General features: G+C 43.9%; 1 non-coding gene across 1 annotated transcript; it reads right to left on the bottom strand.

Moving 5' to 3' along the window:
* Positions 1–35233: 35233 nt before the first annotated feature.
* LOC139317769 (U6 spliceosomal RNA) lies at positions 35234–35336 on the bottom strand. The gene has a single exon (XR_011600472.1). It is a non-coding gene; the product is annotated as a U6 spliceosomal RNA (small nuclear RNA).
* Between the last annotated feature and the right edge of the window lie 36753 nt (positions 35337–72089).

The raw sequence follows: 72089 nt of genomic DNA, 5'->3' as shown, positions 1-72089 counted from the left end.
ATCTAAGTGCCAGAACTCACTGTAACAGCATTGCCAAAAAGGCATTAAGAGTTGTTAACCTAATCTTGCGAAGCTTCTTCTCCAGTAATATTGTACTGCATACAAAACCTTTGCTAGACCAATTCTCGAATACAGCTCATCTGTCTGGAACCCGCACTACATATCGGACATTAATACAATTGAGCGAGTCCAGAGATATTTCATGAGAAGAGTCCTCCACTCCTCTGCTCACAACAGAATACCTTATGCCACCAGGCTTGAAATTCTGGGTTTAGAACTAAGCTGCCTTCGGTCTGACCTAAACGTAGTACACAAAATTATCTGCTACAACGTCCTACCTGTCAATGACTATTTCAGCTTCAACCGCAACAATACATGAGCACACAATAGATACAAATTTAAGGTAAACCGCTCCAAACTCGATTGCAGAAAATACGACTTCAGCAACAGAGTGGTCAATGCCTTGAATGCACTACCTGACTGTGGTTTCATCCCCAAACCCCCATAACTTTAACCTTAGACTGTCTACTGTTGACCTCACCCCATTCCTAAGAGGTCTGTAAGGGGTATGCATAAGCACACCAACGTGCCTACCGTCCCTGTCCTACTGTCCCCCATTTATTCGTATACATTTCCTGTATTCATAATCGTGTTTATACTTATATCTTATACATGCTTGACAAATAAATTGTTGTGGCCCCGCCCTCCGAGCCTATCTCATCGGAGGAGGAAAGCTCCGAACATGAAGAAGAGGAGTCGGCCAGGCCTCCCTCTCCAGGCCCCTCCCCTCTGGCACTGCCTCAAGTGCCGGCCGAGGAAGAGGAGATTAGCCAGGAGCCAGGTGTCTCCGATGAGAGCGAGGGAGGTGATCTGTCGTTCCTGGATCCACGCCAACGAAGGTGTGATAAACGGTTGCAGCAGTTAAGGAGGTGTGCCAGGGATTATAACTGAGTCACTGGACCACACCCCAGAGACTATATAAGAGAGTGTGGTGGCCATTTAAGACTCTGTGACGAACAAAAACTAACTCTGGCTAGTCACTTGAACAATGCTTAAAGCTGCCGAAAGGTTTCTTGTTTGGAACTGGACTATTTATAAAATGTGTGTATTTCTGTTTATCTGGTGAAGGGATATTCCGTTTATTGAAGTAAAAGCACTTGGCAGTCGGTGCTCGTATTGCTGCCAAGTTTCTGATAACAACCTGTGTGCGTGCCAAGTGCTTTCTTAACCCTCGGCTGGCTGTGTTTGTGTGTGTGTGGAGAAGGGGACAGAACATCTTGTTCGTCACCCCACAAACCATCGTTAACCCATGATGGACCAACAGCTGCAGCAGCAGGTACAGCAGATGCTAGAGGCCAATCAGCTTCTGCAGCAGCAAGTGGCACAGCTAACTGCTCAACTTGCTTTGGGAAATGCTCCTGCAGCTCCCCCTCCTCCCCCTCCCCATCCGAGATGCCCAGTGAACGTGCCAGATAGGTTTTCTGGGCAGCAGGAGATGTTCCCGGCCTTCATGGGACAATGCCAACGTTTCATGGCGATGAGGCCGGAGGATTTTCCGGATGATCGGGCTCGGGTGGCATTTGTGATTAGCTCCCTCTCTGGCTCTGCCGCCCGATGGGCCACGCCCCTGTTGCTGCAAAATAGCCCTTTGCTCCTGGACTATCAGGGCTTTTTGCAACACCTGCGCACCATGTTTGAAGACCCCCTCCAGGTGCAGACGGCAGCGAGTCGCATTAAGGACCTCTGCCAAGGGAAGCGTCCCCTGCAGGACTATATTGCGGAGTTCCGACTTCTAGGCCAGGATTCGGCTTGGAATGAGGCGGCGCTGATGGATGCCTTCCAGGATGGCCTCTCCGACGAGATGCAGGACGAGCTGGTTCATGTGGAGGCGCCACAGACCCTTGATGCGCTGGTGACTCAATGCCTGCGCATCGATGCCCACCTTCAACGGCGACGGCCCCGTCGGGCCCTTCCGGAAACACCGACAGCTTCGGCACCCCCGCGTTTCGCACCGACAGCGCCCCGGACCACACCGCGCTTTGTGGCGATGGCTGAGGAGCCCATGGAGCTCAGAGCAGCCAGACCTCAACTGATGGCCCAGGACCGGATGTGGAGATGCCAAGGGGGGTTGTGCCTCTATTGCAGTGAGGCTGGACATTTTGCCGCCTCGTGTCCCAGGAAGCGGAGTGGAGCGCTCAAGCCTGTTCCGGAGTCTCGGCGTGACCAGCCGGGAAACGGGCCAGGCCTGGCCTAGGGGAAACCCTGGGCCAGGCACGTGACCAGGCCCCGCCGGAGTCGGCGGCTGTGGACTGTGAGCCCCCTCGGCACCTGATTTTGAACACCCGGGTGTTGTTGGCCAACCGGTCAGAGGGGCTTCAGGTGCACGCGCTGGTGGACTCGGGGGCCACCACGAACTTCATGGACCAGGCCTTTGTGGCCAATTACAAAGTCCCCTTGGTTCCGGTGGACCCTCCGTTGCGGGTCGAGACTATCGATGGGCGGGAACTCGTGGCGGGGCCCATCAAATCCACTACCCAGCCCTTGCGCCTCGCCATTGGGAACCACAAGGAGGCGATCCAGTTTTACGTGACGGCGGACCTGCACTTTCCCTTGGTCCTGGGGATGACCTGGCTTCGGGCGCACAATCCTCAGGTGGCATGGTCGAGAAACGCCATCTCGTTCCCGAGCCTGCAGTGTGTCAACCACCTCCGCCACACCTGTGCCGGCCAGGACGTCTCCGCCCCGAACGTCTCCTTGCCTCCAGAGCTGACGTCGTTCGCCGACGTGTTCAGCGAGAAGGAGGCGGACTGCTTGCCCCTGCACCGACCCTACGACTGCACGGTGGACTTGCGGCCTAATGCTCCCCTGCCCTCGGGATGCCTGTACTCCATGTCGGAGCCCGAGCTGGCTGCCTTACGGGACTTCCTGGAAAAGAACCTGGCCCGTGGGTTCATCCGGCCTTCGACCTCCCTGCTCTTGGCCCCGGTCCTCTTCGTGAAGAAGAAGACGAGGGACTTACGCCTGTGTTGCGACTACCGGTGCTTGAATGCCATCACAGTGCGGAATCGCTACCCCCTGCCGCTGATCCCGGAGCTGATGGAGAGGTTGCGGGAGGCCTCGATCTTCACTAAACTCAATCTCCGAGGGGCCTACAACCTGGGTGCGCATGCAAGAGGGGGACGAGTGGAAGACGGCGTTTGGCACCCGGTATGGACACTTCAAGTATACCGTCATGCCGTTCGGGTTGACCAACGCCCCCATGGTCTTCCAGCACTTGATGAACGACGTGTTCCAGGACATGCTGGACCGGTTCGTGGTGATCTACCTGGATGACATTTTGATCTATTCCCGGACCCAGGAAAGCCACCTCCAGCATGTCCGCCAGGTCCTGCAGCGCCTGCGGGAGCACCAGCTCTATGCGAAGTTGGAGAAATGCTACTTCTTCCAGACTTCCATAGAGTTCCTTGGGCACATCATCACCCCCGAGGGCATCGCGATGGACCCGCGCAAGGTGGAGGCCTTGCGCAGTTGGGAACCCCCACGTCGGGTGAAGGACGTCCAGTGTCTGTTGGGATTCGCCAACTACTACCGGACCTTCATCCCGGGCTTCGCCACCCTGACCTTGCCGTTGACCCAACTCCTTCGGAAGAAGATCCCGTTCCAGTGGGGGCCCCCACAGCAGCAGGCCTTCGAGGTCCTCAAGCAGGCCTTCGTCACGGAGCCAGTCCTGAGGCATCCCAATCCACACCGTCCGTTCGTGGTCGAGACGGATGCGTCCAATGTGGCGATTGGGGCGGTGCTGCTACAGGCTATGGTGGATGGCGGCACTCTTTTTCCCTGCACTTATTACTCCCGGAAATTCAATCCTTCCGAGCGCAAGTACACCATCTGGGAAAAGGAGTTGCTGGCTATCAAGGCCACGTTCGAGGCTTGGCGACATCACCTCGAGGGGGCCCGACACCAGGTGGAGGTGCGGACGGACCATCGGAACCTGGAGCACCTCACCATGGCCAGAAAGTTGAACCAGCGGCAGATCCGGTGGTCATTGTTTTTCTCCCGGTTCAACTTCCATGTCACGTACATTCCGAGCAGCCTCAACCAGAGGGCGGACGCGCTATCCCGTAAGCCGGAATACTTTTGCCCCAAGGACTTCCTTACCCCCCAGACGGTGCTGCCAGCGGAATCCTTGGCCGCGGTCCAGGAACCGGTGGACCTGCGGGCTCAGGTGCTGGAAGCGCAGCGACAGGATGACTGGTCGCAGCAGCGGAAAGCGGACGTCGGTCCCGTGTCCCCATGGACCATGGAGGAGGGCTTGCTCAGGCACTGGGGTCGGCTGTACATGCCCACGAATCCTCTCCGAGCCCTTGTCATGAACCAGTGCCATGACAACCCCGCGGCGGGGCACTTCAGCTTCTTTAAGACCTTGAACCTGGTGACGCGGACTTTTTGGTGGCCTCGGGTACAGCATGACGTGCACGCGTACATGACATCCTGTGTGATGTGACAGGCCAAAGCCGCGTCCGGCCCCCCTCCTGGACTCCTCCAGCCGCTGCCGACACCGGAGAGACCGTGGGGAGCCATCTCCATGGACTTCCTGACGGACCTGCCCCTGTCTGCTACGTTTATTTTATTTATTTTTATTTTATTTTATTAAATTTCTATACCACCCTTCCCCGAAGGACTCAGGGTGGTGTACAGCCAGAAAATAAAACACAGAAATACAAAATTTAAAGTGAATTAAAACGAATTAAATAATTTAGGCTGAATTTTAAAATACCCCATAATTAAACAAATTAAAATTTATGTTTAAAATTTAAATTTAAAAAGGAGAAGATTTAGGCCAGGCCAGCTTGATGAAATAAAAATGTTTTAAGTGCGCGACGGAAGGTGCGAAGATCCGGGATCCTCCGTATCTCCGGGATGAGCTTGTTCCAGATCATAGGTGCCCCCACAGAGAAGACTCTCCCCCTAGGGGCCGCCAGTCGACATTGTTTGGCCGATGGCACCCGGAGGAGCCCCTCTCTATGGGAGCGTACTGGCCGGTGGGAGGCTATTGGTGGTAGCTCACGACCGTCCTCGTGGTGGTGGATGCGCTCACGAAGATGGCACATTTTATCCTGTGCCGCGGCCTGCCCTCGGCCCGCACCATGGCTCGCCTGTTCCTGCAACACATCTTCCGCCTCCACGGCCTGCCGGACCGGGTGGTTTCGGACCGCGGGGCCCAATTCACGGCCCGCTTCTGGAAAAGCCTGATGGCCGCGCTGGAGGTGCAGGTATGCCTGTCGTCGTCTGCCCCCCCAGCTGCAGCTGACGAGGACGACACCTCGACGTACGAGGTGGACAGCATCCGGGACTCCTGTTGGCTGAAGGGGCGCTTCCAATACCTCATTGCCTGGAAGGGGTACAGGCCCGAGGATTTCACCTGGGTGGACGCATCTGCCGTTCAGGCTCCTGACCTGGTACGGGCTTTTCACGAACAGTTCCCGTCCCGACCCCATTCCGACCGTCAGACCCGGGGGAAGGGCCCTGCGGTGGGGGATAGTGTTGTGGCCCCGCCCTCCGAGCCTATCTCATCGGAGGAGGAAGGCTCCGAACATGAAGAAGAGGAGTCCGCCAGGCCTCCCTCTCCAGGCCCCTCCCCTCTGGCACTGCCTCAAGTGCCGGCCGAGGAAGAGGAGATTAGCCAGGAGCCAGGTGTCTCCGATGAGAGTGAGGGAGGTGATCTGTCGTTCCTGGATCCACGCCAATGAAGGCATGATAAATGGTTGCAGCAGTTAAGGAGGCGTGCCAGGGATTATAACTGAGTCACTGGACTACACCCCAGAGACTATATAAGAGAGTGTGGTGGCCATTTAAGACTCTGTGACGAACAAAAACTAACTCTGGCTAGTCACTTGAACAACGCTTAAAGCTGCCGAAAGGTTTCTTGTTTGGAACTGGACTATTTATAAAATGTGTGTATTTCTGTTTATCTGGTGAAGGGATATTCCGTTTATTGAAGTAAAAGCACTTGGCAGTCAGTGCTCGTATTGCTGCCAAGTTTCTGATAACAACCTGTGTGCGTGCCAAGTGCTTTCTTAACCCTCGGCTGCCTGTGTTTGTGTGTGTGTGGAGACGGGGACAGAACATAAATAATAATGTCAGAGTTTAGGCAGCGTAACTAATATTATGAGATAAATCCAGGAGCAAAACACAGCACACAGAGCCTCACATACATGCTGCGCAAAGTCTCCCAGCACTCTTTCGCAGACTGGAGACCCCTCATGTGTATTAGCTGACTATCTTCCATGGCAAGGATTATGCAGGCTAATCCTTTTTTGTTTTTTCTGTGATCCCCATCATCCAGGACTGCTGGTGGATCAGTAACAATCGTCCACAACGCCTCCCTCCACAGGTACATCTCCATCTTCACATTCCAGGAGAGGTAATTAGTCACACTCAGACAAGAAACCAGCAAACCTCCTGCCCTTTAGCCCCACAAGCAAAACATCGTTTTACAAAATAGGCAGTTGAATACATTTTTTCTTCTTTTGGTTGTTTCACTCTCAATTGATCTCTTTCTTGTCTTCTTCTGGACTCTTCCAACAACCTACCGGTTATGCCAGTCAATGTGAGTTCATCTCTGGTCAAAACCTCCAGTGAAGAAACATAGTCATCATAACTATCGTCCAAAGAAGAAAGGATTATATAAACTTGTTGTAGTTCTGAGAAAATAAGTTCCTTTTCATGCAGCTCTTGGAAAATTCTGGTCATGGATTCCAAATGAACCATCATATCTCCTCCTTTAAGAAGATGTTGTTTAAACAATTTCCATGTGAGATATATATGAGCACCCACACTATCACGAACATATAAGCTCTTCAACTTGGTCCAACACCTAGCAGCAGAATCTTTGCCACGAATGTGGACAAGCTGCTGGTCACTCAGTGTCAGTCCAATTACACAAAGAGCTCGTTCATTATCTCGGTTAAACTTGGCTAATTTCTTTGCATCTTTATTGTCATCAGGATTCCATGCTGTTACATCCGGTGGATTATTAACTACGTCCCATAGTCCTTCTCTACGCAAAAGTAGGTTACATTTCGTAGACCAGGAAACATAGTTTGTTCCATCCAACCGGGTTACCATGGAAATATTCGATGACTGTTCTTGTGCCATCTTCACTTGGATTATATATCACAAACACAGTTTTCTGTATTATTCACATTAACTCTCAGTTCACAAGACAACTATATTTAGCTCTGAGCAATTCTAGTTGTTCCAGTTAACCTGGTTATTCTGATTATTCTGGGCCCATAACCAATGTTAAGGATATTGTTATGTTAACAACCAGCAGAGCATAGAGCACATGGAAACGGTGCTGAGAGTAATAATGAATAAAATACATATAAACTGGTTTATCAAAGTTTTTACTTTGTAGTGAAAAACAATCTCATAGTCTTTAATCAATCCAAGTCTTAGCCAGTCATAATCAGTCCAGAGATACAAGATTCTTCTTACCAGTTTGTAGTAGAAGGATCAAACAGGAACAATATAAATAGTTCTTAAAAACAGAATAAATAAACCATGATCACATTAGACCATGTAAGAGATCAAGTAGAAATTACAAAACAGCAGTAGGTAATAAATAGCAGCAAGTTCATGCTGGTAACAGGTCACGATGGTGGCATGTCCACAATGACTACATTCAAGCTCTCCTTAAATACAGTTACTACAGAGTTTATCCAATCAGGATACAATGACTCAGCGTTACAATGACTCAGCAGTACTTCTTAAAGTCATAGAATACATATTCATCATGTTAGCTTATATATTGCCTGGACAACCTGTTAGGCATGCACCATATCCTAACAGTGGTTAAATACCTTTACAGCTACTGACACACAGAGAGCAATAAAAAACACGACGAGAGAGAACATGAGGAGAAGGCATGAGGAGAAGGAAACGCCCTCTAATGGCTTCCTTTATATAGGCAGCTTCTAACCCAGCTTCTTAAAGTGGCAGTAACCCTGCTGCCTCATTCTGTCATGCCCCTGTCGGAGTCTGAATCCGAAGGGGAAGAAGAACAGCTGACAGAGAGTGAGAGAGTGGATCCGTTGGCTGTGGAAGAAACTGGGGAAGTGCAAAGTCAGGCTGGGCAGAGCAGGGGAAAAGTAGAACAAGGGAGAGGGGGTTCAGATGAAGACCAAGGCCCATCCCCTCCTCATCCTAGGCAGCGCAGGGAGGAATGGAGAAGAGAGCAATGTTGGTTGTGTGGCTTATGAGGGAGGAAAGGGACCCGATCCTCTTTACAAGGCACAGCTGCTAATGGAGTTTAAAAGTAGAGGCAAATGGGAGGGCCAGTTGTCGGGAACAAACGCTGAGTTCATCTGGTGCTTATCTGAATTCCTGGCATCCTCCCAACTGGTTTGATTTACTGCCGTTCTACTTCACTTCTGGAATTCCCTATTTTGCTTGCCCTGTCGGATTAATTACCTTGTCTTGCCTTGTTGGATTTTTTGTTGAAAGTTTTCTGTTTACAACGTTTGGGACTGAAGTATTGTCAGCCAAAGACTATTACAGGTTGGTGGAAGAGCTCTCTCCAGGCCGAAGAGTTGAAAGAGACATTGGGGGCATAGTTGGTGATAATAAAGGGACTCATATTGGTTCTCTGGCTGTGTTGCCTTTGTGTCACACCCCCGGGTCATCACACATTCCATTGCATCAGCTTCCGGTTGCCTCCACTTACAACCTCTCATCAGCTTACAGCTATTAACTCTTCATACCCTGACAAATAGTATTTTTTTAAAAATCATTTTTTAAAAAATTTATACATATCGTTGTGTGAATGGCGCAATGTTTGAGTATCATACATTTCAATACATATAAACATATTCTTAATTATTACATTCCATTTTCCTTATTCCATATTATTTACTCCTACCTTTTACACAAAATTTTAATTTTCATATAAATATTAACTAGTATGCAATAACATCTAAACCGATGTGCTTTAGCATCCGTATTATCTTCCATTATAGTTTCAATAGTATAACCCTCAAGAAAAAAAAATGAAATTGCCCATCTGTTTTCTTTTCTCCTGTACACCATATTTCACCCATTTTTACAAGAATCCCTCTCCTTTCTCCTCCCCCTCTTCTCTCCTCCCCTCCCCTCTCTCCTGCCCTCCTTTCTTCTCCTGTCCCCTCTCTATTTCCCCTCTCTCTTCTTCTCCACTTCTATCTCCTTCCCTACTCTTCTCTTCTCCTCCCCTCCCCTCCCCTCTCTCCTTTCCCCTCTCTACACTTACTCTTTCTCCCCTCCTCTCCTACTCCCTTCCCCTCCACTCCATTTCCCTCTCTCTTTTCGTTGTTGCATATAATATTCCCAATACCTATAGAATATGGTGTATTTTCCAATTAATATCTCTTTCAACTATAACCATACAGCTTCTTTAAATTGCATTCAAAAATCAAAGAAACAGACTTAATCACTTAAACATATATTGTTAATAATAATAATCATAATTGTACTATCATAATATTGATTAATCTTCATGTTAATAATTTTATACACATCATTCTAATCACATATATATATGCAACTGCAATATTATTCTTTTAATACTAACTTCAGTTCATTAATCAAACAGCATACCATCTAAATATCAATTTCTTACATCCTCACATTTCAAGCTTACCACTATTTTCATTCTTTGTGTCTATTTTTCATATTTCTTTTCTTAACTTATTTGACTTTGTGATACATTGCTTTACACCCTTCCATTCTAAACTTCCACTAATATTTTTCTTCCCCCCCCCCCATATTATTATATTCAAGGACATGATACTCTGTTTTGTCATTCATATTCCCATTCTCTAACTCTTCCTTTCTGTTGCTAATCTCAAGGATCGGACCCAATAACAGACATAGACTCATTAGTAATTCGGGTGCTTCACCGTACATGTTTTTTACAAAGTCTGGTTGCATGGGGGTTTCACTTTGTTTGGCATCTGCCATGTTACACTTGTGGAGGAGTTCAATGATCTTTTCTTTTTGAGACAAGCGAAACCCCTTGGGTGTTTTGTTGATTTGTACACCCAGATATTTGTTTATCTTCCCTAGGGACTTTAGTGAGAAATGTTCACCTAGCTTGCTAGCGAAGGAGTCACACCTTTCTTTGTATTTGCCGATGTACAGTATATCATCCACGTAGATGAGCACGTATTCTAGGGAGCCGCCATCTTTTCTGACGAAGAAGCAGTTGTCTGCTGGAGTCGCAGTGAAGCCCATTGACCAGGCACTCGTACCACCATTTCCCAGACTGCTTCAACCCGTACAAGCTCTTATTGAGTAGCCATGTGTCACCCTTGCATGTGTCCCTGCTGTGTGGTGCCTTGACGTAGATCTCCTTGTCCAGTTTGGCATGTAGGTATGCAGTCTGCACATTGAACTGATGTACTTCCAGACCTAGGATGGACGCAATTACTAAGGCACTTTTAACACTCTCTGCCCTCACGGTGGGTGAGTAGGTTTCAGTATAGTCTTCTGGGTATTTTTGGGCAAACCCTTGTGCCACCAGCCGGGCCTTGTACAGTGTCTTGCCACCTTCTAGCATTTTGATCTTAAAGATCCACCTGGTTCCTATTGGGGACTTATCTTCGGGGACTTTGGCAGGTGTGAACACATCTAGCTCTTTGAGACTGTTCATTTCTTTTTCCATGGCTGACTCCCATTTTAATTTTTCTTCCTGGGGGAGTTTGAGCACCTCCTCGTACGAATTTGGAGTGATTGGGTTGGCGTGTATGTGGAGTACATAGTCCTCAAGCCTTTTGGGCAACTGGTTCCTGCTTGCCCTAACCGGTCTGTTTGGGGTCGATTTGGTGTCGTGCAAGTATCTTGCCTCCTTCTGTGTGAGTGTATCTATCTTTATTTTGGGGTGGTCTCCCTTCCATTCACTGATTTTTACTTCCTGGTGAATGGGTTTGTGTCTCCTTTCTCTCTCGCTATCTGTTGTGTTTTGTTTGGCCTGGTCCTGTGTATTATGGTCTATCTCCTGTCTGGGGAGTATTTCGTTGAGGTGTATTTTGGACCAGTTCGCTTGTTCATGGAACACAGCTGTCCTGGACACAATGAACCTATTGTTGCTATCTACAAACCTGAATCCCTTGGTGCCTGGTTCATAATCCATAAACCTGAGCCTTCTGGATACCTTGTCCCCCTTGTGGCGTAATTGTTTTGGTATGTGTACATCAGCCGTTACTCCAAATATTACTCCTATTTGTGGCTTCCTATTGTACATCAAATCGTATGGGGTTTTATCAATCATGCTAGACCATAGTCTGTTGAGCATGTAGTTAGAATACACTAAGGCCTCTGACCAGAAATGTTGGCCAATTCCCGCATCTTCTAATGCGCACCTAACCATGGTTTGTAGGGTGGAATTCCTTCATTCTACCACCCCATTCTGGAAGGCCGAAAACGGTGATGACGTGTAGTGTAGTATCCCCTTAGACTTGAGCCAGTGTGTGAAATCCCTCGAGAGGAACTCTGACACTCTGTCGGTCATTATTTGCTTTATCAGAGTGTTATGTTGAACTTCTACCCTCTTGTAGAACTCTTTAAATTTCTGATACACCTCGCTTTTGTGATTTAATGAGTACACGAAACCGTAGCGACTGTAGTCATCCACGATGGTGAGGAAGTATCTTTTTCTGTATTTTATGGATGGCCTTAGGGGCCCCACTAAGTCCATGTGTACTAGGTTAAAAATGTGACTGGTGGTGCATGTTGCCTTCTTGGGCCTAGGTTTGGTTTTTAGCTTTGAGCATTTACAGACCGAACACTCGAGATAATTTTTGCAGTCCTTTACTTTGATACCTTCAGTACATTTGGTCATTTTTTGGATAATAGGGAAGCTAGCGTGCCCCAACTTTCGGTGTAACAGGTGGGCACAATCATTGTGGATGGGCTTGCCTATATTGGGTTTCCTCTGACTGTGTGGGTTGAGTTCATGTGCGCTGGCAACCCTATTTCCCTGGCCCCCTTCATCTACGATGTTGGTTTTGTCTTCTTTTGGTTCTGTGTTTGTCTCATCTATCTCTGTCTCCATGTTGGCGATAATACTATGTGCGTTGTTGCTATCGGTATGTAGGTATGGTAGCCCTCCTCTAACTACTACCTCTCCCATGTCCTTCCCGTTCCTACTCACGAGGGCTCTTCCTCTCTTGAAGGTTACCTCTATCCCTGATTCTTTGCTGAGTTTCAGAGCAGCTAGAATGTTGTGAGGTATCTGTCCCTGTTTCCCCGTCTATCCCTTGGATTGGGAGAGTCCCTACGTCTATATCTATTGTCTGTTGATTGTCTCTCTGGATGTCTGGCCCTGTGCTCATGACTGTCCCTTTCCCTGAAGTTTCTGGGGCAGTCCCTTTTGTAGTGGCTTCTGGACCCACAACTGTAGCATTCTGCTGTGTCCTGTTGCCTGTCCTGAAAGTCTACTTTCTTTATGGGCCTGTGCTCTCTGCGTGACACGGGGCGGCTCTTCCTCAGATTATCTTCCGCTATCAATCTGTTGGTTAGGCTGTCAATAGATAGGTGCCCCAGGTTTAGTGAATCTAGGTGTGTGATGAAGTTAACCCAGGAGGGGTCTAAGGAATTAACTATCACGCTCTTCATGGTTTGATCTGACACAATTTCCCCTCTCAGGTGTAACTCAGCCCTGGTAGCGTTTAACCCTAGCAGGTGTTCACTCATAGAAGCCCCTGGCCTAATTCTGGCAGAATAGAATTCTTTAGAAATTCTGGTTGTGGTTGCCACGCTCTCACTATAGAAAAGCCCAAACATTTTTTGCATTAATTCTGATACCGTTAAGTAATGTTTGACACTGGGGTATATGGTGGGAGAAATACTGGAGATTAGTAAGTAAAAGGCCTTGTGGTGCAGGCAGTCCAGTTCAAAGGTCCATGGCCTTTCTGGGGGGTTAGTAATAAAGAACAATATATTTTCCCTCAAAAAAACGACCTGGAGCTGTTGGCTCCACTCCAGGAGGTTAGACCCATCCATTCTTAACTTTGGGAAATCATTTGGCAAATTCCCTCTATTATTTGTTAAGTTACTTACAGCAGGCGGCTGTCCATGGTTCTGAATGTGTCTATAGCTGCAATACAGCATGGGGATACTTGCTGGGAGTTTAAAGAGTCCTCTCTGCACTTTTTTTTCTCTTTCTTCCTCTAGGCGAAATTGCGCATGCGCGAAGTCCATTTCAGCTCTGCAGTCATCGTCGGAGGTTCTTGTTGCTGCAGCTCCCGCGTAGAGGTCTCTCTTGGTCGGGTAGGCCTCGGTTTCAACTTTGTATGTCCAGCGGTGAGTCGAAGGTGGTCGGGTCGTTGCGATGTCGTCCGGATGAAGATCCAGCCCGCTCGGGTGGTCTTGGATCAGTGGTGAGTATCTGGTCCAGCCTCTGCGCTCCGGCGATCGCGGCCTCTGTGGTGGGTGGTGTCGCATCCTTGGGGGGTGCAGCGATGTCGGTGGGCTGGCATCGGCGTCCACTTCCCTCGCGTGGGTGGCTCGGCGCTTCTCCCCTTCGCCCCTTGTCCCCTTTTGCACCTTCGGTTCGTTTTTTGGGATTTTTAGTTCTGAGCCGAAGGCGGCAGTGAGGGTCCTTATGGCCTGTTTGATCTGCCGCTCGGTTGGGGATGTTTCGGGGCCCTGGTCAGATCCTTCATCCCCATAGGTCTCGGCTTGTCGTTTGTTCAGAACTGCGATAGGAAATAATCACCAGTAACACACAGAGAATCAGGGTTTACTTTGGCAATGATAAGCTTGCAGTCAAAAGTAAAGTACAAGTCGGTGTTTTGGTTCAAAGTCAGCGCTGGGTGTAATCACACCACAGCGCTATTTAACAAAAACTCAGCCCCTTAAACATACATCCGGTGATTATCAATCAAGCACCCCCCACTCCCTTAACAGTAACAGCTGCGAGCACCAGAGCAGCGAGGACAGCAGAATCGGAGAGGCCCGGCAACGTCATCAATCATCGCCCTGAATGCTGCTATCCAGGAACTGTTTGTGTGTTCGCTGCGGCTGCTTATCTCCACTCCTTCATCTCCCACACCCCCCATTGATGGCGAGCTCCGGCAGGACTCGACAGGCGGCCCCCCCTACCAGGAGCTCACCTATAAATAGAAAGCATACAGATGTTAGTCACTGTTACGATCCTGCATTAGGTTTGTCTGGGTATTTCCGATGGAACCGTTGTATCAATCGGGCAGCGTGAACATCGGGTGCTGCCACCCACGAGGCCTGTGTTACAGGGTATCCTTTCCACCGCACAAGATATTGTAACATCCCCCTACGAACCCTGGAGTCCAATATTCGGTCTATCTCATATTGGTTGGTATGCACGGGACCCGGTGGAGTGGTTGAGGTACCTGGCCTTTCTATCGTCACCGGTTTCACCAAACTGCTATGGAATATGGGATGTATCCTACTGAACAGAGGGGGAAGTTTAAGAGCTACGGTTACAGGATTGATGACTTGTGTTATGGGAAATGGTCCTATATATTTAGGTCCTAATTTTTTACTGGGCAGTCGGAGTTTAAGGTATTTCGTAGATAAGTATACTTTGTCTCCTATCCGGAATGGTTTTGGATCAGCTCTTTTCTTGTCTGCATATTTTTTGTACTTGTCTGCTGCCTTTTGTAATGCTGTTTTTACACTTGGCCATACATTACTAATTTTATCGGCCCAACTGCGTGGCGTGTCACCGTCTGTCATAGGGGGATCTAACTCTGGAATGGCTGAAAACTCTCGGCCATATATTACTTGGAAAGGGGAGAACCCAGTACTGCGGTGGGGTATGTTGTTATATGCCACTTCGGCGAAAGGCAGGAGTCCTGACCAATTCGTCTGCTGGTATGAAATGTAGCATCTGATATATCTTTCGACCATGGCATTGGACCGTTCAGCCGCCCCGTTAGTGCTCGGGTGGAATGCTGAACTTAACCCTTGAGAGGACCCAATTAAACGGACAAATCGTCTCCAAAACTTAGAGGTGAATTGAACACCGCAGTCAGATATAATCCTCTTAGGTGCTCCATGGAGACGATAGATATGTTGCAAAAAGAGTTCGGTTAATTGTAGCGCGGATGGTATGCTTTTACATGGCACAAAGTGGGCCTGTTTCGAAAACAGATCTACCACCGTCCAAATTACAGTGTGGCCATGGCTAGGGGGGAGATCGACTATGAAATCCATAGCGATCTCTTCCCAAGGCCTGCTAGGATTCGCGACTGTCTGTAATAGTCCTAACGGTCGTCCAGACCAGGGTTTGGCGGTTGCACAGGTTGTGCAACCTTTTACGTATGTTTCTATGTCCTTACGCATTCGTGGCCACCAGAATTGCCTCCTCACAAGGTGTAGAGTTTTTAAATACCCAAAATGGCCTGCTGATTTGGCATCATGGCACCTGCATAACACTACGTTCCGTAAATGTTCTGGAACATATATTCTATTCTCCCTCCAAGCTATTCCATCATTATAGCTAACCATAGAGGGGTTTTGGATTACCCATTGATCCTGTTGTAAAGCTGTTTTAAACTCGGTACGTAAGTGACCATCTACTTCTGTAAGTCTTAATAGGGTTTGGGAAGGTGCAATTAGAGGTTCTATCACTTCCTCTCGCTTGCTATTATACTGTGGCATCCGGGACAGCGCATCAGCCAGGAAGTTTTTCCCAGCAGGAACATACCGCAACCGGAAAGAGAAACGCTGAAAATATTGTGCCCACCTTATCTGTTTGGGAGATAGTCGCCTGGGCGTTTGTAAGGCTTCTAAGTTTTTATGGTCCGTCCATACCTCAAAAGGATGAGACGCCCCCTCCAAGAGATGTCGCCATGTCATCAACGCCCAACGGACCGCGAATGCCTCTTTTTCCCAGATCGCCCATGCCCGCTCTGTCGTGGTTAACTTTTTAGACGTATAGGCACAAGGTTGTAACCCTCCCTGCTGTGTTCTTTGTAGGAGTACTGCTCCTACAGCCACGTCGCTAGCATCTGCTTGGACTACGAATGCCTGCGTTGGGTCTGGATGCTTGAGTACTGGTTCTTGAGCAAAGAGTGTTTTTAACTGCTCAAAAGCCATTTGACACGCTGACGACCACGTCAACGCTTGTCCCGGCTTTGGTTTAGCCGTGGCCGGTTTGGTCCGTAACAGATCCGTTAGTGGTAGGGCTATTTCAGCAAATCTGGGAATGAACTGCCGATAGAAGTTTGCAAAGCCTAGAAAGCTCTGTAATTGCTTTCTGGTTCTAGGGGCCTGCCATTCAAGCACTGCCTGGACTTTTCTGGGATCCATCTCTACCCCGCTCTCTGATATTCTATAGCCTAGATAATCTATCCTCTTTTTGTGAAACTCACATTTGGATAGTTTCACGTACAGTTTAGCAGCTAATAATTTGTCTAAGACCTGTCGGACCAGAGATATATGTTCCTCTTCAGTTTGCGTGTAAATTAAGATGTCATCCAAATATACAAGGACACCCCTGTACAGATGTTCATGCAGCACTTCATTGATGAACTGCATGAACACCGCAGGGGCGCCCTGTAGTCCGAACGGCATGACCTGGAACTGATAGCTTCCCAAGGGACAATTGAATGTTGTTTTCCACTCATCCCCTGGTTTGATTCGTATCCTATAATACGCTTCGCGTAGGTCGAGTTTCGTAAAGATATGACCGGTGGCTAGGGCAGCTAACAGGTCCTTCATTAAGGGAAGTGGATAGAGGGGCTCCACACACACTGCATTGAGATCTCTGAAGTCAACGCATAAGCGTAACCCCCCGTCTTTCTTCCCACGAAACAGGACAGGGGCAGCCATCTTTGATCGACTAGGTGTGATAAAACCCTGGGCCAAGTTCTTGTCTATATATTTTCGTAATTCTTGTAGTTCGGGTTGTGTCATTGAATACATCCGGGGCTTGGGTAGCTTCGCCCCGGGTATTAACTCAATACTGCAATCCGTAGGCCGGTGAGGGGGCAGGGTCTCACATTCCTCCTCACTAAAGACTCTGGCGAGATCCCTATACACATTAGGATACGTCGTGTCTGCTGGTGGGCTCTCTGCTTCTATTCCCCCTGCTGGCTCCTTTTCCTCCTTGGTAGAGGGAGGTCCCAACGGTAATCGAAGTTTGCGAAAACCCCCTTCCCACCATATCGTAGGAGCCCACTTGTCCAACCATGCTAATCCTAAAATCACTGGTTCTAACATTTTCTCCACTATAATAAACCGAATAGTTTCGGTGTGCTCCCCAATATCGAGGTGCACCTTTTCTGTTATATGAGTCACTGGTGCCCCTCCCAGCAATGAACCATCCATTTGTTCAAAGGTAATAGGGGTTCTCAACCGCACAACCCGCAGCCCAAGTTCGTCAACTATTGCCCTACGAATTAAACAACGAGTACACCCTGAATCAATCAATGCCTCATATCGGCGTCCAGTGGTGGCCCGTGGGTTTCGGAGTACGACTGGTACCACAAAAGGTCGGATGGGGTCGCTCACCATCGGGTCGTGTGGGTCCTCATCGTCGTCATCACTATCCCCAGCCACAATCGGGAACTTTTCCGCCACCACTTTCTTAGTATCTGTAGCCAGGGGATCCCTCTCCATACAGGATGTTCGAGTCATTTGGGACCGTTCAGATGTTGGTCGGCCTCTGCCTCTCAACACAGCTCTAGGAGGGGGGTTTTGGTCCAAGTTGCGGGGCATGGGATGAGGACAATCGGCTGCTCGATGACCAAGGCGATTACATCTGAAGCAACGAAACGCAGGCCGCTGGATCCTTTCCCCCAAGCCGGAGCCAGCATTCGGTTTAGTCTCCTTGGGTGTTTGTGTGCGTTCTGCTGGTCGTTTTCCTTGACTTGCAACCCCTTCACCCCGTATACGGAATTCTCGGAGACCGACGTCCAATTCGATGGCTGCCTTGTACCACACACTCAACTTGGGGGGCAAGCCCCGGTACACGCAGGCTTGCCGTAAATCACGGTCTAGTCCTTTATGGAATTGGTGCACCAGAAGACGTTCTGGCCACCCCACCAACCGAGCCGCAATCTTTTGGAACTCCTGTACATATTCCTTTGCTGGTACGCCCCGTTGCTTAAGCGCAAACAAATCCCCCTCTGCAACCTGGGCGCTTGTTTCGTCTTCAAATCTGGCACGAAGAGCCTCCAGAAATCGTCCCAGGTCCACGAGTTCCCTTGCATGTTTAGCATGGAGGCCTGCCACCCACTCAGCCGCTTCTCCCGTCAGGACCCCCGTAACAGCAACCACCATAGCCCACTGGGAGGGATACCACTGTCCATATTGGTCCATATGGCTTATCACCTGGCTTAAGAAAATAGCCACTCGTTCAGGGTTTCCGTCAAAGGAAGTCTGCAGGGCAGGTGGTCCCCAAACGGCCTGCGGGACCCACAGCCCCGGCGGGGCCCCCGGAGGCCAAGGCATGGGGCCTGGGGTCCTCGCTGCTCCAGTCGCTCTCCTGTCCTGCCTAGGTCGGTCCCTCGTCGCCCCGTGACCCCCAACAGGTAAGCCCCCTGCCAATTGCGTTGGTTGGGGCTCAGGACCGGCTCCAAGGTCTCCCGACGAGGCACCTTGGTCTTGTTCTGGAGGGGGTTGGTCCATGGATCGTCTAGAGGTCCGCTCCATCCTCAATTTAGGACTTGTGAGCCGGAATTGGGTCTCCGAAGCGGTCACCCCTGTATCCTGCCAAGAAGAACCTGGAGGCTCCAGCCCTGCAACCCAGGGCTGCCAGGATGGGGCGTCACGAAATCCAGATTCCCCAAAACGCTCACATAGCGTATCCATGGTGCTGGGACCGGATGAGGCAGGATACCCCCAATCCCCTTCATCCTCCTCAGTCCATCGTCTTTCCCTCCAGCCCTGGAAACACGCTCCCAAGCGAGGGGGCGTTGCCATCCGTGGCCCAAGGAAAACAGAGCTGTCCCACCAATCCCCCGTCCGAGCCCGTTGTCCTGGAAAACTCTCCTCCTCCGGTCGGGGCGGGGCGCTCTTGGGTTGCTTGACTTTTGGTTTCACTGCCAACTGTTCCACACTCTCCTTCACCTCCTCTATCAGTGGTTCCTCCCCCTCCACATCTCCACCACACTCCTGCTCTTCCAAGGCCGTCCCTTCTGCCATACCCCCCTTTGCTGCAAAGCCACAGGGACTCCTCACCTCTTGCGAAAAGGAACCAAGCGCTGACTTTCTCTCGGCTTGTTGTTCGTTCAGAACTGCGATAGGAAATAATCACCAGTAACACACAGAGAATCAGGGTTTACTTTGGCAATGATAAGCTTGCAGTCAAAAGTAAAGTACAAGTCGGTGTTTTGGTTCAAAGTCAGCGCTGGGTGTAATCACACCACAGCGCTATTTAACAAAAACTCAGCCCCTTAAACATACATCCGGTGATTATCAATCAAGCACCCCCCACTCCCTTAACAGTAACAGCTGCGAGCACCAGAGCAGCGAGGACAGCAGAATCGGAGAGGCCCGGCAACGTCATCAATCATCGCCCTGAATGCTGCTATCCAGGAACTGTTTGTGTGTTCGCTGCGGCTGCTTATCTCCACTCCTTCGTCTCCCACACCCCCCATCGATGGCGAGCTCCGGCAGGACTCGACAATAGGGCTCATCTTCCTCGCTGGTTTGGGGGGTGCATGCTTTTCGTGCCGGCCATTTTGAATCTCAGCCTCCAATTGGTCGGTGGTCGGCCATCTTGGCAGGCTGCTCGCACAAAGATGGCCACCATTCAAAATTTGGCGCGAGATCGGGTTCTTCGTTGTCAGTTGGGGCCTCGGCTGGGGGTGAGTCTCTTACCAAGCCGTGGCCATCAGGTTCTGGGCTTTGGTCGTGGTCTCCTCTCGCTGCTCCATGGTCTTGGATCAGGCTCTGGAGGTTTGCGATGAGGTCCTCATCGGCCGTAGGCAATCTCAGCAGCCCCAGTATGTCGAGTCGGAGTTTGTTGCTTCCTTGAGCGTCGGTCTCTTGGCTGATCTGGTATCCGGTTCCTGTTCCGTTGTCCATCGTTGCGGTTTCGGGGCCTGCCTTGGCATCGGATCTCTCTGGCATTCCCACCGGGAGGTTGCCATGAGGGGACAGCTGTGCCGCCATCCTTTTGGTTCGTGCTCGGGTGTTTGGCTTCTTCTTTTCTTCGGTTGCGATTTGTCCTTCTGGCATATCTTCTTGTTATTGGGTCATTAAACCATCCTCTGCTACCATCTTGTTGCTAATCTCAAGGATCGGACCCAATAACAGACATAGACTCATTAGTACTTAATCAGGTAGCCGTTTATTAACATTGGTCTTCTCATTACAGCAATCATCAGCAAGAACATCTGGAGCAGCGTGGGACAACCTTAAGTACCTGGGAGGCGGAGTCTGGGGTAAGGAGTGGTCTAGGGGGGAGGTGGATGTATGGATTGTGTGAGTTAACCCTTGCAGTCCTGGGCTATGTGTACCTGCTTGTGTGGGTGAGGCATTTACACGTGACACTTTCTATATATTTTAAAATTTATTTAATACACATAAATATATCTACTTTCACTTTACCTACATAACAGTCATATTTTATACACTTTTAATAATACCATCATTCAACCATATCATTCTAATATTAATACAATTATTACCATATAATCATGACATATCTATAACTCTTTTTCTCCCCTTAATCATTATCTCTTATCCAGATCCCTTCCTTTAATCCTACCTTTCCTTTAACTTGTCTCCTGTGTTTTCCTCTTAAGGCTTTCATTCCATCTACTTCGAGGTTTATATTCTGAATCCATAATTTAATTTTTCCTCCTTGCCCTGTCTTTCCCCACTGTTTAATTTGAGAGCTTTCTGTTCTAAATCCCATCATTTCCCTCCAAGCCTCTTCTTGTTCCTCCCATTTCTTGTTTAAATCTTTTAAAGTGTTTTCCCCCTGTTTTAATTCCTCAATTCTTATTAATTTTAATAGTGTCTCGTCCTTGTTATCTTCTGTTTGCTGGTTACTCAGTTCTAATTCTCCTTCTATTCCAGTTGATAATTCCATTTTTTTCCTTCTTGTCCTGATCTTTGCTCTTCATCTCTTGTATACAATTTTCCAGACTTCTATCTATACGATCCAATATTTCCACCATGTCTTTGTGCAGTTCCAGGGTAAGGTCCTTAATGTCTTTATTATTTTGAGTCATTAACTCCATTTCGTTTAGGTCTCCTCAATCATCCGTTCAGAAACCAGACCTCCAAATCAAGTTTAAATCAATATACAATCAAATCAGTTAGTTACTTCAGGGATCCTCCACTCCTCAAGTCGTTTTTGTATATTCAATAGTATTTAGGGGTCCAGACACCAATTCTTTTTTTAATATTCCAGTCTCCAGTGGTTAGAAAATAAATATACATCATTCAACAGTTATTTCCCTCCATTTCAATAGTTACTCCCGAGTCACAAAAATTTACTATCATCAGCAGATGGTGCTCTTTACTTCACTCTGCTTCCTCTCTGCTTTTATTGTGACTCTGCTGCCGTTCTACTTTTATTTTGACACACCCAGTTTATTTCTCTTGCTTAGTTTATCTTATAGCTCTGTTATTTGAAGAAAAGGTAAGTTTATAGTTCCAGCATCTTAATATGCCTTCTTAATATCATGCCTTTTATTTTGGGGATTCCATTTCCCACTTAATTTTCTTTTTAAACAGATATTTACTTCTTTAAATTTCCAATATGTTTTTTTTTTCACAATAGTTGCACGCCGCTGTAGCAAATTGTTCTAAAAGGTATTCCCCTTAAATTTTTTTGGGGGGTCCAACTTCAGCTGTAAATCTTTTCTTACCCAGACGACACACAATTCAGCATTTCTCTACTCCTGCACAAACTTATGGTTCTGGCTGTTCCCCGGCTTCATGGTAGCCTTTTTGACTGTCGCTGCTCCTAGTCTTCGAATGAGGGGGTTTTCCGAGTCAGGGAGAGGAGATGCAGCTCCCCTCGACCTGCAAGGTGGTCCCGCTTTGCTTCACCACCCCTCCAAGGTGACTATGGCTTCTAGCGAAGCCCCCGACAGGGAGAGCTTGGAACGGACCCGCGGAGGTCATGGATCTCGCACTGAAGGCGCTGGAAGTTCAACCGGAAGTCTGACAAATAATAATAATAATAATAATAATAATAATAATAATAATAATGTATAGTCTATTTAACACAGGACAAATGATTTTTTTCTTTATTCAACCTTTAGCTGTGGAAGCAAATCCAGATAATGATGAATACATTCTCATGTAGCTTCCCAGCTTTGTAGGACCTTATTCTGGGTATTATCAAGAAATTGGAAAGTATTAAATGTTTTTGCTTAATATTTAATATTTTACATATTAAGTAATGGTGGGTCCTAGTCTTGTCTTTGGCTATAGGTGGCTGCATATAGTCCTATCACAGTATGGGAGCATGCTCTGCTGATATGCTTATCTCTCCTGATTTGTCTTCCTAAGGAGAGAGGACAAGTCTGCGTAGCAGCTTTCTCTTACATTGCATGATCACTGTATTTTTCCATCTATGAGACACCCCCATGTATAGGACCCCCCCCCCCCACTTTTCTTACCGAAAATTCAGAAATCTGGAATGCCACTGTGTTTAAGTGCTGGTAACCCTAACCCTAACCCTAACCCTAACCCTTCCTTCTGGTGGGCCTGGGCATCTGCTGGAGAGAGACGGCCCCGTTTCAGTGCCTGGCGCCCAGATGCCCTCACTTTCCCCAAGCATTTCTTTGCTAACCTGAGAAGGAGCAGGGAGAAGAAAGAGGGAAAACGGCCTCCTCCTTCCCTTGCGCCAGCCACTCCGTTGCCCATTTCTCCATTGCAGTGCAGCGCCATGCTGTGGAGCTTGCTTCACCCACCACTGCCCAGATGCCCTCGCTTCCCCCAAGCATTTCTTTGCCTACCTGATTTCCAGGTCCATTGCGTTTCTCGCCATCGTGTGCAGGGAAACAAGTTTGTGGGACTAAAAAAAAAAGTTCAATCAATCAATTCCAACTTCTTGTGAAAAAAAAGAGATCTTGTGAAGTTGGAATTGATTGAACTTTTTTTTTTAGTCCCACAAACTTGTTTCCCTGCACACGATGGCGAGAAACGTGATGGACCTGGAAATCAGGTAGGCAAAGAAATGCTTGGGGGAAGCGAGGGCATCTGGGAGGTGGTGGGTGGGGCAAGCTCTGCAGAGTGGTGCTGCGGTGCAATGGAGAAACGGGCAATGGAACAGCTGGCGCAAGGGAAGGAGGCCGCTTTTCCTCTTCTCCCTGCTCCTCCTTCCCTTGTGCCGGCTGCTCCATTTCCTATTTCTCCATTGCAGCGCAGTGCCCAGGATCCACTTTGATAGCACGGGGGGTAATTTAACAACCAATTCGCCCAGAGTCAGGTTAGCCATCGCGGGAGGCTCGTCCGGCATGTGCGGCGGAGCTGGAGGACGGGGATGGGCCATGGCTTCTCTTGGCTCCCTGTGTATAAGACTCCCCTTCATTTTTAGATAAATATTTTGAAGAAAAAGTAGCGTCTTATACAAGGAAAAATACAGTATATACTTACGCCTAACAAGATTTAAGGGCCAACCATGGCCAGTTAAATTCAATTAAGTTTGGAATTTTTTTTTTCATCCCTAACATTGTGAATTAATCTGTTTGGACTTTGACACTGAACCATTTAAAGGTATTTTACCAACACAATAATAGGAATATGTGGAATTGTGACAAAAGGAAGGTGGACATTTCGGGTTCTGCTGAGCTGTGGCTTGCACTCACTGTGCCTTTGACTTCTCTGGTACTTGTGGCAACAGGCTGATGTCCAGGTGTCTTACCAGATTCCAAGGCTGGAAACAGCCCAAGTCAGTTATGGCATTTATGACTTTTTAAAAGTTTTTTTAACAGCTGATTCGTCCCCTGTCTGACCACGGGTCCTTCAAACTGCGCATCTCACCTAGTCTATCCAAGTGAAGCCCCAGGGGAGAAGGTTTGCATATCCCAAGTGTGGAAGGAAGAACCTCTTTTCCTGCTGGTGGACGTCACAGAGCTATCACAACAGAACAGTAAATCCTCGATAATCTCATTATGCAACCTGAGTGGAAATATTAATAGATGTGTGGTGAGTGCTAATAGAACCCTGGCTTCCTGGAACTAATGACTAGTGATTGTCTTTTGATTCAGTAGATTTGGATAGGAACCTGTGTGGAGAAACTACAGCCACTTTGGGAAGAGTTCTCCACACTATACACAACAATGAACTTGGGTACACTTTTCCTGCTGATCACTACAGATGCTGCACAGATGGATCACCATTTCAGCTACAACAAGATTGGCATCGCTGCACTGCCATATAATAATAATAATAATAATAATAATAATAATAATAATAATAATAATAATAATTTTATTTCTATACCGCCCTTCTCCCGAACGACTCAGGGCGGTGTACAGCCAGTTTAAAACACAAGACACAACAATAATTAAAAATTAAAATAATTAAATAGATTTGGCTGCTTTAAAAACTCTAAAATTTAAAATACCCCAATTTAAAATTATTATATTGACAGCCCTGCCTGGCGGAACAACAAGGTCTTCAATGCGCAGCGGAACACCCGGAGGTCAGAGATCTTGCGTATTTCCGGGGGCAGTTCATTCCACAGGGCTGGGGCTCCCACAGAGAAGGCCCTCCCCCTGGGTGTCGCCAGCCGACATAACTTGGCTGATGGCACCCTGAGGAGACCCTCTCTGTGGGAATGGACTGGTCGGTGGGAGGCTATTGGTGGCAGAAGACGGTCTTGAAGGTACCCGGGTCCTGTGCCATGGAGCGCTTTAAAGGTGGTAACCAACACCTTGAATCGCACCCGGAAGACCACCGGAAGCCAGTGCAGCTCGCGCAGGAGGGGTGTCACGCGGGCACAGCGGGTTGCGCCCATAACCACCCGCGCGGCCGCATTCTGGACCAGTTGGAGCCTCCGAGTGCTCTTCAAGGGGAGCCCCATGTAGAGAGCATTACAATAGTCCAGCCGGGAGGTGACAAGGGCATGAGTGACCGTGCGCAAGGCATCCCGGTCCAGAAAGGGCTGCAACTGGCGGATCAGGCGAACCTGATAAAAGGCCCCCCTGGCCACGGCCGTCATATGCTCTTCTAAAGACAGCCGTGCGTCCAGGAGGACACCCAGATTGCGAGCCCTCTCTGTGGGGGGCAGGGATTCACCCCCAATAGTCAGCGATGGCACCTGCTGACTATATCGGGACGCCGGCAACCACAGCCACTCGGTCTTGGATGGGTTGAGTCTGAGCCTGTTGACTGATTGACTTTGTCCTAGACTGATGCTGTTGTTCTGTCCCTGTCGCACGCACACACACAAACAGACAGCCAGGAGTTAATGAATCAAACAGTCAGGAATTCCTTTAAGATAACAGTCTTGGCAGCGAACCATGAACTGCCTGCCAAGAGATTTTACTCACTAAGGGAGTTTTTTTCTCCTCAGTCCGATATACCAAATTAATTCCTCAAAGCAAAGAATTGTCTAAGTCCAGTCCGAAGAAATCCAAAAAGAGATTCTAACAGGGTTCTAGAAACACGATATGACTTCCGAGCTTTTCAATTTGTCTGTCACAAGGCCTGAATAGCCGACACACCCCCTTTTATCCCTTGTGGGGTGTGGTCCAGTGACTCAGCTCAATCTCTGGCCTGCCCACGCCTCTTTCTCTGCTGCGCGCGCTTATCCTTCCGATGCTGTCTGGGATCCAGCCAAAACTCATCCCCCTTGCTCTCTATCTGTGGCTGCTCCGAAGTGCCTTGCTCCTGGCATATCTCTTGGCCTTCGGAGGAAACCTGAGGCATTGCCAGAGAGGAGGGTCCTGGAGAGGGAGGCCTTGCCAAATCCTCTCCTTCACCTTCTGAGTCCTCTCCCTCTGTTAGGACAGGCTCGGGGGTCGGAGTCACAACAGCTATATTAGCTTAACAGAACAGTGGGATGGGGAACATTTGGGTATTGATTTGTATGTATGTAATTATTTGTATCCTTTCATTTATGATGTGTATTTCTTGTTGATGTTTCATGCATTTGAAATGTATTTATAGCCTAGCTACACCTTAGGGAAACCCATCTAGTGAACCTCCAGGGAATACTTGCAGAAGATTGGGTGTAGCAGATTGTGAGGATAGTAATTTATGGGGATAACTGACCTTGTGTTTACATTTTCTTTCTACAAAAGAATTTCTTGTTCCATAGCGCAGAGGGACTGCATAGCATGGAATATGCTAAACAAGATGGCCAATATTACACCTAGGTCACCTATTGACTTTGAAGGCTAATTTTTTTTCATCAAATGTCCTCTACCTTGTTGTACGTTTAGAGCTAGCAGATTTCTGAGTGTGTAAACCACCTATGGAGGGCATCCCTTTTTGTTGGGAGTTCCCTAACTCTTCATGGCCCCATTTTTTTCTGGATGCATCTTATTTCTTAGTCACTAGGTTGATACAGGAAGATCTATACTTCTTGCATATATTGCACGTCCCTCCACATAATGGTCATTTTTGTTGGGAATATGACATACTGAATTTGGACTTTTAATGTCTCTGCTGTGTTGAAAAGCCACAATACCTCCAAAGGATGGTTAATTTTGGATATTTGGGCCTGCTGTTTATACTGGGTTACAGTATCTTATACATGGTATTTGCCTGGTTTGAGGCTCTTCAATTGGCATTGCCCTCCTCCTTATTTCTGAATTGCTAGTAATCTATGTCCATATTATTGTCAATGCCATTAAGATACTACCTACTGAAGTCTCCCTGTGTCTCTAATTGCTATTTGACCCCACATGACCCTAGATTTTAATGAGTACACATATGAGGTATATGTGCATTCACTACTTCTGATTGTTCTGCCCATTGTTATGCACAGGGTTAGTTTTTTATGTATTTTAACGTAGGCTATGTTTTATATTGTAGTATGTGTGGATGCCTATTTTTTTTCTTCACTTTTTTTTAAAAAAATTACTCCTTCCTGGTTGTCTGTCTTGACATAATTGACACCATTTTTGGTGTTTGTTATTTTGATTGATATATTACGCATTTTGCTTTGTTTCTTTTTACTCAGGGTGCCTGCCCAGTACAATGTGATTTTTGTGCGCTGGTTTCCACCAGGCTCCTATTCCTTTCCCCCCCAAATTGACTCTTCTGTGCATTTGGTCCCTGATACTGTTGGTCCAAACTTCCTTCTTTTTGGCGATGCTGAAAGGGCATCTTTTATTTGCCCTTTAGCATCAAAGGGGGGGGGGGGATTATGAGGGGCAAATGACATGGGTTTTGTAATTTGTTAACGAACATAGTTACTTTGTATTTTAATTTGATTTATTTTCTCTCTTTTAAAATGATGTTCAGATTTATTAGCTTTTAACATTCCTAAACTGGTAAACAAACTGGAGACTAGCTCCAGATAAGAAAACGTTTGTTGGTACAAATTGGGGTCTGGTTTATCTCTTTTGTGAACTCCAAACAACCATTTTCCTTACAATTGTGCCCCTTCTGATGTCAGACCTCATTTTAATGAACATGTGTAATATTATGGGATGCAAATATGTAACATGTTTGACTACATGTAACTGATTTCCTATGCAAAGGGGAGGTTACTTTTATTCTGTCCAATCAACTTTCCTCTTGCATTTTCTTTGTTGTGTTAACTATAAAAAGGAGCAAAACATGGGGCTCAGGGTTTTCTCTCCTTTTTCATAGAGAGACCCCACTTTATCAGGGTACCCTAATAAACTGCTTTTAAATGATCTTCTGACTCAGTTGCTCATTGGGAAGGTAAATTGAGGCAGAACCTAGGGCCAGATTTGGTTGTCAGACCCTATATAGTGGTTTACAAACTATGAGTAACAACAAACAAGTCTTAATATTTTGAGATTATATGCTGATGATAGACTACATACAATGCTGGAGACTGGACAGAACTTCTGGTGAGGTCGCTGCGAGATCGACGTAGGGGAGCAGGGCTCCGCACCCCCATGCCAAATCCTCATCGGAGGGCCCCCCAAGGGGCAAAAGTCACCCTGTAGGGGTGACTAACAAGGAGGGGCACCTTGTAGGTTGCGGAGAGCGGTGGCTCTCCTGCTGGACCCAGGGTTTCTTCCCTCTCTCCCAAAGATGAAGTCGAGGCAGCCATCATGGCTGCTGTGAAGCAGGGGCTGCCAAAGAAACTAAGACTGTGCTGGAGAGGTGTGAGTGGACAGTGATTGGAGCTGGGTGAGGTGAATTTTAATTTTTGTTTAGGATTTGACCCGAAAAGAAAATCTGGGAAAAGAGGCTCTCTGGAATGTTTTTAAGTGGCGATTAAGGAGAGGCAGAGAGAAATTTCACCCTAACAAGAAATAAGTAAAGCTATAAAATACTAAAAGACTGGATGTATAAATCATACTGGCATGACTTTGATCAGGCATTTTAAAATGCTGGACATCTGACTGTTTATTTGATACTCTTGTTTGAATCAATTTAAAATATATAATTGGCAGAATAGTTTTAAAGTGGATCTTTAACATTGATCTTTAAGCTGAAGGCGCCATCTACTGGTGAATGGATATATACTATGTCATACTTCTAGAATAATAAAACAACCTTGGGAACTTTTGATAAGAGAAGAACAACACCTGGAGGTCTGCTGTATTATCTACTGTTCTTTTTTTTTTTCATTAATATTTTTATTGCATTTTTACAAGTAAACAAATCTTACTCATTTTATGCAGAACTGCGACCATTTACATACCATACCATTCCAATTCAAATACACTCTATACATTTTTACTATACATTTTAATTCTACTTCTATTTTGTCTATTTCTTTTCCTGTTTTCTGTTCTCAATCCAATTGTACCACTTCTCCCATATTGCGTAGTATTCCGAATCTATTTGTCCTTTCAGTTCAATTGCCCCCGTCACCTCCCGTCTGGACTATTGTAACGCTCTCTACATGGGGCTCACCTTGAGGAGCACTCGGAGGCTCCAACTGGCGCAGAGTGCGGCCGCGCGGGTGGTGATGGGAGCGATGTGGCGCTCCCATGTAACACCTCTCCTGCGCGAGCTGCACTGGCTCCCGGTGGTCTTCCGAGTGTGCTTCAAGGTTTTGGTTATCACCTTTAGAGCGCTCCATGGCTTAGGACCTGGTTATTTACAGGACCGCCTGCTACCACCAATAGCCTCCCACCAACCAGTACGCTCCCATAGAGAGGGGCTCCTCCGGGTGCCGTCGGCCAAACAATGTCGACTGGCAGCCCCCAGGGGGAGAGCCTTCTCTGTGGGGGCACCTACTATCTGGAACAAGCTCCTCCCGGAGACACGGAGGATCCCGGATCTGCATACCTTCCGTTGCGCGCTCAAGACTTTCTTATTTCATCAAGCTGGCCTGACCTAAGTTTTTTCCCCTTTTTAAATGGAAATTTTAAATTTGGTTTTAAATTATTGGGGTTTTAAATTTGTTCAGCCAAATTATTTAATTCGTTTTATTCTATTTTAAATTTTGTATGTTTTATTCTATGGCTGTTCACCGCCCTGAGTCCTTCAGGAGTAGGGCGGTATACAAATTCAATAAAATAAATAAATAAATAAATTGTTAATTTATCCATTTCAGCACAGTCAAATACTTTTTTAATTACTAAACCTTCGGAAGGTATGTTTGTATTTCTCCAACATTGCGCGAAAGCTAACCTTGCTGTGGTTATTATATGTAAAATGATATATATTATTCTTTTATTGTATTTCCTTTTAGCTATCCCTAGGAGAAATAGTTCCGGGGTATATTCTATCTGATGTCCTGTTATTTCCTGTTACCATCTATGTATTTTCTTCCAATACTTCTTTGTTTCAGGGCACAACCACCATGTATGATAAAAGGTACCTTGTTTTTGACCACATTTCCAACAGTTCGGGCTTAAATTTGGATGTATCTTCGCTAATCTAGAAGGTGCCAAGTGCCAGCGATACAACATTTTATATTGGTTCTCTTTGTATTTTGCCGATTTAGTTATCTTATAATTTCTATTCCAAATTTTCTCCCAATCCTCCAATTCAATACTATGCCCGACATTTTTTGCCTACGCTATCATAACTCCCTTCACTCTATCTTCAGCTCTATCAAATTCTAATAAGTAGTTATAAATTTTTGTTATCAATTTTTCATCTGGGCCAATCAATAATTTGTCCAATTGTTGCGGCACCATCTCAATTCCATTTTCATCTTTGTCTTTTTTGTACCATGATTGAAGTTGCAAATAAGGCCACCAATCTATAATTATGCCCTGTTCTTCCAATTCCTGCCTATTTTTTAGATTCCCTTGGCTGTCTAAAATTTCATTGTATTTAACCATTTTACCTATATCTAGAGTGTTAGGGTGGATCATCGCTTCCATTGTCGATAACCAAGTGGGGACTTTCATATAGTGTTTTCTTTTAGTCGCTTGCCATATTTGCATCAGAACTTCCCTTACTTTATGTCTAAAAAAATATAAATGAGATTTATTCTCCTTGTCCCATAAGAAGGCATGCCATCCTTTTTGTAAGTTGTGGCCTTCCAGTGTAAGTAATCTTCTGTTTCTCAAGTTAATCCACTCCCTGACCCATACTAAAGTTGCCGCTTTATAATACAGTTGCCAATCTGGAAGCCCAAAGCCACCTTTGATTCTACTATCCTGGAGATCTATTAATTTTAACCTTGCTTTTTTACCTGCCCATATAAACTTTGTTGTAATTCTATTCAACTCCGTAAAAAAATTCTTCTCCAATTTTATGGGTATAGTTTGAAAAAGGTAGAGTAATTTCGGCAGAATATTCATCTTGATGGTTGCAATTCGACGTAGTATAGATAGCTGTAATGCCCCCCATCTTTCCAAATCCAATTTTATTTGTTGTATTAATTTCACATAATTGTCTTCTTTAATCGAGGAACACCTCGCTGTCAGCCATATCCCTAAGTATTTAATTTTTTCCGTACTCTGTAGTCCTAATTCTTCCTCTAATTCTCTTTTCTGTTTTGATGCTACATTTTTAACTATCTTTTTTTTTAAATTGATTTTAAGGACCGATACTTTTCCATATCTCTCTATTTCCCATATTAGGATAGGTCCTGTCTCCCTTGGGTCCTCAATAAAAAAAATACCAGGTCTGCAAACACCTGTATTTTATACTCTTCCTTTCTGATTTTGGTTCCTTTAATCTCTGAATTTGCTTTGATTTTCATTAATAACAACTCTAATGTCAAAATGAAGAGCAGAGGTGACAGTGGGCATCCTTGGTGAACTCCTTTCATTCTTTCGAATGGTCTTGTAATATCTCCATTTATTATAATACTTGCTTTTGGGGAAGAATATACTGCTTCAATCATTTGTTCAAATTTGTCTCCAAATTTCATTTCTCTGATTTGTCGAATCATGTAATGCCAATTTAAATTGTCGAATGCTTTCTGAGCAGCCAGAAAAACAAGCGCTGCTTGTTTCTCTGGATGGACTTCATAATATTCTAATATGTTTAATACCATTCTTATATTATCTCTAATTTGTCTCAATGGGAGAAAACCATTTTGGTCTGGGTGAATAATCTCATTTAATATTTTTTTTATCCTTCCTGCTATGATAGTCATGAAAATCTTACAATCAGCATTAAAAAGTGAAATTGGCCTATAATTTTGGATTTGATTTGAATCAGTACCTTCTTTCATAATCACCGTGATATATGCTTCCCTCCACGAAACAGGCATTTTTGCTTCCATCAAAACCTCATTGTAAAACTCTAAAAGTATTGGTTATATTATTTCCCCCATGTTTTTATAAAATTCCCCTGGCAGACCACCTGGTCCCGGAGTCTTATTGTTCTTTTGTCTTTGAATTGCTTCTTTTAAGTCCGTAATTGTTATCTCCCTATTTAACAAGATTCTCTTTTCTTCCTCCAGTATGGGCATACTTTCCTCTTTTAAATAGTCCTCTATTTTGTCTGTCTCAATTTCCTCTTGTCTAGATAGATTTTTGAAATATTTTAATGCAATCTTTATTTCTTCTTCCTTGTTTTGTAAATTTCCTACCTCATCCTGCAACTGATGTATTATCCTACTTTCTCTTTCTTTTTTTAATTTGTATGCCAACCACCTCCCCAGCTTATTTGCGTTTTCAAAAAGATATTGTTTCGTATGTGTAATGTTTTTTGTGTACTCTGCTTGTTCTATTAAGTTTAATTTATGTTTGATTAATGTTAACATTAGTTTGTTCATCGCCTGGCTTTACTTGGAGCTTTTTTTCTAGCTAACATATTTCTTTCAGTAATGTGTCCTGTTGTTTCTGTTTCTCCTTATTTCTCTTTGACATGTAAGCTATTGTTATCCCTCTTGTGTACGCTTTCATTGTATCCCATAAATTCTGTAGGGAGGCGTGTTGTTTTTTGTTTACATCAAGGAATAGGATTAATTCTTTTTTAATCTTCTGGAGGTATTCATTTTCTTGTAATATCTGTGGATTCAAAGTCCATCTTTTAATTTTCCTCTTTTGACCTCTCCATATTATTTTCAGAGGGTTATGATCTGCCCAGATGTTGGGGTGGGATCTCTACATTTTCTATCTCCTTGCTTAATTCCCTGTTTGCCCATACCATATCAATTCTTGAGAAAGATTTATGAGGATTAGAATAAAAGGTATTTTTTTTTTCCAATGGGGTTTAATGTTCTCCACACATCTATCAAATTTAACTCCTCGACCATATCAAAGAAAGTTTTCGGTAATACATTCGTCTTTTTTTGCTTTTTCTTATCACTAACATAATATTTTTTAATATTTACTATTCCATTGTAGTCCCCTACTATACATATGTTTTTACAACCTGTCCCAATAATCCTTTCATGGGTTTTCTTATAAAACTCCCTCTGATTTTTACTGGGGGCGTAAATGTTAGCTAATAACATTTTAATTTCCCCTATTGTTAATTCAAGCAATAATACCCTTCCCTTAGGGTCCACATAAACTAAGTTAGCTTTTATTTCTTTTCTAATATATACCACCACCCCTCTTTTTTTTTTTCTGCCAGTGCTGAAAACAATTTCCCCAATTTGTTATATTCTAAATATTTCTGGTCTTGTTTTTGGATGTGCGCCTCCTGGAGACATATAATATCTACATTCTCCTTCACCAATTTTGTGAGTATTTTTTTTCTTTTCACAAAATCATTCAATCCATTCACATTTATTGACAGTAGTTGGGTTTCTTTCTCCATTTTCCTAGTTGTCTGCCAATCTCTGGTTTCTATTTGTTCTGGTAATTCTTTTTTTTTTTCAAAAAGTTTTTTTTATTTTTTCCAAACATACAAATTACGTCCTTTCGGAACAGAGCTTTGATCTGGTCATCACTTTGTTCAATTTTTAACAAAATCTTTAACAAAATTTTATCTATTCTATTTTGCCATAGCACTTATTTCTAAATCTTAGATCACATATACAACTAATACCATCTTAAAAAAAATTAACACATATTTACTTAATCAAAACAATAACCCTTCTATTAACCCACCTTAATTCTTAATTCAATTAATAACTCATAATACAACAATTCTTACCCTAAATCCTCACTATTAACAATACAATTCAAACATATTTATGTTTCATTATGCTCATTAACTCTTTATTCCATTATTACTTTATCAAATTTAAATCTTATCTTTTTAATTTTAGAAATATAGCAATTTAACATTTAAACATAGTTCTTAATTCAAATAATGCTCTTTAACACAATTTCCCAATTATCCTAAATTCTATCTATCAAACCATACCATTTATATAACACCAATTAAGTAATTTTTGTTTATAAATCATAATCATATATTGTTTCAGTTTTCTTTTCTTTTTCACTTAGGTAATAAATGTTCAAATTATCACAATTGTTATACATATCTAAACAATATCCCAATTATTATAGCTATCAATTTTCTAATTTAACCTTTTTCTTTTATCCTTCCACTGTTAATCCCAATGTACAAAATACATCTTTATTCCACTGTTAATCCCAGCGTAATCATCTTTATTTTTCTCACTGCTAATCTCAGTGTAATCATCTTTATTCACTGTTAATCCCAGTGTAATCATCTTTATTTTTTCTCACTGTTAATCCGTTTAATCATCTCTATTCCACTGTTAATCCCAGTGTAATCATCTTTATTTTTCTCACTGTTAATCCCAGTGTAATCATTTTAGTTACTGTTAATCCCAGTATAATTATCTTTATTTTTCTCACTGTTACTCCCAACATAATCATCTTTTACTTTTGTAGTTATATTATTAAAAATATTCAAATTATAACAATTGTTATCGGTATTTAAACAATATCCCAATTATTATAACCATCAATTTCCTCAAGTAGTATCTTTTAACATCTTAATAAAAAATTGGTTCATTATATCCATTGCTATATTTCTTTTAATGTAATCTATTTTCTATATATTTTAGCTTCAGTCCCTATTTCATTTCTAAATATCTATAACATAATTCTTCTCATATTTGTTTATCTCAATATGGTCATTTTATAAATTCAGGTCCTGGACTTCTTTAAATTTCTTAATATTTTCCAACCTTTTATTCTTTTATCATTCAGTATTAATCTCCATATAATCATCATTATATCATTATTAATCTCAGTATAATCATCATTGTGCTATTGTTAATCTCAATATAATCTCTAGAGACCTCCTTTTTATTAGTAGTATTCACATGTTCAATTATTTGTTCATATTTAATCACAATATCTTTATCTTCTTTATTTTCCACTTCTATGTCTTATTTCTCCATCTTCATTTTCTTGTCCACACATGTATACTCCATTTCAATTTTTATATCCTCAAATTTTGTCCTCTGTGCAACATTATAGTTATTTCTTTTATTTCCATTCTCCAAATCAAATAATTGCTCCAATTATAAAAGTTCCATTGTATTCCTTTCTATTTCTTTTTTTTCCCTCCAAAAGTCAAGCCTCTTGTAGACAAGAAAATCCTCCTCCACAAGTCCCCATGGTTATTATCTGTGAAGTTCACAATTTTCCAAAACAAAGAACCAAGTTGCAATGTTCCTTTTTACTCCAGATGGTGTCTCTCTGCAATCCACAATTTCCAATTGCTTAATAAGTATCCATTTTCTTTTTTTTTTTTTTTGAGCATTAAGAGTCGTGTTTATTTTGATAGTTAAAGAAAAAATATGGAACGCTTCACGAATTTGCGTGTCATCCTTGCGCAGGGGCCATGCTAATCTTCTCTGTATCATTCCAATTTTAGTATATGTGCTGCCGAAGCACCGAAGACTTCCGGTGGCTCCGCAAAACGCCAACGGAGCTCCTTTTAGGAGCTCCAGCCCCGTGACTCCGTATAGCCGCTAGAACAGCGAAAATCAGCTGTCTAGCAGCTTAAAAACTCTCCCCCAGGGAAAAAGGGGGAGAGAAGAGCAGAAGGGTCTGGGTAGAGCTCCCCTAGACCCCCAGACTTTTTTTTTTTAAGCCTGGGGTTTGCAGGGTGAGAGCTCCCTGAAAGCCCTTTAGAGCTCCGGAGCTGGGACGAGTCTGCTTAAAAATAAGCAGACCGAAGCGTCGCGACCACACCAGCAAAGCAACTAGAAAGATTATAAAGAATTTGGATTTTGGACTTTGGATGCTTGCAGAGTTAATCCAGGAGACTGAAAATGCAAGTATTGTATGTTAACTCCGTTTAAAAAGGCAAAGATGGCACCTTAGGGCGTGAAAATGAAACTTATAAGTGAAAGTCCTTGTTAACATCAGTAACATTGTTAAAGCTATCGGGTTATTCAAGAAAAAGATTTAAAGTGGAAGTGGAATGGAAAAGACTGTGGTATTGTTTTTAACTAACTTACATCTTTAATTTGCGTGGAAAATAATTGGATTTATTGACCTGATAGCCAAATTAATACAAACATAAAGAGGCAATTGAAAAATGGCTGAAATTAAAGATGGATTATATGAGTCAGCAAATTTACAAGTGGAGACTGCGAAGGACTTAAAAGAATTTTTAAAATCTTTTACTGTTGAGATAAGACAGATAATTAAAAACTATTCAAGATTTTAAATTGGGGAATAATAATGACTTGCTGGCTGGAAAAGAGGAAGAAATTAATCAGGATAATGTGACTTTGGAGGATAAAAGAGACACTGTTGGGGCTAAAATGGAGGTTATTATACCGAAAATGGAGGTTTTGGAAGAGGCTTCCATTCAATTAATTGAGAAACAGCAAGAGGACTCTTTACTGCAGGTTGATAAATATTTTGACAAGTTTTGGCCCTACAGACAGAATCAATATTTAAGGAACGAACTGATGGACTACAAATGCAGGAAGAGTCAAAATGGGGGCTTCAAATTAAAGGAAACAACCCCAAGAAGAGAACGAATTCCAAAGACACACCAACTACAATTTCAAACCCCAAAATTTTTGAAAATAAAAGCGGGGGAGGAGCAATGTCGAAGAAGAAAGTATTATTGAAGAAGGACTGGAAAAAATATAGAAAGAAAGAAAGACTGGTTATATTTTGGAGATTGTCTCATGATGTTAAAAGATTTAATTAAAGTTGGATAACTTTTTGAATTTTATTGTAGTTTTAAAGTATTGAAGTTTAAAGGTGGATAACTTAAAATTTAATGGATAACTTTTTGAAAGTTTTGAAATTTATATTTTGGAGAATGTTCTGCTAATGTATTAAGAGATTTTAAAATGTTTAAAATAAGATTATGGATTATAAGATTTTTAGTTTTTTTTTACAAATGTGAAATGTGATAAGAAAATTTATAAAAGGAAGGTTGAAGTATAATTTTTAAAAGGGGAGTTAACAAGTGTGAGAGAGTTTTGAATTCTGTAATAGTTAGTGTTGTTTCGATGAAGAAAGACGCGTAGGCAGGAAGATGGTTCACGGGAAGGCCCCTCGGTGGGAAGGCACCTTGATCAAGGCACCCTGACCCCATTCAAAAGGCTCCCTTTTATTGTCATTTTACAACTATCATGGCAAAACATTAATCAACGTTTACTGATACTGATTGGCTAAAGAATGCTCATGAATTCCATATGGACCCCTCGTGTTTCCCTCATGTATTTCCTGTGACAAACAATGCCTACGTGCTGGGTCCCCATGCCTTGCATATCTGAGATAGGGTCTCTGCCAGACATCCTGTCTTTGATGAGATTAGGACTTTGTGCTGACGTTGTTTACTCAGCACGGTTTGCCAATTACTGAGATAACACCATCCCCACATGTCCTCCTTTTTTATTTTATTTTTTAATATTTTGCAAGCATACATAATTTCAGATTTGGAGGGCCGAATTCTTGGACGAAATATCGCTAATAACCCAGGTAAACATTGTATGCAACAGCAACAACAAATCAAAGCAATGATGACTAGTATAACGATGGATACTATTTGTCGCACCCATCCAAAATCTGGGAGCCAAGACCATAACCACTCCCATGGAGATTGTGGAATAGTGGAGCCAATTGGATTATCTGCAATCATGTTTTCCATGTGCTCAATTGTAGCTGAAATATTTGCTTTATGATCAGTAATGTACATACAACAATGTGAATGAATCAAAGCACATACACCACCCTTGGCTGCTAAAATAATATCTAAAGCATAACTAAATAGGATAATTAACATTTTCATTTCGTAGCGTTCCAGGGATCCAAGGATGTTGATTCCATCCGGTTTCATGAAAACGAATAGCATGTATTAAAAGTTCTCCTCTGGCATGTGGGGGAACGTACATGCAGATCCAACAATCTGTCCTGTTTACTAATCAAGAGACATTTTGTACATCCCATATATAGGAATTTTGATCCCAAAGACCTTGTTCTGGAATTCCATATTGCAAAGTCATCGTAGCCGCACAAGGAGGGAAAATACACATAAAAATAATACACATTATAATGGTTACAGAATTAGCATTTAAACAAGCAAAAGCCGCTACTAAAAAGTTCTCCGGCGTCTGCGGCATGTTCTTTTCCTGTAGCAATTTTGTAGATTGAACAGAAAGAGCTTTAATCTGTCCCCAGGTCACTTGATGAGCCTGGCGAAGTGCTCGATCCCGATCCTGCTGAGGGTTCTGCAGGCTGAGTGAGAAGTTCGGGATTGGGTCTTTCAGTCCTTCGTGCCACGCCATCCTTCCACGGTTTCACACACCAAGCAGGGATCCACACCGGACCTGTAGGCGTAAGCACAGCAGCATATCCCCTTCCCCATGTCAATAAGGGAACAGGTCCATGCCATTCGGGATTAGGCAATAATCTATACATTACCTGTGGCTGGGGATGACTTATTCTACTTCCAAAATGATCATCTACTGGAGTTGATAAATTTGTGATATTAAGATGATTCAGAGTAAACAGAACTTTATTTAACCATTCCTGTTTACCAGGGAGACCTATAGGAATCCCTCCTGTTTGTTTGTGTTTATCCAAAGCAGACTTTAATGTAAAATTTGTGTGCTCCACTATGGCTTGTCCTGTAGAGTTAAAAATATGCCAAAAAGATGTTTAATTTGCCATGTGCCACAAAATTCAGCAAAGGAGCGACTACAATATGCAAGGCCATTGTCTGTTTTTAACGTAGAAGGCAGACCCATGACAGCAAATGTTTAAAAAGCTGTTGAGAAAAAATGTGGAAAGCTAAGATAACAACAGACAATTCTGAACATTGAGAGGAAACTTTCCAGATGTCGTCATGAGGATCTTTGTAAGCAATCACTCCTCTTGTTCCTCCCCCATCAGAAAAGCAAAGAGCTTGCGATAGTGGAGAAGGAAAACAATGGATAAATAGGAAAGGAGGAAATCGTTAAGCAAGTAAACCTAGGATCTGTAGGCAGATGATATGAAATACAGCCTACATAGTCAATTAAAGCACACTGAAGAAATAAATTATTCTGAAAATAAAAGTGAAAATCAGATTTTAAGATAGAAAGAATGATATCTATTAAGTCAGTTCCATTTCTTCGACAGGCTCGAGTACGCCCAAGGTTATAATTTCAGCAGTAGCTTAAATAAAGGTGTTGAAAGGAAAAAGAAGCCTTTCCCTTTAAGGATTGCTGAGAGGCAGAGCTTTCCCTTCTTGAATTCAAAACTCCCGGCTGAGAAATTGCTTCGAAATGATTGAAGGTCAGCTGCTTGAGAGTAGAATCAGTTTATTGTTTATAGGAAGGCAAGCAAGAAATAAATGCAAGCACAGCGTTCCGAGGCTAGCCTGTTTGAACTGTAAGAGTAACCCTTTTTTATATTCTAAAACATCTTTTGATTTTCTATGTAACCCTTTAAAGTCTTTTGAAATTCTTAATAAATAATTGTTTTATAGTCTACTCTCTGTTTTTCCTAGCCCTTTGTAGTTGTTCGTTCCCTATAATTATTCAGCTTGCTATTTCTGTGTTTTTCTCCTTTCCTCGTGTTAAAAATTCTAGTTACTTTGACTTGATTTTTTTTCCTTCTTGGGTGTGTGCTTTTCTTTCCTGTGTCCCATGTCTGCTTGAATGTTGCTGGCCCCTGTAATTTTGTCCTTCCTTTGTTGTGGAAAATAAGGTGGCTTCAGCTTCTTAATGGCCCATTGATAAAGGTGGGGGCTGAAACTCTGCCTAAATTTCTGCTTTTCTCATATCTTTCAACAAGGGTAAAACATTTTTTTAATGGTAATGAGGCAAATAAAGCCATTCAATATACTTTTTGCTGTTCTAAAACTCCCAATATTTTTTGTGTAGTTTACTAGGAGGAAATATTAAGAAATAACTGATAATGAAGTAGATTATGGTGGTCTTCGGCGGCGGCGGTGCCTTTTGAAGCTCCGCCAGCCCCGCCGCTTGTAGAGCCGCTTCGCGACTAAGAAGCGGCTCGAAAACTTCAAAATCCTTAGGATTTTTGAAGAGAGATCGCAGGGCACAGGTTGAGCCCCTGCAACCCCCCCGGGGAATAGGGGAGGGAACAGGAGCGGCTCCCGTTCAACCTGCTGGACTCCGGGCAGCGTGGGACAAGTCTGCTTTTGCAGAACAAGCCGGCTACAGGAAACTTCAAATTTAAAGGAAAGGAACCAGCCTTAACAAGCAGTATATTTTTACTTGAACCCTGAAACTCGGAATCGCAAGTATTAGAGTTTTCTGGCTTTCTAAACTGAACGAAAAAATGCGGATGAGTGAAAGTGAACTGTAAAAACATGGCGCTTAGCCTTAGAGTTAACGAGCTGGCGAGTGTGGATTGCTGAACTTATCTTGCTTTGTTACAAAGCTTTTAAACTGTTACGAAGTTGCCTCGCTGGTAATAAGAGAATAAGAGAGAAATTTCTCCTTTTTCAATACTGGACTTTGCTTTACTTTACTTTTTATTTGAATAAATCTGGGGGACTTTTTCAGAAGTTTTTGTGGAGGTGGGAGAGGAAGAAGAACTTCCTTTTTTAGTAAAACTAGCTTACGTGGCAGGATGGCCTCAAAGAAGCAGGAAGCGAAGGCAACAGGAGGTGGATCTCCCACACATCAAACACAGCCTCCCCCTGCACAACAGACACAGACTCAGAAAAAAGATTTTGATGTGGGAGATTTAAAAGAATTTATTTCTAAAATTCTAAATCGTTTTCTAAATCGACACATAAATCGTTTTATATTTCAGAAAGCCAATTAAGTTATATTTTTGAGCTCCAATTAAAATATCATCCATACGATGATATACCAAATAAGATAGATAAATTGAGAAGGAATCAATTTAACCTCCAAAGGAAATTTAAATTCCACAGATTCCTGAGTGATTAAATCAAGCCCAGTATTATCTGCTGTGATTGGAACTGCAGATAAGAGACTGGAGGAGGAGACATGACTATAGGAAAGACACTCTTGTTTGTCCCAAACAACATACTGTATTGAAGTCAAAATCATTAGAAAAACTTGCTTCCAATCTTCAGGAAATATATTATATTCATGGTTTATTCCTTCCACCAAGCCTCTAGTAAAATTACCACATTTAAAACAATTGCCAGCAGGACGCTGCCCTTTTTGTATAACAGCAGCTAAAAGGTACATTTTATAAGTTTGAGAACCAATATCCTGGAAAACCTGCAGCATATCAGCCAAGGTATAATGATTGATAGCTTTTAAAAGCTGCAAAGCTTGCTTACAATCAGCGTTGGCATTTTGATAAGGCAGTCCTTCCCATTCTGCAATCTGCTGTCCTGCCAATTGGCCCTGGTGTCGAGCCTCGGTTGGGTCTCGCCATTACTGGGGAGAACGACGAGGAGGGGGCAAGCTGCTGGACTCTCCGGGGGCGTGTCATCAGCTGTTTGAGAAGTCTTTACCACTCGCGCACAAAACGAAGCAAACTCTTTCATTGGAGATAGGGGGGGCATGGAGTTTGCAGATGACTCTGCCTTGTGATGTAACAGAGGCGCGCTCCTCCTACAGGTCAGCTAGGGGAAGGAGGGATGATGTTGACTGTTTGATTGCTAATTGATTTATTGTGCTCCTCCTACAGGCCAGTTAGGGGAAGGAGGGGTGATGTTAACTGTTTGATTGCCGATTGATTTATTGCGCTCCTCCTACAGGCCAGCTAGGGGAAGGAGGGGTGATGTTAACTGTTTAATTGCCACTTGATTTATTGCTGCGTATATAAAAGGCGCTACACTGCGATTGCGTGTAGCGCTAACTTTAAACTTTGTTTCCGGCTTGTGCCTTTCTCCTGCCTGTGTTTGCTGTGCTGAACCTAATTAAAGGATTGCAACTGCTTTATTCCGTTCTGGTGGTGGCTTGTTTCCAGTGCAGTTGGGTGGTCTGGCCGAGAGAAAGTTAGCGCTCACCCACCCACCAATTTCAACTGCCTACGTTCCCTAGCTGCGGTCCAGCAAGAAAGGCTGTCAGTGATGGCAGAAGGGACGGCGCTAGGTGATTCGGAGTTGGAGGTCCCTCTAGAGGCTGACGTGGAGGAGGTGGCTGTGGAAGAGGAGAAGCTACAAACAGCAACCCCTCACCAACCGGTGGTCAGACCCAAGCTGCGCCAGCCACGTGAGGAGGACTGTGTGGAGACGGCTGGTGAGCAGAGTCAAGGGCTAGACCCTTCGGGACAGGTTTCCGGTGGGGGCTGGTGGCCTAGTTCTACTCATACCGGGCCCCAATGGCCATCTACCCCCCCGTTGGGTCCGTCATTTAGAGGTTGGCGGGAGAGACGTTGGACAGACGATGAAGAGGCGGACTGGGGCTATGGTACTACAGGGCCTGAACCCAGTGCTATGGATGCCATAAGAGATTGGTTTGGAGAAGGGAGTTTCCGGGACACCCCATCTTGGCAACCCTGGGCCACTGGGGCAGAGCCGTTACAAGGCAAGTCTTGGCAGGATGAGGGCCTTTCCAGGTCAGAGGTTCGGTTTCGCATTGCTAGCCCCAAATTCTGAAGGGAACAGGAAACAGGAAAAGGAAAGGGCCAAATTGAAGACCGGGACTACCACCTGCCTAAGAGGGAGGATAGCACCAGGGGTTCCGAACAACCATCGACCAGAAGAGAGGTAGGAGCTGGAAGGAGGGCACAATGTCCTGTGGGGGAACGGAGGCCCGTTGGAGACCTGAGGAGAGATGGGGAGAACAGACCGCCTGTACCACCCCCAGCATGGATCCCGGTTCCTGGGATGTGGGCACCACCTCCAATCTGGGGCCCTCCTGCACTGCAAGCCACCTTTGACGGGAGCCCAGACCGTGTGGCGTTGTTCTTAAGCCAGGTGGTTAGTCATCTAGACCAGTATGGTCGCTGGTATCTGTCACAATGGGCCATGGTGGTAGCCATTACGGCTGTGTTAACTGGCGATGCAGCAGACTGGGTGGCGGGATTACATCGCAACCATGCTAGAGAACTGGTGGACGTGGGTAGGTTCTTGGAAGCTCTCCAGTCTGCTTTTGAGGATGACTCCAGTGTACAAATCGCGGAAGGAGATCTTGTAGCCCTCAAACAGCGGGGTGTTCCTGCAAAGGACTATGTACGTGATTTCCGGAAAATTGCTAGTCGCTTAAGGGACTGGCCCGAACGGATGCTAGTCCAGCAATTTCGGATGGGGTTGGATCGTGAGTTACATCAAGCCTGTGCGTACCGAGGCCTGGCTCCGCGCCTGGCTGTTTGGTTTAAAGCCGCTATTGAACTGGACATTACCCTCCGGGAGTTTAGGCCTCGGTCGGAAGTTAATGTGGGACAGAGACGGGTTCCCACGGAGAGGGCCTCAGAAAAGCCGCCAACCACGCGGGTTCAAGTACCTCTGCCCAGCAGCGTCCCACCTGAAAGGACTCAGCGACTGGCGTTTCGTTGTTTTCGCTGCAATCAGATAGGACACAGAGCGGCTGAATGCCCTGTACCTCCGTTACAAGTACAGGCCCAAAAGCCGGCTATGGGGGTAGCGACCAGAGGCCGACCACGGCAGCCACAAGAACGTACCCAAGCACTTCAAGGACCAAAGTCCGTCGTAGACCATCAGGCTCGTGATATTACACCAACCACTGTGGCGGGGAAATTCCCGGTGGTGTCGGGGGACAGTGATGACGACGAGCCAGAGGACCCTATGGTGAGCAAAACTGTGTTCCCTTTTGTCATACCTGTGGTGCTGAGGAATCCCCGAAGCACAACGGGTTTTCAGTATGGTGCTTTAATAGACACTGGATGTACCCGTTGTCTGGTGCGGAGAAGTGTGGTGGATGCTCTGGGTCTACAGATAAAAAAGCTAAAAGTTCCTGTGAAGTTCGAACAGATGGATGGGTCGTTATTGGGGGAGGCGCCTGCTAACCACGTAACTGAACAAGTGTTGTTGGCGATAGGTGAACATCAAGAGTCCATCCAGTTTATTGTGGTTGAAAAAATGATAAAGCCAGTTATTCTGGGTCTCACGTGGTTAGATAAATGGCAACCTCACATCTGGTGGGAGGGGGGTTATCGTAAGCTTAGAATCCCTTTGAGACCTGCTGTCCCATCCCCTGCTTCTTCAGTGGGACAGTCGAGTGAGGGACAGGACAATAGCTATGCCTCCACAGAGGTGTTGCTTACACCGGACTTTCCTATTGTTTACCAAGACCTTTCAGCCGTGTTTAGTGAAGAGGAATGCGAAGTACTACCCCCCCATCGGACTACAGATTGTGCTATTGAGTTGGTGCCTGGGGCTAAGTTACCGAAACCTCGAATGTATTCCATGACCCAACAAGAATTATCCGAGTTACGACAATATATCGACAAAAATTTAGCTAGAGGTTTCATCGTCCCTAGTAGATCTAGGATGGCTGCCCCAGTCTTCTTCAGGGAGAAGAAGGACGGTGGGGTTCGGTTATGTGTTGACTTCCGAGATTTGAATGGAGTATGTATAGAACATCTATACCCCCTTCCGCTTATGAAGGATTTGTTAGCTGCGCTATCTACAGGACGGGTATTTACAAAACTCGATTTACAGGAAGCGTACTACCGAGTACGTATCAAACAGGGCGATGAATGGAAGACCACTTTCAACTGCCCTCTTGGTAGCTACCAATATAGAGTTATGCCGTTTGGACTTCAAGGCGCTCCAGCGGTGTTCATGCAGCTTATCAATGAAGTTTTGCATGAACATTTGTATAGAGGAGTTCTTGTTTATTTAGACGACATTCTAATATATACGCGCACCTTGGAAGAACACGTTGTGTTAGTCCGTCAGGTTTTAGAGAAGTTGTTAGCTGCTAAACTGTTTATAAAACTTTCGAAATGTGAGTTCCATAAATCAAAAATAGATTACCTCGGGTACAGGATCTCAAGCGATGGGATAGAAATGGATCCACGTAAAGTCCAAGCTATAGTTGAGTGGCAAGCACTGAAAACCAGGAAACAACTCCAAAGTTTCCTTGGTTTCGCGAATTTCTATCGCCAATTCGTCCCCGCATTTGCCGCTATAGCACTACCGTTAACAGACCTGTTAAGCACTAAATCCCCTGTGATAAAACCAAGACCAAACCAGTTATTGCAATGGACAGCTCAATGTCAAAGTGCGTTTGAACAGTTGAAATATCTTTTCACCAGAGAACCAGTACTTGGTTCTTCCGTACCAGTACAGAAACACCCTGATCTGTCTCGTGAATTCATCGTTCAAGCCGATGCTAGTGACGTTGCTGTGGGAGCTGTGTTGCTGCAAAAAGATGAACAGGATAGGATACGCCCTTGTGCTTATACCTCACGCAAATTAAACACCACAGAGCGAGGGTGGGCGATCTGGGAAAAGGAGGCCTTCGCTGTCCGTTGGGCTCTACTTACGTGGCGTCACATCCTGGAAGGGGCTACTATCCCATTTGAGGTATGGACAGACCATAAAAATTTAGAGGCATTACAAACGCCTAGACGTCTGTCCCCAAAGCAACTACGCTGGACACAATATTTTCGAAGATTCAATTTCAGACTCAAATATGTGGCAGCAGGAAAGAACTTCCTCGCCGATGCACTTTCTCGTATGCCACAATATAACAGTAAGCGCGAGGAAGTAGTGGAATCTCTTATACCACCTATTGAGAGTGGGCATGTGGTTGCGGCGGTGTTACGGAAAGAAGCGTCCTTCTTAATGAATCTTCAGATAGCTATCAGCCAGGATACGTGGATAAATCAAAACCAAATGTCAGTAATCCTACGAGATGGATTAGGGTGGAATGGGGATCGTTTATACATTCCAGAACCGCTTCGAGCTACAGTTTTAAGACGGTGCCATGATGCCAAACCAGCAGGTCACTATGGTTTCCTTAAAACACTTCACCTGATTAGACATCAATTTTGGTGGCCACGAATGCGTGGTGAAATTGAACGTTATGTAAAAACGTGCCCAACATGCGCGGCAGCAAAACCATGGTCAGGGAAACCACTCGGTCGATTACAATCGGTGGCTGATCCTAGTCATCCGTGGGAGGAGGTGGCGATGGATTTTATAGTGGACCTTCCGCCCAGCAATGGACATACCGTTATTTGGACAGTAGTAGACCTATTTTCAAAGCAGGCGCATTTTATACCCTGTCAGAGTTTACCATCTGCCCAACGATTGACAGACATGTTTATACAACATATCTACCCCCTTCGCGGGGTCCCGAAGCGTATTATATCAGATCGGGGTGTCCAGTTCACCGCCCAGTTTTGGAGGTCTTTCATTCATAGGATAGGGTCTACTCAAGGATTAAGTTCAGCCTTCCATCCCAGTACAAATGGAGCAGCCGAATGGGCTAATGCTGCTGTGGAACGATATCTACGTTGCTACGTTTCGTATCAGCAAACTGATTGGTCTGCCTTACTCCCGTTCGCTGAAGTCGCGTACAACAATATCAGCCACCGTAGCACGGGATTTTCTCCTTTCCAAATCATCTATGGAAGAGAATTCCCTGCCATACCTGAGGTAGAACCTCCAGCTACAGGTGTATCTACGCATTCTGGTTGGGCCGACAAGATCCGACAAACGTGGCCAGCGGTAAAAACGGCGCTTCAAAAAGCAGCAAATGAATACAAACTTTATGTCGATAAAAAAAGAGCCGACTCAAAACCGTTTTCTGTAGGGGATCACGTGTATCTATCTACAAAATACTTGAAATTACGATTACCTAGTAGGAAACTAGGTCCCAAATACATAGGTCCTTTTCCTATAACACGTGTGATCAACCCTGTCACTGTCATGCTTAAGCTACCTTCACTGTTAGGAAAAATACATCCTGTTTTTCATAGCAGCCTCCTTAAACCTGTCAAAGAGGAAAGGCCCACACATCAGCCTGTTTCCCCGGGACCGAGTCATTCAGATCAATATGAGATAGATAAAGTATTGGATTCATGTCTACGTAGAGGCAGGTTACAGTACTTAGTACGGTGGAAGGGTTATCCACTAGCACAAGCATCTTGGGTGGCAGCTCCAGACGTTCATGCCGACTGGTTGCTCCGTCGGTATCATCGTAAATATCCAAATAAACCAGGTCCCAGTGGGTAGAACGTTTGCTATGCTAACATCTTTATTTTATTTCCTGCAGGTGGACTCCTGGTAGAGAGGAGCCGCCTGTTGAGCCTCGGTTGGGTCTCGCCATTACTGGGGAGGACGAGGAGGAGGGGGCAAGCTGCTGGACTCTCCGGGGGCGTGTCATCAGCTGTTTGAGAAGTCTTTACCACTCACGCACAAAATGAAGCAAACTCTTTCATCGGAGATAGGGGGTACATGGAGTTTGCAGATGATGCTGCCTTGTGATGTAACAGAGGCGCGCTCCTCCTACAGGCCAGCTAGGGGAAGGAGGGATGATGTTGACTGTTTGATTGCTAATTGATTTATTGTGCTCCTCCTACAGGCCAGCTAGGGGAAGGAGGGGTGATGTTAACTGTTTGATTGCCGATTGATTTATTGCGCTCCTCCTACAGGCCAGCTAGGGGAAGGAGGGGTGATGTTAACTGTTTAATTGCCACTTGATTTATTGCTGCGTATATAAAAGGCGCTACACTGCGATTGCGTGTAGCGCTAACTTTAAACTTTGTTTCCGGCTTGTGCCTTTCTCCTGCCTGTGTTTGCTGTGCTGAACCTAATTAAAGGATTGCAACTGCTTTATTCCGTTCTGGTGGTGGCTTGTTTCCAGTGCAGTTGGGTGGACTGGCCGAGACCTGGCCCTGATGATATTGTGCAGATAACAATTCAGCAAGTTCTTCCCCAGGCATGGAGGAATCCTGTTTACAGGATTTCACCATGTTTTGAAAAGAAGACTGAACAACAGAGTTAGAAGGTTTAGCAATCTGACCTATGTCAGTAGAAGCTGAAGGAGGCAGAATCACATATTCTGTAGAGGAAGGAGGACAGACAACAGCATTGGAATAACTTGGAGGTGAATGAGTTAAAAAAGACAGTTCAGTAATTCCAAACCCTGCTCTGACAGCTGAAAACATCTCCTGTAAAGGAGAAACCGATAAGGGAGCTGTAGGGGAGCTACTTTCTTCTGGCTGTACAGCCGGCAAAGTCAGCTGAAAATAAGGCGGAGGGGGAGCAGACCCCTGATCAGAAGACAGAGAGAGAAATGGCGACGGTGCCTTGAGTTTATGAGACCCCATAACCTCTACTGCTTCCTTACATTTTTGCCACAGCAACAAATACTTTATTTCTGCTCGTGGCAGTGAGTCTAACTCACTTAACTTAATTCCTGCCATTCCATTACTTTTAAGTATTTTCCTCAGTTCTTGTGCATGAAACTTCTGCGGAACTGAGATTCCGCCCCCCCATACTCACGAAATATTGGGAGCGAAGTTCGCTGAGGTGCACCTGGGCTCGTCCGGCCGAGTAAGCATAGGAGGTATCACGTCGGGGTCACCAGATGTTGTTTCGATGAAGAAAGACGCGTAGGCAGGAAGATGGTTCACGGGAAGGCCCCTCGGTGGGAAGGCACCTTGATCAAGGCACCCTGACCCCATTCAAAAGGCTCCCTTTTATTGTCATTTTACAACTATCATGGCAAAACATTAATCAACGTTTACTGATACTGATTGGCTAAAGAATGCTCGTGAATTCCATATGGACCCCTCGTGTTTCCCTCATGTATTTCCTGTGACAAACAATGCCTACGTGCTGGGTCCCCATGCCTTGCATATCTGAGATAGGGTCTCTGCCAGACATCCTGTCTTTGATGAGATTAGGACTTTGTGCTGACGTTGTTTACTCAGCACGGTTTGCCAATTACTGAGATAACACCATCCCCACAGTTAGCATATTTGAGCTTATGTTTGTTAAATGCTATATCCTGTTTTTGCTCTGGGAAGTCGGGGGGGGGGAATTGGGGAGGGGGGTTTGGGTGGGGATAAAATGATGTATGATAATTGATTTTGTAGTGTTTGGTTGTTTGAATATAAAAAAATAAAAAACTTTTGTTTAAAAAAAAATAAGTATCCATTTTGTTTCCATTACATCACGATCTTACTTGACTTCTCTTTTTTCTTTTTCAATTTAAAGATATCAAATCATATTGATGGATGTCAAATTTGGATGTCCAGTCCAAATTTAAATAGCTCTTCTCACTTCTTTTTCCCCTTTTATTTATACATCCTTTTTTTTCTTCTTAAAGCTTATTATCCATTCTTTTTATTTTTCTTGCCATTTAAAAAAGAAAGGGAAAAAAAAGGATCTCTTTATTTCTTTCCAATCCTTTGACCATGTCTAATTGTTTAAAGTTTCCAATTAGTTTGTTCAGAAATCAATTTTCAATTGGGTTTTTGTCTTTTCCAGATTACATTTCAAAATCCTCTTTGCCCCCATGCTCCTTAGCCGCTATTACACATTAGGGGTCTTATAGTTATGCTATAAGTTATATCTATATAAGTAAGTTATCTCTATATAAGTAAGTTATATCTTATGCTCTCCCACTCTCACTCTCGCTTTTGCTTTTACAGTCTTTTCCTATCTTCCCTTTCTTTTAGCTCCTCTCTCTCAGCAGTTGTTTTTTAATAGATCGCAGCTCTTCTCTTTAACTCGCCTCTAGTTTTCTGCTGGAGCTTCTTTCCTTTTTGCCAAATATTTTAAAATTACTCACTTTGACAGTTCAAGCCGCTGCACATATGGAAGTTCCTTACAAACAAAGATGGACACAGTCTGCCAATAACATTTTCTCTTCCAAGTCTGTTGTTACTTTCACTTTCCTCGCAGCCCAATGTCGAATGTGAGAGCCGAATACACTCCCACTCTCACTCCTCTCTCTCAGCCTCTTTTCCACTCTATTTACTTGCAAGTGGAGATGAAGGGAAACTTTTTTTTAAAAAAAGAGATTTTCTCACCTCGATGACACACGCTGTCTTCTTATGCTTTCTTCCACTGCGGCTGCCCCAGCTTCTTAGAGTTTTCTAAGGTCTCTTTCTCCACCGCCCAGTTTGAGGAGCTTCTCCAGACCAACCTGCTGCAAAGAGGGGGTTTTTGTTTAAATTTTTAGCCAAAATTTTAGGGGGTTCCAGGAGGGGGGTGGGTTATTCTGTGAAGAATGGACCTGGGGGGGTCCTTACAGATCAGTAACCTAGCCTGTCAGACGGTTGCAGTGGGGGGGATGGGGAGAGGGGGCTGGACGAGGTACGGTGGGGTGAGGGTCATTCCATCATTGTGGTGGTTGGTAGGGGCAGAGGTAGTGAGAGCAGAGGGCGTTATGACACCAACGGAGCATGTCCCCGCTGCTTGCAGATGGTGGTGCGTTCCGGCCCTCTTAGCTCCTCCTGCTCACCTGGGGGGATGGGTGTGTGGAACCCTGGACTCCAGCTGGTGAATGTAAATGCCAGGTCTGTTGTGAATAAGGTCCCCCTCATGCGTGAGCTTATCGACGAGGGGGGCGCGTACCTGGCTTGTATCACGGAGACCTGGTTGGGCCCGGAGGGAGGGGTCCTGCTCTCCAATCTATGCCCACTGGGTTTCCGTGTGCTGCACCAGCCACGACTCCTGTGGGGTTGTTATTAGAGAAAGTCTTAGGCCTAGGGAGGTCACTGTCCCTCAGATAGGCGGGTGTGAATCTCTATTGTTGAAATGGAGCCCTGGAGTACAGTCGGGTCTGTTGATCATGTACCTGTCTCCCAGCCACATGTCTTCAGCCCTGCCCGCACTGCTCGAAGTCTTAGCTGAACTGATGGTTGAGCTCCCTAACCTGATGGTAGTGGGAGATTTTAATCTCCCGTCAGCCAGCGAGACATCTGAGCTGGTTCAGGAGTTCATGGCCTCCATGATGGCCATGGACCTGACTCAGGTTGTACAGGGTCCAACTCACAGTGGTGGACACACACTCGACTTGATTTTTATCTCTGGATAAATGCCCGGGGTAGAGGGGAACTATCTATTCAACCCCTGTCATGGACCGACCATTCCCTCCTTAAACTGGACTTTCTATCCGCTAACTCCCACCGCTGGGAGGCGGGACCAATACGTTGGTTCCACCCTAGGTGCCTGATGGATCCTGATAGGTTCCTGACGGAGCTTGGGACATTTCCCACATCCCTATCCCACGATTCACCAGAGGCCCTGGTGGATGCCTGGGAACAGGCTGCCGCTGGGGCATTGGTTCGAATCGCCCCCTTGCAGCCTCTCCTCCGACAGGGATCCCGGGTAGCTCCATGGTTTTCCGTGGAGCTCAGGGAGATGAAGTGTCAGAAGAGACGCCTAGAGGGCCGTTGGAGATCTTCCCATTCTGAGTCTGATCGAACACAATTAAGAACCTATATTAGGTCTTATCTTGTGGCAATGGAAGCGGCGAAACGTGACTATTTCACCGCTCTCATTGCGTCTGCAGAGAATCACCCAGCAGCCTTGTTTCGAGTGACCCGCTCTCTTCTTAATCAGGGAGCGAGGGAGGACCCCTTGCAGGGCAGTGCTGAGGATTTTGCTCAATTTCTGCAAGACAAAATCGCTCAGATCCAGATGGGTTTAGACTCTGACTGGGCAGGGTCTGATGAGGAGACAGGAGCAAGTCTTGAAGGCAACATCTGGGTTGACTTTGACCCTGTATCTGTAGATGAAGTGGACAGGATTGTTGGTAGATTGGGGGCCTCCACATGTTTGTTGGACCCATGTCCCTCCTGGCTTGTTGCGGCAACCAGACAGGTGACTGGAGACTGGATCCAGGCGATTGTCAATGCTTCGCTGAGGGATGGGGTCTTCCCCTCCACCCTTAAGGAGGTGGTGGTTCAACCCCTTCTCAAGAAGCCTGCCCTGGATCCGGCCTCCTTGAACAACTTTCGTCCCATCTCCAACCTTTGCTTTACAGCAAAGGTTGTTGAGTCCGTGGTGGCACACCAACTTCCACAATTCCTGGAGGAAATGGATTATCTAGACCCGTACCAATTGGGCTTCAGGCGCGGACACAGCATGGAAATGGCATTGGTCGCTCTGGTGAATAATCTCTGGCGGGCCCGGGATGGGGGTTATTCCTCCATCCTGGTCCTACTTGACCTCTCAGCGGCTTTCGATACCATCGACCATGGTATCTTACTGCGACGACTCCGGGGATTGGGGGTGGGGGGCACTGTTTTGCAGTGGTTCTCCTACCTCTCGGGTCGTACCCAGTTTGTCTGGGTGGGGGGACAGAGATCCTCCCCGAAGCCCCTCACTTGTGGGGTGCCTCAGGGGTCAGTTCTCTCCCCCTTGCTCTTTAACATCTATATGAAACCGCTGGGTGAGATCATTCACAGTTTTGGGGTGAGGTATCATCAGTATGCTGATGATACCCAGCTTTACATCTCCACCCTGGACCAACCCAGAGATGCCCTTTCTGTGATGTCTAAGTGCCTGGAGGCGGTACAGGTCTGGATGGGTAGGAACAGGCTCAGACTCAACCCCTCCAAGATGGAGTGGCTGTGGTTGCCGGCATCTCATGGTCTAGTGGCCCCATCACTTTTGATGGGAGGGGAGTTGCTTACTCCCTCTGAAAGGGCTCACAATCTAGGCGTCCTCCTGGATTCGCGGCTGTCCTTAGTGGACCATCTGATGCCTGTGATCAGGGGGGCTTTTGCACAGTTACACCCTTTCCTGGACAGGGATGCCCTCTGTACAGTCGCCCAAGCCCTCGTTATCTCTCGTTTGGACTACTGCAATGCCCTCTACATGGGGCTGCCCTTGGGGTGCACCCGGAGGCTCCAGCTGGTCCAGAATGCGGCCGCGTGGGTTGTTACGGGAGCTTCCCGTTACTCCCATGTTACACCTCTCCTGCACGAGCTGCACTGGTTACTAGTGGTCCTTCGGATCCGCTTCAAGGTGCTGGTACTTACCTATAAAGCCCTACATGGCATGGGCCCAGGGTATTTGCAGGATCACCTTCTGCCTGTCTCCCACTGCCCTGTGCGCTCACATAGGACTGCCCTCCTCCGGGTGCCATCGGCCAGACAATGTCGGCTGGTCGTGCCCAGGATGAGGGCGTTCTCTGTGGGTGCACCGACCCTCTGGAATGGGTTACCCACGGGGCTCCGGATGGCCCCCGACCTCCGCTCCTTCCGCCGTGACCTGAAGACATGGCTTTTCCAACAAATTTGCTGATCGGATGGTGTGATTTTTAATTGGGAGATTTAAATTGAGTGTTTTGGTAGTTGTTTTATTGTTTTTATTGTTTTTAATTTGTGTGAGCCGCCCCGAGTCCTTTGGGAGAAGGGCGGCACATAAGTATAATAAAATAAATAAATAAATAAACCAGGGAGTTTGCAAGACCCCTGTGTTAGTCTGTCTGTGCTCCTCTTGTTCGTTGTCCCTACAGGACGACTTAGGTCACTTGAGACCCCTGGGCAACGGAGATATCGACGGATCTTTAGGAGCGCCTAAAGAGTCCGACGTACCGCTGCGATGCTGGCCACCTGCTTCAGTTTCCTCAAAATAAACAAAAGGAGGATACATCACTTCAGAATGTATGGGACACAATGCAAGCATATATTAGGGGCTTGGCAATAATATATCTGGGAAAGAAAAATAAAAATAAAAAACAAATACAGAAGAAATTGGAAGAGGAGTATAAGAAACTAGAGGAAGATTTACAAAAGGACACACAAAACAACAAAATTAAGAAACAAATGGAAATGAAAAAACATGAAATAAACTTGAACGAGCAAGAATTTTTGGCAAATAAATTAAGAGCATCTAAACAATTTTTTTTTGAAGATGTGAATAAACCGGGAATATGGTTAGCATACAAAATAAAAAAAGAAAAAGAGAAGAAAGTAATAAAATATTTACAAGATGAAAAGGGGAAAATACATTATAGAAGCGAAGAAAAGAAGAGAATAATTCAAAATTATTATGAAAAGCTCTATTATCAAAAGAAGATATCTGAAGAGAAGATAATACAGTTTTTAGAAAAATCAGACCTACCTAAAATACCCAAACAATACAAAGGGATGTTAGAAGAGAGAATAACAATGATGGAGCTAACAGAAGTGATTAAAAAACAAAAAAATGTGAAAGCACCAGGTCCGGATGGACTACCAGCGGAACTATATAAGACATTTCAAGAGGTGTTAAGCAATGTAATGTTGGAATTATTTAATGAACTTTTATTAAAAGCAAAAATGCCAGATTCCTGGATAGAGGCCTATGTAACACTTATACCTAAAGAAGATTCAGATTTGCAATTTATAAAAAACTATAGACCGATTTCATTGTTAAATGCGGATTATAAGATTTTTGCTTCAATAATGGTGAATAGACTAAAGAGACTTGTTAGGAAATGATTTTACCTAACTTGTTGGGTTGGCAATATATAAACCATCATTATAGCTTTAAGACTGCTGTATTGCTGTATTGCATCATACTGTGTCCCGATTGGTTAGCTCTGTAGCCAATGTCCTTAAGAGGGAGCTAGAAACATGGTTTGTTTCTCTTTGCTGATCGTTACTGCTCTTTGCTGTTTGCTGTGTCCTCCTTTCTCTCCGACCGGTCGCAGTTCGTGTTGGCAGGGGGGCAGAGGTCAACCTCGAGGCCTCTTATATGTGGAGTGCCTCAGGGGTCGGTCCTCTCGCCCCTCCTGTTCAACATTTATGTGAAGCCGCTGGGCGAGATCATCCGTGGCTTTGGGGTGAGATACCATCAGTACGCTGATGACACTCAGCTGTACATCTCCACCCCAGGCCACCCCAACGATGCCCTTGAAGTGATGTCCCAGTGCCTGGAGGCTGTACGAATCTGGATGGGGAGGAACAGGCTCAAGCTCAACCCTTCCAAGACTGAGTGGCTGTGGTTCCCGGCATCCCGATATAGTCAGTTGACTCCATCACTTACTATTGGGGGCGAGTCTTTGGCCCCCACAGAGAGGGCTCGCAATCTGGGAGTCCTCCTGGATACGCAGCTGTCCTTGGAGGAACATCTGACGGCTGTAACCAGGGGGACCTTTTGTCAGGTTCGCCTGATCCGCCAGTTGCGGCCCTTTCTTGATCGGGATTCCCTGTGCACAGTCACTCATGCCCTCGTAACCTCTCGCCTTGATTACTGCAACGCCCTCTACATGGGGCTCCCCTTGAAGAGCACCCGGAGGCTCCAACTGGTCCAGAATGCAGCAGCGCGGGTAGTGACGGGAGCAGCGTGGTGCTCCCATGTAACACCGCTCCTGCGAGAACTGCACTGGCTCCCGGTGGTCTTCCGGGTGCGCTTCAAGGTGTTGGTTATCACCTTTAAAGCGCTCCATGGCATAGGGCCTAGCTATCTTCGAGAACACCTGCTGCCACCGACGACCTCCCACCGACCTGTGCGCTCCCACAGAGAGGGCCTCCTCGGGGTGCCATCAGCCAAACAATGTAGGCTGGTGACCCCCAGGGGGAGGGCCTTCTCTGTGGGGGCACCCACCCTCTGGAATCAGTTGCCCCCAGAGATAAGGAGAATCCATGACCTCAGTGCCTTCTGCCGTGCCCTTAAAACCTTCTTTTTCCAACAAGCCGGGCTGGCCTGATTCTTTTTAAGTGTTTTTAATTGTTTTGTTTATCGTTTTAATCAATGGGGCCAAATTTATATATATTTTTTAACTGTATTTTAATATTTGTATTTGATGTTTTTATTTGGCTGTTCACCGCCCTGAGTCCTCAGGGAGAAGGGCGGTATACAAATTCAAAATAAAATAAAAATAAAATAAAATAAAACAAGTTCTCCTATTTAATAGTATCCAAGAAGAAAAGCTAATTTGTAGAGATGTTGAAAACAAGGCAACTTATCACAAAATGATATAGGCAGGCTTTCAAATGAAAGGTGCAATGACAGGGAAACAATAATGATAATATGCCACCAGACTCTCAGTGACTCTGCATAGTTTACAAATTGTTAAAAACATTGAAACAAGAAATACAAAAATATGAAACTGGATGAGAAGAGAAAAGGGGGTCTCGGAAAAGCGCCATGTCTTCAGAGCTCTTCAAAGTACCAATAGGGTAAAGGTTGTTTGAATCTTGGGAGAAACCTCATTCCAGAGGGATGCAACCTATTGGCTTAGGTTAAGAGAAAAGGGGAGCCTGAAAAAATAGATAGAATAGAATAGAATAACAGAGTTGGAATGGACCTTGGAGGTCTTCTAGTCCAACCCCCTGCTTAGGCAGGAAACCCTACACCACTTCACTTTCATCTACTTCACTTGCTCTATTTATGTTACTGAAATTAACAAAGTGGTGATCAGAAGGTAATTTTTGTTCAACATGTTACCTCCACCTCCATGTTTTCACCAAAATTTCCACTCTTCATTGGACCATAGTTTGAAGGCTGTTGGTTGCAGTTTCCAAAGTCATTGTAGTTTCCATCTCCATAATTGCCTTCATAAAAAACATTTTTGTTCATTATAACCAAAATTTTACAGTGAATCCCCAGGTTACGAGCGTTCACTTAGCAAACGTTAGAAGTTACATTATAAGCGCCCCCTAGCATTTATGAACAAGTCCTGAAACTATGAATCTTGCAGCACCACAGCAGTTGTTCGCCCTTACGAACCACCGCAGAGGCTCTGCAACAGAGGATCCGCCCCTTGGAAGCTCCATTTCGACCTGTAGTGTGCTGGGGGAGGCCCGTGGAGGCCCAAACAGAGCATCGGAGGGGCGCATCCGCCCCTCGGAAGCTCCATTTTGGCCTGCAACGTGCCGGGGGATGCCCATGGAAGACCGAACAGAGCATCAAAGGGGTGCACGTGGCTGAGAGACTGGAGATGAGACTGCTTCCTAGATCTTCACAAGGTAAATGACCCGGCGTGGCAGGTTGGGTGGGGGGGAAAGCAATTGTGGGGAGCATGAGGTATTTCAGTGGGTCAGGGAGGCCTTGGGTTGTCTTAGGCGGGTGGCCTGTTCCATCACTAGCCCCCCCCCCGGCCTTACCCACCCTGAAATACCTCATGTGCACTTAAATAGCCTCGGATTCGATTAGTGAATGTGTGGGCAAAAGGAGGGAGTTATCCCGTTCAAGGTAAGAGGTTACCTCCCACAAATCCTCAGGTTATGAATGGAATGGGCAGGCTCCATTACATTTGTAACTCTAGGACTACCTGTAGTTGTTCCAAAAAAGTCTTTTAATATTTTTATTATCCATATAGAACTTGTTTCCCTCTTGAAGTTTAATTATCATCTTCTTTTCCATCTGTTTTCTTAATTTATATGCCAAATCAGCTCCCTGGTTTATTTGCATGTTCAAAAAAAAATGTTTCATATATTTAAGTTTCTTTTCAATATTTGAAACAGTCAACAAAGAAATTTGTTGCAAGAATTTTAGTTGATTAAGTTAGGGTCTTCTGGTGATTTCTGGAGCTCTCTTTCCTTTAATTTAATTTCTTGTAATACTTTTTGGATTTTTCCATTCATCTTCCTAATTGCTGTATTGTATAAAATAATCCTATCACAGCTTCACAAGTGTTCTAAACTGTTGTCAAATTGGTTCCCTTGCCTAAATTATTATTAAAATAGTCTTGGAGTACTTGTTTATATTCCTTAACAATCTGTGGCCTCTGCAAAGCAGACACATTTAATCTCCATTTAAAAGACTGAAAACCAGATTTAAGATGTAATCTCCATAGATATTTACCTATGCATTTTGGGATGAACACCCTCAAATGGTGCAGGAGAATGAACAGATTTCCAGAAAAATTGCAGACTACAGGAACCATTTGCACTTCAGTTTGAGATGGAGACAACACAGACTTATCCCCAACAGCCTGTGCCTGTGTTCAACAGTGAAGGGACACAGAGCAGAAAACATCCTGCGGAAAACACAGTTCTACAACACAGTCCTTTCAGCAGTTCCAAGAAGGCTCCACACCCATTGCACTACTCAGATGACCCGGAAGACACAGACAAACCTCCAAGTGGCCTCAAGGACTTTCTAAAAGAATGCAAATGACCAGCTGTCTGCAAGGAGTATAAATCCTTCCATTCCCCACCATCCAGTCAGAGCTGAAGAAGCTTCTTGGATGAGAAGCGAAACATCTTCAAAGAAAAACCAGAAAGTCCAGTTGCCTCTTGAAAAAGCACCTTTGGGACAACCATGACCTGGATGACTGAGAATCTCCATAGACACCCATTACAATAGATTTTATGCCCTGTAATTCAGTTTGCACAATTACATATCTGCCTTGATTGTCAGCAAACAGTAACTATGGATGTAATTGGGGTTTTATATACAAAACTACCCCATTGATTTTCTTCTTAGAATTAGCAGAAATAAATTCCAGACCCACTGTCTTGCTTCTTAAATACTTTTTGTCAGTCTTTTTAATATGTGTTTCTTGCAGACATATCATGATTTACTTTTTTCAAGTAGTGAAATAACTTTTCTCTTTTGGGGGGAATTCACCCCATTAACATTCCATGTCAAAATCTTGCAATCCATCTGTTATGAAGAAGTTGTTCCAGGCACTCCAGCTATGGCTCCCATCTCCACAGCCTGTCCTTGATCAGCATCAGACCTCTTTTTATCTTTTTCTTTCAAACCCAGTTCTTGTGGTAATTGGTCCTTGTCTTTTGAAAAATGGTGTAACTCCGGTCCATATCTTTCCAAAAACCCTTGTGCTTTGGAGACTGAGTTTAGTCTAAAAAGTTGATTTCTAAAGGTAATAATAACCCCTTCCAGTTTATCCCAATGACGGAATGTTATTTTGCTTTAAGAGATCTGTCAGAAAGGAATTGTCAGCCTCTGCCTTTACTGCTTTGGCTGCCATGGTAACGGAGGGAGGGGGAGCTAGCATGGGGGGCGGAAGCGTGCTGGAGGGAGAGAGAAACGAAAGTGATACTTAAGCTACTGGGCTGCATCTTTGAAGCTGCTATTGGGTCAACGGTCGTGGCATTCCTGATTGATGATGCTGCCAGACGTGTGCTCCCACCTGACCTCTGGGAGACCCTTGGATTGGATGATTTACGATGGACAGTGGGAGGGAATGCTTTCTATCTGTAATTTTCATGCTTTTGCCTCAGGTTCTGCTTTTCCTTGGTTGCGATCACTTCATTTTCCAGTAAAAGTACCTTCTCTATAAAACAATGGAGTTGGGGTCATTCTTTCTTGGACTTTGAAGGAAGCATACCTGACAGGAATATTCTTTGCATTTGCTTAATATCATAATTGGAACTTCTCTAAATATTTGCACTTCCTTCCCAAAGATGTTGAATCTGATGATGATGCTTGCTCTTTAATAGATTTTCTTACAAATTGGATCATGACATATTTTGGCAATTGTCTTCTGGCTGCATATACTGAATTTATTCTGTAAATGTTATCAATTTCTTTAGTAAAATCTAATTTCTCATCATTAAACCTTTTGGAAAGGTTTACCTTCTCCCATAATTTCTGGAATGCCCTAAGTCTCAGAAAATCTTTTAATTTCAAATCCAATACTAGTAAATTTGAGTCAAAAAGACTCAACTGTATATCTGTCTTGTCCAATTTGATCTGTATGTTTTTAACATCTTCTTTAACTCTGTTACTAATAATTCAAACTTTTTATCAGATTTTTCATTAATCTCTTGTAGTATGTCATGTAACATAGAAAACTTTTTCTAAAATGCTTCCATAAGGAGCCTGACATTAAATTCCTCTGATTCATGCCTTGTCTCCTTTAATTCTCTCTTAGGAGTCTTTTTGTAAATATATACAATTCGCCTTTTATAGCCAGTTGCTGACAGCAGAAAAGCAAACAAAGATACACTATTCTTTTTCAGAGGGAGAATTCCAAAAGCAGAGCAGCTGCCAAAAAGAGCAATATTGATGCAAGCTCTCAGAGTGAAAAAAAAAAGTTTCTGGAGTTTTAACATAGCAGAGAGTTGTGTACAAAAATACAGTAAAAATACAATAATAATATGAGATCTCTTCAAATTTATATTATGACTAGTCTTTTTGGTAAAGATTCAATGTGGTTAAATCATTTTCTCAGTAATGTAAGAGAATGTATTGCTGGTTGTCTCTTCCATACAAAAAAAAAATCAACCCACTCCCCAACACTGTTAGTTCAATTAGAGTCCACGGGAGGGGAGGGAGAGTGTCAAGTTTCCAGTACACAGCCAGTAATTAATGCATAAAAACAAGGGAAAAAAAACCCTTTTGCAAAGGGAGACTTCCAGTTTGGCGTCGTGGCGAGACAGTCAGGGGATTAGCGGGCTCTGATGAGCTCTGCGAAAACCCCAGCTGATGAACCGCCACCGATGGGTCTTCAGACCAGAACCATCCTGCAGGGACGGGGAAGAAAGAGAGGCACCTCGGACGACCAAGAGGAACAGTCAAGTTCCTCGATGGTCGGAGGGAACTCTCTGTGAATCGGCGGTGGGGGGCGGCAGTCATGGCAGCTGCCACGAAGCTGGGACAACTGGATCAAGTAATGAGCAGGAGGAAAGTGGAACGGAATGGAGTTTTTCGAAGCCGGGTGAGTGACAGCCAAACTAGGCTTGTAATAACATCAAAGGAAACATCTTTTAACTACAAGACCCCTAGTGATAAAAGAGCGGCTAAGGAGCATGAGGGCAAAGAAGATTTTGAAACGTAACTTTAAAGAGACAAAGACCCGATAGAAAATTGATTTTTGAATAAAACTAATTGGAAACGTTAAACATTGAGACATGGTCAAAGGATTGGAAAGAGTTTAAATTTGGACTGGACTTCAAAAAAGATTTGATACTTTTAAAAAGAAAAAGAAAAAGAGAAGCCAAGTAAGACTGCTATGTAACTGAAAAAAAATGGATACTTGTTAAACAACTGGAAATTGTGGATTGTAGAGAGACACCTTCTGGAGTAAAAAGGAACATTGCAACTTGGTTTTTGTTTTGGAAAATCGTGAACTTTACAGATAACAACTGTGAGAATTTGTGGAGGATGATTTCTTTGTCCGCAGGCAGCTTGACTTTGGGGAAAAAAAGGGGAACTACAACGGCTGGAAATAAAGAAGACAAAGACAACGTGATTAAATAAGAATAAGTAATGTGCAGGTGGATAGTAATAATAAAAAGGAGGTTTTTTGAGACCCGATAGAAAAATAACAGTAGTTATAAAGATGATTACACTGGGATTAACAGTTAAAGAATTGGGGAATATGGGGTAAGATAGAAAAGTCCAGGACTTTGATTTACAAAATAATTATATTGAGATTAATAATGGTTAACAGGAATATGAGAAGAATATGTCACAGATACTTAAAATTGAAATATGGATGGAAGCTATAATATATGAGAAATAGATTATGTTAAAAGAAAATATATCAATGGACATAATGAATCAATGTTTATTAAGATGTTACATGGTATTACTTGAGAATAATTGATGACTATAAAAACTGGGATATTGTTTAAATACCTTTAACAATTGCAATAATTTGAATATTTTCAATAACTTTAATATTTTAATATTTTCAATATTGTTGATAATATACAGTATCTATCTAAGTAAAAAAGAAAAGAAGATTGAAATAATATAGGACTATGAATTACAAATAAGAATTACTTAAATTGGTTTTTATATAAATGATATGGTTAAATAGATAGAATTGTGGGAAATAATTGCAAATTGTATTGTAGTTTTATTTGAATTAAGAACTATGTTTCAATGTTAAATTGCTATATTTTTGGGATTTAAATTTGGTGAAGTAATAAGGAAATAAAGATTTAATGAGCATTATATGAAGTAATAATAAATGTGGGGAAGTTTTAGAAAGGGAAATAAGATTTTGAAATATAAACATGTGTGACCTGTATTGTTAATTGTGAGGATTTAGGCTCAGAATTGTGAAATGTATTATGAGTTATTAATTGAATTGACATGTAAAGTGGGTTAATAGAAGGGTAATTGTTTTGATTAAATAAATAAGAGTAAACTTTTTATAAGATGGTAATAGGGGAGATAGGTGATTTAAGATTAAGAAATAAGTGTTATGGCAAAATAGAATATATAAAATCTTGTTAAAGATGATAAAAAATTGTATAAATTGATGACCGGATCAGGGCTCTGTTCCAAAAAGATGTAATTTGTGTGTTGAGAAAAATAAAAATAAAAAAAACTTTTTGCAAAAAAAAAAAAAACCTTTTGCAAAGGGTGTAGTTAAAAGCAGAGTACAAAGGCTGGATGGACAGAATGTCACCCTCTTCCCCTTTGGCTGAGTTTACCAGGGAGATGAACTCCACTGAATCCCACCTCTCCCAGCCAGGCACAGCCACCCAAGGAACTTCAGGGTAATTCCACATTGCTCCTTTTCCAATCCAGGAGTGAACTTATTGTGTAAGTAGGCAAGAACCAGACCAGCATAGCTGCAACAGTATTTATTGACTCAAAAGGGAACTGAGGAACTGCAGGCAAATCCTGTTATTTATACTCGAGGCCCACAGGACCAATCATAGAACTAGAAAAAGCCCGCCCAAATATAAATGTTTTAAATTTCCCTCCAAAACAGTTGGGGTCATCTAAAGGTTAGTTTCATTTTAACACAACTATATACATTCAATACATAACAGAACTGGTTAAGGCAATCAGTCCTTGAAGATTCTGTGTCACATACAGAGACAAACGCTTGGTACGCTCTCCAATTGTTTTTTGTTGTTGTTTTTTTAAAAACCTCTTCAGTGTATGTTGAGTAATTTTAAGAGAGGTTTTAGTGGAGATTATGGAGACCCTAAAACCAATCCAGGTGACCTAAAGAAATTCTGTGAAAATGAGTGGCCAACATTTAATGTAGGGTGGCAGCCTGAAGGTACTTTTAATCTAGACATCATTTCAAAAGTACACCAAATTGTAACTGACCCTGATTGTGGTCACCCAGATCAATACCAGTATATTGATCAGTGGCAAATAGTAGTAAAACAGAATCCTGAATGGCTTCGCAAATGCCGGATTGAAGTCATGCGAGTCTGTGTGGCCAGAACAAAAGAAAATCCTAGATGTAAAATTAAGAAGAGTCAAGATGAGGGTAGACCTGTTTTAAAAATGGAACCCTATGAAGAAGATACTCCTCCTCCATATGTCCCTGTTTATCGTCCAAAGGCCCAAGGCAGGCAACGTCCAGCCCCGGCTCAATTGGCAAATGTGGGTGTTGCCGTAATTCGAGGATCAGACTCAATAATAAATTCAGACTTCTTATATTCAAATAGAAGATAGTTTATTTACAGAAGGCATTCTTTATTCACAGAGTGATTGCAGAAAAGAAAGCAAGGGAAAATGAGTGTGCATCATCTTTTATACCAGGGAGGCGGGATTAGAAGTGGGGAGTGGTTAGTGAGGAATGCATTAGAAAGAGGAGAATGAGTTAACTCTTGACACTCCTGGATATATGTTTCTTTCATTCAAGAATGAGGCATTTATACATGACAAATCCCCCTCTAAATGCCGATTTGACACACAACAATAATTACATTCAGAATTAGAATAATATTGAACACACAATTTTGAGGTTAAATATTTATGTTGTTTGGATTGTAAAGGTTTAGTCAATATATCAGCTATTTGTTCTGTAGTGTCACAATGAATAGCTTTGATGAACCCATTTTCAGATAATTGTCTTACATGTTTGTATTTGATATCTATATGCCTAGACCTTTGGCCGATAGCGTCTGCTCTTGATATTTCTATTGCGGCTTTATTATCTTCATATATGGTGATGGGTTGTGATGGACTCTTCCAAACATTAGTCAATAAATCATTGAACCAGATGAGATTGTTAGATGCTTTAGACAGACAAATATACTCTGCTTCAGTGGTTGAAGTGACTACCAAATTCTGTTTCCCAGTATACCAGTAGACTGGGCAGTTGTTAAGGAAGAACACATAACCGGAAGTGCTCTTCCTACTCTTAGTGTCACCTGCCCAGTCAGCGTCAGCGAAACAAGTGAGGATAGGCTCTTTAACATTGTTTGGTTCTAATAGTAGACAGAAATCTAAACTGTGTTTCAAATATCTCAATACTCTCTTAACTGCTTCCCAATGGTAAATTAGAGGTTTACTGACATATCTAGACAACAAATTAAGGGGTAGAGCAATATCAGGTCTGGTCCAATTAGCGATATACAAAAGAGAACCGATAACTGATCTATAAAGCGTATTGTCTTTAAATTCAGGAGATGACTCATTCATGTTCTTTATGAAATCAGTCTGCATTGGAGTGTCACAAGGTTTTGCATTATTTATATTACATTTGTTCAAGAGCTCAATTATTTTATCCTTTTGTGATAAACTGAATCCTTTCTCGGTCTTATTGATGTGTACTCCAAGATATTTGTTTACTTTCCCCAATGACTTTAATGAGAAATGTTCTCCTAGTTTTGTTACAAAAATATCTCTCTTGTCTTTATGTTTGCCAATATACAAAATGTCATCCACATAAATTAATACAAATTCTAATGATTCACCTTATTTTCTAACGAAAAAACAATTATCTGCTGTTGTGGCATTGAAGTTCATGGCCTTGAGTACATTGACCAAGCATTCATACCAACGTTTGCCGGATTGCTTTAATCCATACAAACTTTTGTTCAGTAACCATGTGTCATTTCTATTTGTGTTTTTGCTGTGTGGAGCTCTTACATAAATTTCTTTATCAAGTTTGGCATGTAGATATGCAGTTTGTATATCATATTGAAAAACTTCAAGATTAAGAGCTGAGGCTATCACTAAAGCTGTCTTAACACTTTCAGTTCTCACTGTGGGAGAATATGTGTCGGTATAATCCTCAGGGTATCTTTGAGCAAAACCCTGTGCTACTAATCTTGCTTTATATAGTGTGTTACCTTCTTCTAAATTTTTAATCTTAAATATCCATCTAGTGCCTATAACTGTTTTATCCTTTGGGACTGGTGCTGGAGTGAATACGTTAAGTTCTCATAAGCTGTCCATTTCTTTGGCCATGGCTAGTTCCCATTTATTTCTTTCCTCTAAAGGGAGTTTTAATACATCTTCATAAGTGTTTGGTGTTGGTGTTTCATTATGTATGTGCATTATATAATCTTTAAATCGTTCAGGTACTTGATTTCTGTTACATCTAATTGTTCTTTCTGGTCTATCATTATTATCATGTAAATATCTTGCCTCCTTTTGTGTTAATGAATCTATTTTGATTTTGGGACAATTTCCTATCCACGTTTTGGTATTGTCCTTTTGTGTGTTACAAGTTTGTTCTTCTTGTTTTGTTTTACCTTGTGTTTTAATATTGGGCCTAGTTATTGGGAGTATTTCATTGAGATGTATTTTGGACCAATTGGTTTGTTCGTGAAATACAGCGGTCCTAGAGATTATGAATTTGTTGTTACTGTCAATAAATCTATATCCTTTTGTACCTGTTTCATAACCCATGAATCTAAGCCTTCTGGACACATTATCCCCCTTACGCCTTAATTGTTTCGGTATATGTACATCTGCTGTAACTCCAAACACATGCATGTGGGCTATCTTAGGTTTTTTACTATACATCAGTTCATATGGTGTTTTGTTTATGACGCTAGACCAAAGTTGGTTGAGTGTATAATTGGAGTATAACAGGGCTTCTGACCAGAAATGCTTACCTAACCCTGCATCCTCTAATGTACATCTAATCATGGTTTGTAGTGTCAAGTTTCGTCGTTCTACTACTCCATTTTGAAAAGCAGAGAAAGGACTAGAGGTGAAATGCAACATTCCCTTTGATTTTAGCCAATGAGACAATTCTCTTGACATGAATTCAGATCCTCTGTCTGTCATGATTTGTTTGATTTGTATGTGATGTTGTGTCTCTACACATTTATGAAATTCTTTAAATTTTTGAAAGGTTTCATCTTTATGTCTTAAGGTGTAGACAAAGCCATAATGACTGAAATCGTCTACAATAGTGAGAAAATATCGTTTTTTGTATGTAATTGATGGAGTTAATGGACCAACTAGATCCATATGCACTAGATTAAAAATATGATTTGATGACCTTGTTGCCTTTTTGGGTCTGGGCTTAGTTTTCAGTTTTGAAGACTTACATACTGAACATTCCAGGTAATTTTTACAGTCCTTTATTTTAACACCTTCAGCATGTTCACTCATTTTTTGTATTACAGGAAAACTGGCGTGCCCTAATTTTCTACGTAATATGTGTGCACATTCATCATGAATTGGCTTTCCTATTATGGGTTTTCTGTTTGTGTGTGTATTGTTATCAGATGCAGTTTCATCATCATGTTCTGATTCATGTTCTTCATTGTCACTATCTATATCATTTTCTGTTTCTGTGTTAGTGTTAGTTTCTATGCTTGAATTAATGTTGTGTAACCATTTTTCTTCTGTAATTAAGTATGGTAGGTCTCCTTTGGTAATTATATTACCTATGTTTATTTTGTTTTTCTCTAGAGTTACTTTTCCCTTTGAGAATATTATATTTATGTTAGAGTCCCTGCTTAGTTTTATTGCACTGAGAATGTTGTGAGGTATTTTGGGTATTAATAGTACCCCCTCTATTTTCCCTAGACCGGGTAATTCTACATTTCCTCTTCCAACAACTTGGACTTCCTCTTGGTTTGCTACCTTAATCACAAATTTATCTTCAACGAAGGAAGATAATATTTTCTTATCGTGTGTTGTGTGATTTGTTGCTCTGGAATCAATGAGCCAAGCATTGTCTTTTGAGTCTTGATTTTTGATTATTGCGTGTTTATCTATTCCGTACAATGATCCGGACTTCCTGTCCCTTGAGTTGTCTCTGCCCCCTCTATGTTCTCTAAAGTTTGGTGAATTTCTGTGTCTATATCTGTCAATGGGTGATTGTCTATCATGATATCTGTTTCTTGTGTCATGTCTCTGTCTCTCTCTAGGAGGTTTTGGACAGTCTCTTCTATAATGTTCCTTAGACCCACAGTTATAACACTCTATTGTGTCCTGATGCCTGTCTTGGAATACTACCCTTTTGATCTGTCTATGCTCTTTATGTATACTGTAGCGGCTTCTTCTCAAATTATCTTCAGCAATTAATCTGTTTGATAAACTCTCTATAGATAGATAGCCTAAGTTAATTGTATCTAGATGTGATATGAAGTTATCCCATGATGAGTCTAATGAATTAATAATAACGCTTTTCATTGTCTGGTCAGACATTATTTCTCCCCTTAAATGAAGTTCTGCTCTAGTTGCGTTTAGTAATAGTAGATGTTCACTTATAGTAGTCCCAGGTTTTATCCTGGCTGAGAAAAAGTTTTTAGACATTCTAGTTGTGGTTGCCACACTTTCACTATGAAACAGTTTAAACATACAATGAATTATTTCTGAGACAGTTAAGTTATGCTTAATACTATGATAAATAGCAGGTGAGATACTAGAGATTAGTAAATAAAATGCTCTGTGGTGTAGGCAGTCCAATTTTAGTGTCCATGGTTTTTTAGGAGGGTTAGTTATGAAAAACAATAAATTTTCTTTTAAGAAAACAACCTGGAGTTGCTGACTCCATTCCTGTAAGTTAACACCGTCTATTCTCAATTTGGGAAAATCATCAGGCAAATTTCCAATGTTATTTGTTGCATTACTTACAGCTGGTGGCTGTCCATGGTCCTGTATATGCTGATAATTGCAGAATGGTGTAGGGATACTCGTGACTAGTCTGAATGGTTCCCTCTGTCTTTTATTATCTCTAAGTTTGTCTGGGCGTATTTGCGCATGCGCGTAGATCATTTCATTCCTGAAGCTGTCGGAGGAGGTTCTCGCCGCTGCAGCTCCCTCGCAGTGCTCTTCCTCTGAAGATTCGCTTTCTGGCTCGACTTTAGGTGTCCATGTGTGGATCGGGGTATGTTTCTTCTCACTGTAGTAATCTCGGCTGAGGTTTCTGGCTCCCGGAAGTGTCTGCGGTGTGGGCGAGTACTTGCAAGGCTCTCTGGGTTCGGGTGTTAGTGCTCTCGTCGGTCGGATCGGAGTAGACTTTAATTGATGTTGGGACGCTTGTGTGTTCGTTTCTGTGTCTTCGTTATTGGATCGTGTAGTTTGTTTTTTCTTTATTATTTGATTGACTGTCTTTGGTACTTTCGTTGATTTTTTTGTGATTTTTAAATTCGGGCCGAAGGCTGCGAAGAGTGTTTTCATAGCTGTTTCGATTTGTAGTTCGGTTGATGTTTCTTCGGTGTCTGTATCGGATTCTTCTGATGAGTAGAATTTTTCTTTTTTATTTCTTATGTTGTGTAGAGCTTTTCACGCCAGCCATTTTGAACTCTGCTTTCTGATTGGTTCTGGGTCAGTCATTTTGGCGGGCTGACAAATCCAAGATGGCTGCCATTCAAAATTTTGTGCGGGATCGTTAGTCTTTTCTTTAGTTATATTTTCATCTATGGGTAATTTGCTCACCATTTCGTGGTCTTTTGGTTCTGATGTGTTGATGTAGTTTTCTCTCGCTGCTCCGCTATCTTTTATGATGTCTTGGAGGTTCGCGATGAGATTTTTGTCGTCCTTTTGGCTTTTCAGTAGTCTTAGTATTTCTAATCTGAGTGTGTTGTTTTCTGTCTCGCTCGCTTCTTGGTCGCTGGATTCATCGATTACCTCTTCGTCATCTGTAGTGAGGTTTTCAGATTCTTTTGTCATTTTTATTGTAGTTTCGTTGATCATTTCTTGATCTGTTTCCATTTCTTTGGTGTGTGCCCTGGTGTTGGGTCTTTTTCTTTTGTTTCTGGAGTTTTCTTTCTTTGGCATTTCTGTTTCTTATTGAGTCAGTCCAACCATCCTCTGCTACCAGATTGTTGCTGTAATTCGAGGATCAGACTCAATAATAAATTCAGACTTCTTATATTCAAATAGAAGATAGTTTATTTACAGAAGGCATTCTTTATTCACAGAGTGATTGCAGAAAAGAAAGCAAGGGAAAATGAGTGTGCATCATCTTTTATACCAGGGAGGCGGGATTAGAAGTGGGGAGTGGTTAGTGAGGAATGCATTAGAAAGAGGAGAATGAGTTAACTCTTGACACTCCTGGATATATGTTTCTTTCATTCAAGAATGAGGCATTTATACATGACAGTGGGTGATGGCAATAATCAAGTTCAAGGGGCAGGAGCGTCAGACATGCAAAGGGTAGTGCCAAAAGCTGATTCAGGAGTTAGGCCAAAGGGACCCCTTCAATCCCCTCTTGCACCCACTTTTTATTCTCCTGTTGCGGGTCGTACTAGAGCCCAACTCTTGGCTCCACTTCGTCAAATGGACCAAAGAGTCATGAATGCCCAGGGCCAGGCAGACATCCAGCCTCTGTTCCAATATGTTCCATTTACTACTACAGATCTCTTAAATTGGAAGCAACATTATGGGCCCCTGTCAGCCAAAACCCGAGAGGTTGTTGACCTCTTTGGAACCATTATCAAGACGCACAATCCTACGTGGCAGGACCTAGAACAATTAATGCTCTCCTCAATGGTGAAGAGAGAGAGAGATTGAATAATGCCATCAGTAATATCCTCAAACCCACTGCGGGAGCAAATCTTTAGGCTGTACTGGATCAACGGTTTCCATGACAGGACCCCCATTGGGATCCTTACCAAGATATGGCAAACCTCCAGATTTATCAGGGGCTGATCCTGCAGGGCTTAGAACAGGCAGCTAAACCTCCAGTGAATATGTCCAAGCCCTCTTTGATAATACAAGAGACCGATGAGAGTCCCGAGGCTTTTTTCCAGAGACTAATTGAGGCTTATAAGACATATACTCCAATTAACCACTTGAGTCCTGAGAATGCCCGTATGTTAGCCATGGCCTTCATATCACAAAGTGCCCGATATTAAAAAGAAACTTCAGAAACAGGAAGGGGCATTGGGCATGACTATGAGTCAATTGATGGAAATTGCCTGAAAAGTGTATGTGAATAGAGAGAAGGTGGAAGAAAAGAAGATAGTAGGATGCAACGAAAGGCTGAATTGCTGGCAGCTGCATTGTCAAACAACCCTAGAACCGTGGGGAGAAACCAGTGTGCTTGGTGTAAAGAAGAGGGACACTGGCAGCATGACTGTCCTAGAAGACTTGAATCTGGGAGAAGAGGGCAGGGACGTGGACAACGTAGAGGAAGAGGCCATGGTCATTTGGCTCAAGAGGTCAAGACTTATGATTTCCAAGGAGAAGGTAGAGGAAGGGGGATTCGCCCATATGGATTCCAAGGAAAAGGGCAAGGCAAATTTCAAGAACAGGTAGAAGCCATAGGCTTGGCTGCAGCTGAACAATGGTCTGAGGACTGAAGGGGACCGGGTTTAAGTCAAGCCCCCCCTGAACCCTTGGTCCGAATGAATATAGGGGGCAATAATGTAACCTTTTTAGTAGATACGGGAGCATCTAGATCTGTAATTACTAGGTTATTGGCTCCCTTTTCTGAGGATGTTATAAATGTACAAGGAGTTGATGGCTCCGTGGATTGCTGCCCTTTCTTAAAACCCCTGAGATGCTCCCTAAATGGGAGAGATATTGAACATCAATTCCTGTACATGCCCGAGTGTCCTATTCCCTTCTTGGGCCGTGACATACTGTATAAGATGGGAGTGACCTTGTCGTTCAATGAGAACAATATGGCACTAATAATGAAACACCCTCCAGATGAGATGTGGCATATGATGGTAGCCCAAGAGGTTCAAGTCCTTAATACCTGGCAGGAATTCGAAGTGCAGCACTTATGGGCAGAAGATAATCTTGGCATATCTTGGCAGCTGTAGAGGACCTGGAGGCCCCCTGTGACATCCAATGGAGGCTGGGGTTTGGATTTGTTATAATAATAATAATAATAATAATAATAATTTTATTTCTATACCGCCCTTCTCCCGAAGGACTCAGGGCGGTGTACAGCCTATTTAAAAACACAAAAAACACGACAACAATTAAAATTTAAAATCATTAAATAATTAGGCTCCAATTAAAATCCCAGAAATTTAAAATACCCCAATTTAAAACATTATGTTAATAGCCCTGCCTGGCGGAACAACAGGGTCTTCAGAGCGCAGCGAAACACCCGGAGGTCGGAAATCTTTCGTATTTCGGGGGGCAATTCATTCCACAGGGCTGGAGCTCCCACAGAGAAGGCCCTCCCCCTGGGTGTCGCCAGCCGACATAACTTGGCTGATGGCACCCGGAGGAGACCCTCTCTGTGGGAGCGAACTGGTCGGTGGGAGGCTATTGGTGGCAGAAGTCGGTCTCGAAGGTACCCGGGTCCTATGCCACGGAGCGCTTTAAAGGTGGTAACCAACACCTTGAATCGCACCCGGAAGACCACTGGGAGCCAGTGCAGCTCGCGCAGGAGGGGTGTCACATGGGCACAACGGGTTGCACCCATAACCACCCGCGCGGCCGCATTCTGGACCAGTTGGAGCCTCCGAGTGCTCTTCAAGGGGAGCCCCATGTAGAGAGCATTACAATAGTCCAACCGGGAGGTGACAAGGGCGTGAGTGACCGTGCGCAAGGCGTCCCGATCCAGAAAGGGCTGCAACTGGCGAATCAGGCGAACCTGATAAAAGGCCCCCCTGGCCACGGCCGTCATATGCTCTTCTAAAGACAGCCGTGCATCCAGGAGGACACCCAGATTGCGAGCCCTCTCTGTGGGGGGCAAAGATTCACCCCCAATAGTCAGCGATGGCACCTGCTGACCATATCGGGGCGCCGGAAGCCACAGCCACTCGGTCTTGGAGGGGTTGAGTCTGAGCCTGTTCCTCCCCATCCAGGCCCGCACGGCCTCCAGGCAGCGGGACATCACATCAAGGGCATCGTTGGGGTGGTCTGGGGTGGAGATGTACAGCTGAGTATCGTCAGCGTACAGATGACACTTCACCCCGAAACCACGGATGATCTCACCCAGCGGCTTCACATAAATGTTGAACAGGAGAGGCGAGAGGACCGACCCTTGTGGCACTCCCCATGCGAGATGCCTCGAGGTCGACCTCTGTCCCCCTGCCAACACAAACTGCGAGCGGTCGGAGAGGAAGGAGGAGAACCACCGCAAAACGGTGCCCCCTATTCCTAACCCCCTCAACCGCTGCAGCATGATACCATGGTCGATGGTATCAAAAGCCGCCGAGAGGTCTAATAGGACTAGGACAGAGGAGCAGCCCCTGTCCCGAGCCCTCCAGAGATCATCCACCAACGCGACCAATGCCGTTTCAGTGCTGTACCCCTGCCTGAAGCCCGACTGGTACGGGTCTAGATAGATAGCTTCATCCAGGTGCCGGGGAAGTTGTCGTGCC

The sequence above is a fragment of the Pituophis catenifer genome, unplaced genomic scaffold, assembly GCF_029215685.1.
Source record: "Pituophis catenifer annectens isolate HBS135680 unplaced genomic scaffold, rPitCat1.0.hap2 SCAF_5, whole genome shotgun sequence".
Classification (NCBI taxonomy): domain Eukaryota; kingdom Metazoa; phylum Chordata; class Lepidosauria; order Squamata; family Colubridae; genus Pituophis; species Pituophis catenifer.
The sequence above is the reverse complement of the archived record's forward strand: the minus strand, read 5'-3'. Positions and strand labels throughout refer to the sequence as shown.